The 72089-nt window shown below is 48.0% G+C and overlaps 1 protein-coding gene across 1 annotated transcript; it reads left to right on the top strand.

Annotated features, from left to right (window-relative positions):
• The first annotated feature begins 34054 nt into the window (after window positions 1-34054).
• On the top strand, window positions 34055-34666 carry LOC142784502 (uncharacterized). Its single transcript, XM_075882901.1, has one exon. It carries the CDS (start codon window positions 34055-34057, stop codon window positions 34664-34666), a length of 612 nt encoding a protein of 203 aa, XP_075739016.1.
• Window positions 34667-72089: the final 37423 nt, after the last annotated feature.

Raw genomic sequence — 72089 nt, 5'->3', positions numbered from 1 at the left:
GTATGTGAGAGAATTTACGGTCGATTGGGGTCCCGCTGCTTGGAGTTGGCGCAGCTGGTCCCGCATGACGCTTCTTATGAACTCTGCGAGGGCATGCCTCTCGCTGTCAGCTCTGGTAGAGCATGCAGCGGTGGTGACGTTGTGGCGTTCATACTGAGACGACCGACGCTGGAGATATTTGATTGATCGATCTGTGGGGTTTAACGTCCCAAAACCACCGTATGATTATGAGAGACGCCGTAATAGAGGGCTCCGGAAATTTCGACCACCTGGGGTCCTTAAACGTGCACCCAAATGTGACCAGACGGGCCTACAACTTCTCCGCCTCCATCACAAATGCAGCCGCCACTTTCGGGATTTGATCCCGCGACCTGCGGGTCTGCAGCCGAGTACCTTAGCTTTTAGACCACCATGGCGGGGCCTGATGCTGGTGAGTACTCTCCATTTTAGTTGCCTCATTTATAAACTCAGCCAAAGTCATCGGCGGTAAAAGAGCTGCTCTTTCATTCACGCATTTAATGCCACACGTTCTATTCCTCAGACATTTTAGGGTCGGCATGCTTGTCGACCCTGAAGCAGTCGAAGCATGTCCTCGACAAACATCGAACTCTCTCGTTAGGTTGTTGATTTCAAAACCAGATGACATGCTCCTCTCTCTCCTTCCTTTCGGTGCTGCGGTATGCATCGCAAGACTGTTGGCTGAACTTTTGCCAAGTCGCAAAGAAACCCTCATGATTCTCATACCACGCTTTGGCAGAGTCTTCCAAAGCAAAGTAAGCATTCCGCAGCTTCCGAGCTTCATACCATTCGTTGATACAGGCAACTCGATCGAAGTGGTCAAGCCAATCATCAACATCGTCATAAATGTTTCCATGAAATTAGCGTGGTGTTTGCAGCGCACGAAAAAAAGCGGGATAAAACAACTGGCGTCATTAGTTTGACTCGCCTGCTTGGTAGTCAAGGTTGCGATCTCGTTTTGAGAGAGAGGGTTGTATTTGGGAGATATTCCTCGCAGGCGGCGACTGCTTCTGGCTGTGGGAGCTGTAGCTGTCTCCAAGTAGCTTGGTGTGTCAGCTGCAAATCTGGAGGCGAGACACACTTACCTAGCACCTCCACCGGTGCCACGAGCGAAAGAACAGAGAGAGCCAGGAGTCAACATCCGGTCCGCACCCAGACCAGGAAGTAATGTTCTCTTCTTTCTCCACTTCCAAACGATTTCACGCTACAGTTGATGGCTCATACCCACTTAGCTGTGACAATATGACTGTCGCACAGAGAGGAACTGTCTAATGTATCGAAACGTGTTGTGCCCACTGTTGGTTTGGGAAAGGTGCGTCAGAATGATGTCATGTGTGATGTTGCCGGAACATCCCCTTAAATCGAGGGCGAGAACTGCCTTGTCATTAAGGTAGTATTCAATGCGATTTAGACTTTCGCGGTCTAAACTGAAGCAAGACATCTTGTGCTGACTGGTGCGGGTGGAACCCGAGCATGGTGTCAGCGAATTCGTGTTGTTTCTCTAAAAAATTGGATAGCCGATCTCGCACCACAGACTCCATCAGCTTTTCCGCCCAAGACGTGAGAAAGATGGGGCGAAGGCTATCCGTGTTTATGGTTTGCCAGCTTTTGGATTCTAAGTGACCAGGGCAGTAATTCATTCAATGGGGAGGGGGGTCCCACCAAGCCAGACAGGGTTTATTTACGTGAGGCGTGCGTCATGTTGGGGAAGGTTGGCAAGTAATTTCACTGTTACCTTGTCTCTGACCAGTGCCGTTCCTCGTTTCAGTTTAGTCTGGGCCGCCTTCAGGTCATGGAGCCGGAACGGTTGATCCAGCTTCAGGGTCTTGGAAGCTGCATACGATTACGAATGTTACGTCAGACACAGAGGTATTGATCGCTGAGTTTGCATGCTAATTTTGAAGTGTCGCCATCGAAGACATAGATAGCCTGTTGGACATGATTTTGTGTTTCGGCTCTGGTTTTGTCGGGTGAATCAGGCGCGAAAGAGACGCCGAGTGTTGCAGCTTTTGTCTAGAAGCTGTGTTGCATTGTTCCACCCAATCCGAGTTGGCGAGCTTGGCCGCGTACTCAGCCGCTGGTTGGGTGAGCTCGGCAATGCGACTTTCGAGCTTCCAATTGTGTTTTTGGTGGCGCCATCTGTGGACGAGGCTGTGCCGCGCCTCCCAGAGGTGAAGAGGGTGGCTGTCCCCCCTGGCGTGATAACCTGTTTAGGAATCGGGGCCAGATTGGTGTAGTTTTTCCGGAGCTTTGTCCAGTCGGGTAGGCGGGCTTGGCCATGGGGTCTTGCCAATGGTGTGGTTGCAGGGGTTGTGTTGAGTTTGCAGTAGTCGCTACCGAGGGTTTCCTCGGTGTTGGCGCACTCAGCGTGTCTAATGTTTTTTGATGAAGGTAAGGTGCGGGCACGTGTCCCTAGTCACGAAGTTACCCACTCGCATTGGAAGTGCAGGGTGAGTGTGATGTATCCGTGACGTCACGCCAGCCGAAGCCGCCGTTATCACCACTGCTTCTTCTCCTTCTCTTCCCTGTTACCCCTCTCTCACAACGCGACATTAGCCCGCACTATGGCAATAAACGTTTCTCTTGGCCCAGCCACAGTCCCGGTATGTTCGTTTCAGTGTGAAGAATGAGGCCCAGCGTGGACGCAAGTTTCGGTAGCTTGCGCCTACGCTTCTCATCACGCACGTACCCCCAGAGTTTGCTGCAAGCTATGAAATTGCCCACGATCACAAGGAGATCTCTGCCCAAAGCTTTCAGGGGTGACTTAAGGTAGTTGCCAAAAACATTTTTAAGTTTTAGGAAGCAGTAGACGTTGATTATGTGTAATGGTGCATCTCGTTGTTTAATCGGAAGGAGGGTAACCATCGCATAGGAATATTCAGTAGTAAGTTCCAAATACACTTAGTTGGCTGTAAAATGTTTGTGCACGATTATACAGGAAGAGGGGTCCTGCTGAAATGTGGAATAATTTGGAAGGCTAGGGCTGCTCCCTGGCTCCTGGAGGGCAACGGGAGTGAAGCGAGGTTCGGTAGGAAAAGCCGGAGGTGAGCCCGCTTGGCGTGGGAATGGAATCCTCGGCAGTTCGATTGAGTAACTTCAATACGGATGGCTGAAGTGTAACATGAAATGCGTCTAACTTGAGGGTTGCCCGCCATGATCATTGAAGTCAAAAAGCGGTTGTGGAGACACAGCTGTGGAATCAGCACTCGCGGCAAGGGTGGCCTCCTCAATGCCTTTAAGTGTGCTGCTGTCATCATCATCTACATCATTATTTACGGCGCGACACGAGGTTTTAAGTCAGTGGCCAGACACGTCTTCAATAAGACCGCCGGATCGTCGGACGCTACGCGATGACTGCGCGAAGTGCTGGGCGATGATTTTAGGGATCATTTCGGTCATTAGGGCGATAACAGAGGTCACTGCCGCGTAAATTTGATTTTCCAAGGCACTTGATACGACGGTCGTCCGTATGGGTCTCTTGACAAGCCTCAAGCGCAGCTTTCGTTCTCAGTGCTGCCGACGGGGCCGCGGGCTCACTCTCCATATAGCCTCAGTTGCGGGTGAGGAGAGGTTGGTTAGCTCTTTCGATTTGGATTCTAGGAGCGCTATTTTCAGCAACATCTCAATTTCGCTCTCGAGAGCTTCTATCTTGAGTTGCTCGGCACTGCGTGCCACAGGGGGGGAAGGGGGGGCAGCCTTGCTCGTACCGGTCACCTGCGTTTCGCGTTTTGAAACGTTGGCCCAAGTCCTGGCCTCGCCACGTGTTGATGTCATCGACAGTTTTTCTTTGTCTTCTTGTGGTGGTGGCTGCGTCAGCGGCCCCTTGCTGTCGTTGCCAACAGATGATGCCGGCTTTGCAGCGTTGTCGCGCCGGCTCGGTGCCTCACCGGGGAGGCCAGAATAGCGGCTATCCTTCTTGGCTGCCGATTTCTTTTTCATCCCACCCTTTAGGGCGATCACCTTATCGGCACAAAATTTCACTACACAATCTCACGAGTGTGTTGCATGCTCACCACTCCACACTGAGCACCGCGGAATACACTCGTGAGGGCCCCACACCCCCTCCACATTGTCCGCTGTGTCCTCACGTGTTGGGCTGTGCGTTGCGGCATGCACCCGCTTGATGACCCGCGGAGCCGCACAGGCCGTAGGCTAAAATAGTCCGGTAGTATTTTTGCACCGGAATAAGCATGCTCTCATAATGCACAAAGCGCAATTTCACCTTCCCGGCGAAGGTGACCCGAGCATTGTTAGGGGATCCGAATTTCCTCACCTCAACGATGGTGCCTGCTCTGCATCGCACCTGCTCTCGAAACGATTCACTGTTGTCTGAGTTGCTGACAACGATGACGCCATTGCACACATCGCCGCTGTCTTGCCGGAGGTATCCATGAAGCGGGATCACCCTGCGCTCAGTATTCCCCGAAATTCCCCGAGAAGCCGATCGGCCATTGCTATGTTCGGGGTGTAGATTCACACGATGTGTTCCTTGAGAGAAGGTACAACCGTGATTGAATTTGCCAACTCGAGTCCGAGGTGGGCCGTAAAGGCAGCTCCATACCGGGTCTCCTGAAAGTTTGGTGCAGCGAGACATGTTCGAGTGGCTTGAGCATGACAAAAAAGTCATGTCGACTGAGTTTTGGGAATAGGTGAGGCCTCCAGCTTGTAATATCGTTGCCTTTCGCTTCTGCAGTGCGCGCTACAGAAGAGTGCGTCTTGGCGGCAGGGGACTCTTCACTCGACCGTGGAACTGAACGGACGTGTTTTTCCATTGCTCCTCCCAGTCCTTGGACGCTTTCATGGGTCTTTGTCCATGACGCTCTCGTTGAACAGACCTACATCGGACTTTTTTGTGAGGAATTTTATAGCCAAGACTGTTTGAAGTGTTTCGAAACATGAAAGTGCACTTCTCAACAACTGTCTGGTGACCAAGCCTGGCCAATACTTTGGCGTCTCCGTGACACCGCACCGACGCCGTTGCAACTTACGGCGCTTGGCCGCGTTCGTGCGAACGTCGAGCGCGTTGCAGTGACGTTCGGTGTGTGCATTATCTACACTGCTTAGGCATGGCTTCTCTGGTTTCTACCATCGAATCAACAACAATGGATGCTGCACACTTCAACGAATATCCAGTGAATCTGGATGATTGTTCTTGATTCACTGCTAGCCGCCGACGCAAGTGAAAGACCACAACAAATTCTGCACCAGAGCCCTTGCCTGCCAAAAATCAAGTGACCCCGCGGCCGCCACCCTTACCCGTGATTGACTTCAAGGTGGTCTTCCGACCCCGAGGAGGCCTTTGCCTCAGTGAGTGGGCACATCGCGTGTTGGCATGCGCCATCTGAATAGCTGCTGGGTTGCAAGAAGAAACAGTCAACAAGCTCCTTTTTGGCATTCAAGCGCAACGCAATATGGCCATCACGAGCACACCAGACGATACTATAGCTTCAAAGTTGCAAGCCGTCACGGCACTAAATCTAGAATCGCAGAGATTTGAAATGCAAGCTTATGTAGCCGCTCAAGACAATTCTCGCAAGGGAGTCATCATCGGCCCCGAGAAGAATATAAGAGCAGAGGGAATACATCGCTCACCGAACTCCTCGACAACATCTATGCAACCGACGCCGAAGTCTTTCACTCGAGAATGATGGGATCCACAATTACGGCGTTGATAACTTTTGCGGTCCTTCCAGTTCCACGTTATGTCGACTACTACCGCGCGGAATACTGATGCTACATTCACCAACCTCGCAAACAAGTTTGCACAGTCGGCTTTGCATTTGGACAGCGGGCATACGTATCTCCAACCCCGACAAAGCGCCGAGGCCAAGCTTATGCACTTGAGACACCAGTGCCGGAGCGTAGCTGTGCAACTGAATGCTTCCACTGCAATGGTGACCAGCCAGCTACGCACTCCAAATGTCCTGCGAGGGAACAGAAACTTCCGAACAAGCATCACGTCATGAAAGCAGTGGAGGCGAACGCATTAGCACCACCACCTACATCACCACCCAAGGGACACCCGCCCAGGTCCAGAACAAGGCGCAGCAAGTATAAGAGCAGAGGGAAGTGTCAGGACTGGGCCTTGGAATCCTTAAACAACACGCCAGGAACCGCATCCAAAACCAGCACCACCACTCTCAAACTGATCCCCCAAACGAACAGAGCCGCGAGTTTGGAGAGACCAGAATCGCCACCAGCCAAGAAGCCAGGGCCCGCTGGACAAACGCCACCGGCTAAGGTGAGTTGGGCAGCGGCGCCTCGCAGCCTGAAATCTTCTTTACCTAATTCCTCCCATCCACCCTCATCACACAACCACCACATTGTACCTCGCACATCTAACGCACATAAATGCACTAAGCAAGAGCTGCAAGATTTCCTCACAAAACTAAGAGGCGTGCTTAGGGCTAAAGTAATCAGCATGATCACTCAGACATAAAATGATTTCCGTGCAGAACTTAAGGATATGTTAAAAGCCAATACCCAAGCACTTGTAACAGAGCTAAAGCAGCAAATAGAAAAAAAGCTTCGCGTCATTCAGTACAGGGCCCCCAAACTCATTCCCACTAGCTACAAACCCCAGAAGTCTGACCAAGTGACCCCACCCTTACGTCCGCCCATCGCTCTTAACTCAGGGCACAAACCAAAAATAGCCAGATGGGCTCCCCTAGTCCTGCCTTCACCATGCGGCGGTGAAACTACAGGGGGTTTTGACGAAGGAGGAACTCTCTGCAACAGTACACTGCATTTTTCGTGCACCCTCCGGATATCGTGGCTCTGCAGGAGACGCACTGCACACCTACCCTCTCGCGGGCTTCCGTACCTACAGAGATCAACAAAGACCATCACTTGTTGCTATACTCGTATCCAAACCCTTGATAACTATAGACTGACGTCATCCATTCCACATGTGCTTGTTGAAATTATTCCTCAGAAACGCAGTTAGCAGAGCTGTTTATACTAAACATCTACAGCTCCCATGAATCCAGGATGGACGACTTCGGGTACCTTATAGCAGAAACATGCAAGCTAGGGGAACAAGATGTAGTTGTTGGTGATTTTAACGCCCCACACACGTCATGGGGATACCAATCGGCCACGCGTAAAGGTACCAAGTTAGAACGCCTCATCTGCAATCACAGATTCACACTGCTCACAGATCCACAAGATCCAACCAGAATGGGAACCAGCGCAACCAGAGATACGTGCCCTGACATAATCTTTGTAAGGGGACTATGCAATTATAACTGGTCAAATTTACATGAAACGTTAGGTATTGATCATCGCATCATTTCCACGGTACTACACATCTCCAACCGTCGTGCTCTAGAGCGGAAGGTCCGTCTCACTATGGCCGCGTTCACCCTGAGCATTCCGGCCGCCGAAAGTGCTCTGAATCCGGTTCGGCGGCGGCGAGATCCGCCGAAAGGGCCCTCTCCGCGCCGATCGCTCTCGAACTGATTTTTGCGGCGTCTGCCGCCGAATCGGTCACCGTGGACCAATAGGAGCGCTAGTCAAGGAATTTTGAAAAATGGCGTCCAAGCCCTACTCACTTGTTATGCTGCAGTGCACGTAACTGAATGTTGAAACCAACGGGAGTTTAACCTACTCTGTGCCTACTTCGCCTCCGTATTTCGTGAAGGAGGTGACCGAGCTTGCTGTTGGCGTGACCGAGCTTGTTGCGGTCTTGCAAAGCAAAACGAACCCACCAACGCCACTGGCGTTGGTGGTTTTTCTGCTCTTCGTGCATTATAAAACAGCCACTTGCCAGCAAAGTAAGCAGTACTGTCTTTTCTTGCTTCTTGCGTACGAGAATCGTCGAAGTATACACCACTGGATAGAGTAGTAGCGTTTGCGAGCCGCGACAACAACCGGGTGACAGCGCATCCATCCCGCGTTAGCCCCGTAGTAGATGGCATATTCTGCAGCGCGGGGCGCGTCCAGTGCGAACGACGCTGCGTTTCGGCGGCAGGGGAATTTCGGTCGCTGTAGAAAGCGGATGTTTCAGTGTGAACTAGGCATAATTGGGATACATTTAGAAAACAATGCCTTCAGACTGACAACAATGGAGAAGCTTTAAATGAATGACTACAGTACCTGCTGCAAGCTGACCTTGATAGTGTGACTAAAACGATAAGCACTACAACTGCAGTGTCAGATGTCAACAGGCGCCTTCTACACCTTTGGGCAGCACACTTAAACCTCATAAAACGCTGGCGTAGGCAGAGAAACAATCCAATGCCTAAACTTTGCATTGCTCAACTCTTGTTGCAAGCCGAACGATACGCCACAGAGCTCACGAGGAACATATTGCCACAACTTTTGTAGGTCACTTAATGGAATGCTAAGCACTGCACGCACGTGGGCCACACTAAGAGCCCGTGTTGACCCGAAAAGTAGCAAGTCCTACACGAGCAGTGCCGTCCAAACACTTCTTTACAAGCAGGATGGGGACTACAACAGCATCTTACAGACGCTTCAAGAAAAGTACATCGCTGCACGTCATCCGAAGAAATATAAAAACTACCCATATACAGAGTCAACGCCACTAAGTTCTGATAATACTGTGCACGAAGTTCGACAGACAGACAGACAAAGAACTTTAATGGATCCTGAGAAACGCTGCTCCTTTAGAGCAGCGTCACGGACCGCTCCCACGTAGGAATGGGGAGGCCTAGTCTCACCGCCGCATCGTGGGCTCTCTGGACAGCCCGCAGCCGTGATAGCAACTCTGAACTTCGTAAGGCAGAGTCCCAATCTTCTTCTGTGAGCCGACTTGGGCCCCGTAACGAGAGGCACTGCCCGAGCATATGTGCTAAGTCACTAACCTCACCTCAATCAGGACAGGTACAGTCAGAAGCCTGTGAGGAGACTATTCTGAGAAAAAATAGGCTTGAATAGGACCTGGTCTGGAGCATTCTAAACGTGATGGCCTGAGGTCTAGACAACTGGTTGTGCGGAGGAGGAAATGACCACCTACTCAACTGGCAGTGTTTAGCCACTTCACTAAAAGGAAGTAAAGCGTCACTAAACATCTCACTGCCAGCCTGCTGCCCTACCTCCTCCCCAGCACGGAGGCTTAGTGCGCGCGCCCGGGAGTAAGCAGTGTCATTCAGGTTTACTAGAGAGTCCAGTAGGGATTCGAGATGTGCAGGAAACCAGGTAATTGTATGTGGAGAAAGTGCTCTATTTTTAAGTAGTTTAACTACTTCAGTACAGACGGAACCAGAGGTGAAAACCTTGACCGCTGACCTCGAGTCAGTGAAGATTTGCGATTTAGTGTCATCCAAAAGGGCAAGGGTACAGCCAACTGTTTGGCTCTTAAGGGAGTTGAGTCTCTAACTGACGCAGCATTGATAATAGAACCCATATGATTGATGGAAATAACAGAAAACCTAGCTGAGCAACCGTACTGAGTGGCATCGACAAAACACCCTGAATGAGAATCATTCCTGATGTTCTTCAGAAGTGTGATGGCCCTAGCCCGGCGCCATCCTACGTTGTGCTGACGATGGACGTTTCGCGGAAACAGAGAGACCTGGATGACAGTACGCTGTTCATCCGGTAGTTGAAGATGATGATCCTCTACGAGCGCCGGGCTGAGGCCTAGGACGGACAGAATCTTCCTACCACCTGGCGTAGACGACAGGGGCATTAGCTGTGCAGTCTCTTAGGCTTCCATGATCTCATATAAGGTGTTATGAACTGATAGTTGCATAAGCCGTTTAGTGCTTGTTCGTACGGGGATGTCCAACACCCTCTTTGCACTTTTCTGATTAGAGTTTTGAGCTTCTTTATTTCGAATCCATACCAAGAGTGCATGGCAGCAACGTACGTTATTTGACTCGTGAGGAATGCATAAAATAGCCTCAGTAGATTGCCCTCAGTGAGTCCTCCCCTTCTGTTGGAAACCCTGGTAATCAACCTGATCATGTTCTCAGTCTTGGTTGAAATCTTAGCGATGGTTTGTCCGTTGTACCCGTATAGCGTCCACTCCCGGAATGGGGGCACCCCATTCGATGTCAAGTACATTGTCTACCTCTGATAAAGGCTTCCAGTTTTTTGGCCTGGCTCCTTTTCTATTGGGCTTCTATAAAAGCAGCTCCGACTTACGTGAGGAGCACCTCAGCCTTGTGCCAGCAAGGAAGAGCTCTGTCTGATCGATGGCTTCCTGTAGTGCAGTCTCAACTTCCCCTTCGTTACCTCCGGGACACCAGATGGTAATATCATAAGCGTAAAGCGTATGGCAGATGTCCTTCTGAATATCAAGCGCAACACAGCACCAGGGAAAGACAACATCCAATACTTTCTCATACGAAACCTCAACGACGGTCTAAAATAGCACACACATTTTTACAACACACACTGGAAATCATGAAAGTTACCCCAGGAATGGAGACATGCCACAATAGCACTAACTCTTAACTACGGCAAACCTCTAGTGCAAGGAAACCTGCAAACAATCTCGTTGACGTCTTGCCTCGGTAAATTAATGGAGCACGTCGTCCTTCACAGACTGCAACTATATCTGGAGGCCCAGGGATTTTTACCGAACACACTGCTTGGGTACCGGGCCCATCTTTCTACGCAAAACGTACTTCTGCAACTCAAAAAGGAAGTAATGGAGGCTCAGTTCTACGCAAACTAGAGCTCTGCTTGCCTTGGACATTCGCAGTACGTTTGACAACGTCTCGCTTGACCTAATACTGGAGAATCTCGCTTCGTTACGTTGCGGACGACGAGTTTACGACTATGTGAAATCATTCCTAACAAACGGGATGGCAACCGTAGGATTAGGCTCTCTTCGCAGTGACATCATCATGCTCGTGGTTAAAGGCACGCCACTAGAATCAGTGTTATCCCCGACACTCTTCAACATCGCCGTGGCTAAGCTACCACCTCTACTCGCCCGCATTCTAAGACTTCTACATGCTTTATACGCAGACGACGTCACCTAATGGGTGACCAAATGCTCAGACAGATGAATACAAGATGCCTTCCAAGGAGGAGTAAATACAGTACAAGCATACGCACGAACAGGTGGTCTAACGTGCTCTGCAAATAAGTCAGAACTTCTCATATGCGTCCCCAGCGAAAGCCAGACAACAGCCCGAAAGTCACAGTCACCTTAGAGGACCAAGTAAATTCCTTGCGTACAGAAACTCGGCATCCTTGGCCTTCACATACAAGCTGATCCTGAGGCAACGCACACCATAGAAATATTAAAACATCAAGTTTCTCAAATGACGCGTATGATCCGCCACATGACCAACCGAAGGCATGGACTTCAGGAGCAAGACATTCTGCGTATAGTTAATGCCTGCATAGTAAGTCGCATCACCTACCACGTCCCTTATCAAACCCTAACACTTGCACAAGAGTGAAGACTGGACATTCTCCTCCGTAGAGCCGTAAAGGCGGCGCATGGACTACCTGCGTACGCATCCACCAACCGTCTCCTAGCCATGGGTGTACACAACAACCTGAGGGAACTAACCGAAGCACAACGTAATAGTCAGCTACGAAGACTCCGCAGCACCCAAGTGGGAGAGTGGCTACTCGTCAGGCTAGGGTACCCTCCGAATCGATGTGGATACAGCACACCAGGGAAACAGCTACCCACTGACTTCCGAGCAAGCATTAAAGTCACGCCACTTCCACGTATTATGCACCCTGAGCCTAACGCTCAGTGCCGGCGAGCAAGGGTGAAAAACCTCACGGGCCTCATCAACCAGTCTTGTCCAAACACTCTCTTATACTGTGACGCCGCTAGATAACACTCCCGCCGATTTACAGTTGGAGCAGTAGTGAATGATGATCACGACGTAGGAGCCTAAATCCGCGTACCTACAAAGAACATACTTGAGGGCGAAGAGTGTGCCGTCCCTCTGGCGATTTCCCACGCTGCCATAAGCCTTACTCACACAGATGTTATTTTAATCTTTACAGACTCAATGGATATCTGCTGTGCCTTCACACGGTATTATCTCACAACAAACACACCGAATTTCGAACTCCGCATACCACCCGCAACACAAGTTTCCACTTGTCTGGACCCCTGGGCGCGCCTCTCTCCCCGGTAATGACGGCGCTCATGCAGCTACCCGAGCACTTACTAACCGGGATCCGGAGGAAGAGCTGTCCAACCCAGATGAGGAGGACACAAACACGAAACTTCTAGAATATCGAGACACTCTTGATTTCTATAGACGAGAACGCATTCAGTACCCTCCACCACACAACACGCTCACACGAGAAGATGCAACTGCGGTGCGTCAACTGCAGGCGAATACATTTCCGAACCTCTATTTCCTCCTCATCCTCCATCCCAGTTCTTACTCTGACCAACTCCCTGGTGTGGAGCGATACCGACGCTATTCCACGTAACGCTGGAATATTGGCGTGCGCCTGCCAGGCGCTCTGCCAATTCCTCTCCTATTCCTACCCTACAAGACTGGGAGGCCATGCTGCTTGATGAAAGCCCGAGTGGCCAGCGGGCGCTGGTTCGGCGGACGTGGGACGTAGCAGTGGCTGTTGGAGCTCTTGACTGAGAGCCTCACCCGAAATTTTTCTATGATCGAAATAAAAGTTTTTCTCTCTCTTGCCGGCCAGTGTCTCGGAAGCCGGGATGGCGTAGGATGCCGCTGTCTTTGGTTGAATAGACGCGCGACGCACGACCGCTTTTTTCAGTTACTGGAGCTGAAAACTTGGAACAGCGGAGTTGTCGTCTTGAGAAGGTGGAACTGTAGCCCAGGCCATGCCTTCGGGATCGTAACACCGCAGGTGAGACGTGGTGGCTGCCATGTTGCCTCGGGTAGCTGGTGCGACGACATCGGCGTTCTAGGCCAGCAGGTTCCGGGGTCGCCTTGGTGGCCGGGTGAACTTCGGCCAGAATGACTTGAAAAGTGAGCCCGATGGCTCAAAGTTTATTCCAACTGGGTCAAGATGGCTTGTTGCGTCGATGGACGTCGGGCTTGGCGGAGTGCAGATGTTTGAGTCATGGCTCCAGCCGAAAATCGATGAAGCCGATGCGCCGCACGTCTTCCTTCGTGGCGCGCTCGCAGTGCCTCCGGCAGAGAGCCGAGTGCACGGGATTCCAGCGTGTGCATGGTTCGTTTTTAAATGCGAAGCATTTCTTAGCGAACTTCGGCGACCTTGCGCGTATCTATCTATCCATCTATCTAGCTGCCTATGACTTTTATCTCTCCTGGCCGTTTGGATAATGGTATCAATACCAAACTTGGTATGGCATAACATGACTGTATGTAGAACATATTTAACAAGTCATAACATGAAAATCATGATATGTATGTCATGAATGTCATGGTTTACATTTCATGGCCTTGCAGCTCTTGCGGTGGTTCTTTTACATGGCATGTTGCAAAACTGGTATGATATGACATGATTACACGGCGAACACAAACGACAGACCCTAACATTAAAATCATGACATACGTGTCATGTAACAACAGACTACATGTGACGCTCATGGTTCGCTCACGGCCGTTTCGTTAGCGTCATATATACCAAGTTTGTATTACGGTACGTGAATGGATGATGAAGGTGTGGGACTGGTGCAAACATGATAATCATGAGATGCGTATCATGTGAAAACATGAATAGATGTCACAGTTAAGACGTCAATACATTTCAACGTGATGCGGTGCGCGTGCTCGCCAGCGTTCGGTTCGTCGCGTCACGCCGGCATTGCCACGCTACGCGCAGGTGTTGCCATATACTCGCAGACACGCGCCACACTGCGCTGCTTTGACGCATGCGCGTTACAGCGCGTGCGGCTTCCCTCCTTCACGAAAAGAGGCAGACGCAGTGTTGTATGGGTAACGCAGCGGCGTGATATGCAGCATGTCGCATTTCCCGCCGGTTGCCGTCGGGCCACGCCGGTGGGCGCTAGTGGCGTCGGTCGCGCCTGGGGTTAGACTATTTTGGCCGAGTTTTGCTAACATAGCGTTGCTCTGCTCAGCGTGCGCGCGCATCAGCGTTACGTTGGAGTATATTAAGCCCTTCATGATGCGCTCACAGCCGTTTTGCTAGCTCCCCATATACCATGTTTGGTGTTACGTAACGTCAACGGGTGACGAATGTATATGACTGGTGCAACTATGATAATACTGACAAGCGTGTCACGTAAGAACATGACAACATACTACGCTCATGGCGTGCTCACGGCCACTTTGCTAGCTCCACATATAATAAATTTGGTATCACGTGACGTCTATGTAAACGACATATCCACACAAGATAACTGTGACACCGAAGCCATGTACGGCATAATTTATTTCCACCTCGTAACGTTGTGCTCATTTTAAAGTAACATATCAACCTTTCTCATTCGTGCTCCGCATATCATCGATTTCTACTGTACGTGGGATCTGCCAATTTTTTTGCGCGTGCGAGCAACAATCATCGCCAAAATCTTCTTGCTGCACAGTGGGCAAGCTTTTTTCTGTTGCTATTTTTATTTGGACAGAATTTACGAAAAACTGTTTTAGACTGGTGAATGTTCCTGATGTAGGTCAGTGTATGTAGGTATCATCTCGTCTTTGCCCGTATTGCTTATTTTTCCAAGACGGTACGTTTCTACTCGGTGCTAAATACCTGGTTTTCACAAAGAGAGGAACGTTCTTGCGCTCCTCTCTGTAGACGCGCATAGATGAAAACTGTGCTACTTATCATCGTGGAATCGCATTATCCTTCTATTGTGACAAATCGTTTTAGTATTTGACTGGGAATAAACATTTATGGTGGGACAGCTAAAGCACAGTTACGCTCGAGATAACTGTGTGCCCTGGTCATGTTAATGATGTAAGGTGATTCACAGTGAGAGTGTGTTTGTTGTCATCATCTTTTTTTGTCACCTGTATTTTATCGTGTTCATTTACTTTGCTCTCGACTGCAACCAATTCTAAGGGAAACTCAGTACTCGTCGAGGCACACTTTTAAAAAAAGAAACAAAAATGAAAATTTTCACTGCATTGTAATGCGCAGTGCTTCATACAAGGTGCTGTTCCGCGACAAATGAAACCCGAAAAGCGGCCATCACTCCCAGTGGTTTAGTGCACGCTGTCCCGTAATCGCTGTGGACAAGTGCACATATAAGAGTAGTGCTGCTAAACAAGATGCTGTTTAAAGCGATAATGGGAGAACGCGCAGTAATGATTGATTGATATGTAGAATTCAACGTCCCAAAACCACCATATGATTATGAGAGACGCCGTAGTGGAGGGTTCCGGAAATTTCGACCATCTGGGGTTCTTTAACGTGCACCCAAATCTGACCACATGGGCTTACAACATTTCCGCCTCCGAAGGAAATTCAGCTGCCGCAGCCGGGATTCGAACCTGCGACCTGCGGGTCAGCAGCCGAATACCTTAACCACTAGACCACCACAGTGGGGCAGCGCGCAGTATACCAAGCTAAATTATTGCCGCTGTTCAGTTTTTTTTGACGCGGATATAATACCAAACGCTGAACGCATGTTGCTTTCCTCTTGAACACAAATTTTTTCGATGTTCGTTTTTACATTTCCCAACGAATCCTCTAAACATCGTAGAGCTCACCATGCAGTTTAATCAACGAAAAGTGATCAAAACACGCTTGTAACCAGGCCGTGATCGTCGCAGAACCGGCGACGTTCAATCTAGACGCAAGACGACCGCCTGCACCTTCCTCCCTGTCTCCTGCTTTGGCAGCGGGACAGCAGGTAGCTGTGATTATATCAGCATGTCTGCGAGAGTGCTTGAAACAGCTTTACAGTGAAATGTCGCGCTAGTTCACCGCAGGTAAAGAAAAAAGAACCAATTAATTGAGTGTGAACCGTGAGCGATGAAAGCAACACTCTTTTGCTTCACGGATCGGGGGCTGAATTCACAAAGCTTTCTTTTGGCTACGCATTTTCTTAGCCAAGAGTTCCCTTATCTAGAGGAATCACTATAGCGCGGGTAAGAATTTAACTTATTCAGCACTTAAGATGGCGAGGAGGGCACACGAAAGCTTACAAAACGACAAAGAAAGACAGAAAGAAGTGTGTGCCGCTATTATCAAGGTAGCACGTCTAGCATCGAGAGTATACGATGATTGCCGATGATTTGCTGCATCTAAGTTTCAGTTCCGCGCAAGTGTCTGCTAGAGCGCTTACGGGATGCCGCGTACGCTGTAATAGACGTTTTTTCGTGCTGTGCAAAGCCAAGCACTAGCCTTTTATCAACGGCTGTTGCTAAAAAAGGAATTGCTCGATGGCCTAAAGCCATCGAGCAATCCATGCATTATCTCTCCAAGTACTAGTAAACAACACACCTGGTGCACTACATCGATAAAACCACGCATAAATCGATGCATGCAATGTTCGAAAATGTGCCTCAAATGTCTTCCCTGTTTAACGCGACCAGTTACCTCACATTTTAATGAAGCTGCGCTGCTACTAAACTAATCCGGTGTAATCAAGCATGGTACAGTGGTGAACGTAAGGGTGTTTTGTACCCAGACGTAAAAGATTGCCTTTCTTACAATATTCTTATTACAAAACACAGGAGCGACTTTTGTACCTGCGGAAGAATTGTGCAGAAATAGGGAACAGCAGTAATCAAAGAAATTGTGAGCGGAATTTCGCTCGTTTCATTAAGCGCAGCATTTTAAATAAACGGGAATGGGAGAACGTGCATGCGCTTACGCTTACATATATGTCTACGTAAAACGAGGGACACTCGCCCGGAGGTGTTTCAGTGCGAATGTTTTTCACAAAACACGGTGCTAATATTTCGTCCAGTGTTGTTTGAGTGAGCAAACAAAGCAAGGGACGTGTATACGAGTGTATAAGTCGAGAGATATTATAACACGCGCGAAAACAACAAAGAGAGAGAGAGAGATAGAGACTCTCATTTTGTCTCCGCGAAAGCCTGAAATCGATAGATACTAAAGACAATTGTCCGGCCCAGCAGACATCAGGAAAAGATTCCGCAAAGCAGCATAGGATGCTTGGAGAGCATAAAAAAGTGGAGTGCCCGTTTTATGGGAGCGGCAACCACACAGAAAACGAGATGAAATGTGATTGTCTTTAGATGTGACAATCATTGCTAATTAGGAGAGTTGTGCGTTACGGAGCCAAATCTTCCTTGAATAACTATATTGAAAACAAAGTGAGTATGCATCTAGTTAAAGTGACACTAGAGATAGTGAATTCATAATAGTTGATTAGCGTTGTCACAGGCCGATATATATTTTTATTTTTTTATTTATATTTCGCAAATTATGAGAAGGTAGCGTACGTCAGACCCAGCTAGCCCAGCAACTTGACAGTAATGTACAAGATAAATAGTGCACGGTTATGCAGCCACATGTGTCGGTTTCTATCTTTTAGTAACCTTGGGCGAACGAATTCCAAGTATTTTTCTATTTTTGACCTAGTTTCACCAGGCGTTTTTGCATTTGGCGTCATTCGAAGCATTGACGATATATCAGCAATAGGGTCAAAGCACTGCTGCAGTGGACGAGCGGTTACGGCACTGAGCTCCAATCTAGGAGGTACTGGGTTCGATCCACTGTGTCACAGAGCGCTTTTTAAGACGTTGCGTGGCCTGAGATTATGCGTGGTGGCGGGTACTAATCTTTTTGAGAAGGTGGCTTTCGCGCTTTCTTCGTTCACTCTTCTTTTGACCCAATAGCGCTGTGCCATGGTCCTTCATAAATTACATACTTCAGGGTTCTTAATTTTCTCCTCCATACTCTGTTATCGCAAAAGTACCCAGTGCCTAAATACCAATATCATACTTGGTATATTACTTTTCACGTGTTTGGATATTCGATCAACAATCAGTCGTCAAGGTTTTTTGAAGAAAATCTATATATGCAGCGAGCTAATAGGTTGCGGACAAGTTGACTTCTTTTGTCGGGCACGCTTTCGTGCTAATTTGGTGGGCATCATTACATGCAGCAAGGCCAGAGAGCATGGACAGTTAGAGAAGACACAAACAGAGTCATTAGTTTGTGTCTTCTCTCCCGCTATCTGTCATGGTGCTCGCTTCAGTGTAATGTCGCTGTAAATGGTTAAAATGAACTATAGCAGTCAATCGAGTTCTGCTGAGAGGGTTCTTTATTGTCCAGAACGGAACAGAACAATGACAATTTGATTTGTGTCATAGAGAGCTGCTTTTGGTTACTACAATAAATTTTTAAACTGAAGTTTATTTTTTATTAACAACAGTTCCAGTACAGATGAAAGGAGCATGGACAAAATTCGTGTATTCAGCTTGACTACGTTTGTGACCTTAATAGCATTTGCCAACCGGTATTACAATATTCATAAATATCACACACATATACAACCACGGGTGATGGCTTGTTTATTCCGAATAAATTTGATATGTTGAAATCGCATATTCGACCAACGCAATATGTACAATATATGACATGTAGAGTGGCTATGCTCTAAACTAATCTTCGCTGGTTCATTTCATTTTACCCAATTTCTTGCTCATAACTGTACAATAGGAAATGAAACAACTTCTTCGAATGCACATATTTTGTGTAAAGTTACATTTATAATTATACAGTAAAAACAAATTGAATTGTATATTGGCTCAAAATAGAAAGAACTAGAAACAAATTAAGACAAACCATTACCAAACTTTCTCGACTTTGTTTATTTCACAAATTATACTATTATTTTCCTCAGTTGCATGGTTCTCTCTTGCTTTCTCCCGCCCGGTATTCTCGCCAGCTATTTAATTCCAGAAGCCTTCAATTCAATAAGTTAATTCTTCCTGTCGCCATCGAGGAATGAACTAACTTACCGGAAGCCATCGTCTCAGAGGGTGACTCGTGCGCATTCAAACAACTACTAACAGCTCACTTAAACTTGGAAGCCCATCAAAACTCTACCACTGTCACTGTATTTTGCGCTCTTGTGTGTGTAAAGTTTGTGCGCGCATGTTTTTATACTTGTATAAGTACATTTTCTGTGCGTCTGTTCTGGGATCCTGCAAAAGCATTGCTCGTGTGTTTGTACAAATTCCTATATTTTCTTTGTTTTTGTAATTAGAAAAATGTCCCCCCTCCTTATGTAATGCCCCTAAGGGGCCCTTAAGGGTCAAATAAATGATGATGATGATGATGAAACTTACTTATCAATGATAAACTGATTCTATTTAAAAGATACATGCATACATGCATACATACATACATACATATACATATATACATACATACATGCATACATACATACATACATACATACATATATACATACATACATACGTACACTGAGTTGTACGTATTAAGATGAATGGCTATAAAACAACAATTCTTATGCACTCATTTTGAATATACCGAAAGTAACTTATGAGAGAAATCCACCAGCACTGTTATGTCTGAACTCGGTGTTTCTCGAACCATCTCGAAAAGCTTGATGCATAGTTTCTGCTGCTGCCCAGTGAGAAGCAGTTTTTATAAGAAACACAAGAACAAAGCCCTTCACAATTTCACGCTCAAGAAAAGGGCTGTGTATCAATATTTCTTACTTGTCTGCAATATTACTCTGTTTATTTACATAGCTTGGCTCATTCACAACACACTAACAAAGCATGTTAGAACACTTGGGCTGAAAGTCGGCATAGTGCAAAGAAATTCGAGAAAATACATGAATAATACAATTCTGAGCCACTAAGCTCCTTGGTGCAAACATTGTTTATATTGACAGCTATAGACCCCAGTTTGTTTCCCGAAAACACTCCGCAAAAAGACTTCAAAGTCGGCACGAAAATACAAATCCCATAAAGCTGTCTGTTAGTATGCTTGAAACAAATTCAGTTCACTTGAGGGCAAAGACTGTACACTAATTATGTGAGGTGATGCTCCAGTGCACTGCATGTATGTCTTGCTGCTGGTCTCAACTGCGATGTTGCTCAGCACATATGTGTAAAATCACAAGTAATACTATGCCACTGCAAAGTAGTTATGTGTCGTTTTCATGAAACAGGGACCACAATAAAAGAACGTAAGAAAATTCACCTTCACACAGTTCAAAAAATGTAAACACATTTTTATAGAGTTTTCACAGCTCATCAGAGAATAGTAATAATGGGTATTAAGACATTGTTACTTCCACTAACAAACTATTTTGAGGTGCTCGCTTCAATATTAGAGTATACCAGTATCTTTGTAGGGCTAAATATTTGTACATGCACCTAGAAAAAGATAAGTAAATGCGTGCTGTAGCCACACATAAATTAAAATAAATACTTTTACTTTTTGTCTGAGTAAAGCTGCATAGATGATAAGTGACTTGCATAGTACTCAATTAAATTATGAAGAAACCTATCTTAGCAAAGTATACAATAAAAAGTTAAACTTACACAGTAGAAACAGACAAGTATATTGTTGAAGGACAAACAGGCAGTGGGATAACAATACACAAGCACTAAAATCTACCTATATATATGTACTGAAGTAGTAAGGATTCTTTTCCTTCCAAATAAAATAATCCACATAGATTCATTTCCCGGAACCTATACACACATGGCATCATTGGTGTTATACAAAAGAGCGTGTACTGAACGATTATATTGACTAAGTACAAGATTACCGCATCCATGGCTTTACTTCTTGTACTAGAAAGAATGCAAACACAGTTACCATTGCCAACTATGCGTGCTGTGATTTATGGCAGTTAGATGAAGAGACACGCAGGCACTTTGATTAGCATGCATGTTAAAACCAGCTCAAAATTATTGGCCAACTAACACTACAGCAGCCTTTAAATTAGTGTCATAGTTTGGTATCTCCCATGCAAAATATGAATAATTTGGAATGCAAGTAAAGAAGCTACTGAATAATCCACTGCTAATAAGTTAAACTGAAGCTGCACAGAATGTTACTAAATATACAATTCATACTAATCCTGACATGACAATGTGCTCTTACTGCTGTCGTAAACTTTGAGCAGGATAACAGTGACTGGCAGTCCCTTTCTACTTGTGGGTCTTCTGTGCTCTGTTTTTAATACACTGTACATGACAATGGAGCACGGGATCTCTTGTTTCTGCTGGAACTTAGAAAAATACAGATCATTGTTACAACTATGCTAAATGCAAAAGTGTACTGCTGTAAAATATGTGCTTATATTTACAGATGTCGTATTTTCGGAAGCCAATGACAAGCTTAAACACACACACAAACAGTGAAGAGTGAAAATATGTATTATGATACAAGAGCGAAACTAATCTATATATGAAGGCATGAAACTTCTGCCAGGCATAATAAGCCAATAAAGTTTCTTCTATTTCGACTTTACACTAGGTGCGAGAAGCAGACCATAAATAAGTTCACCAAGTAACAGAAGTTAGACTGTAGTACAACACAACAGCTAATGTTCGTAACTTTAAGGCTGTCTAACATAGCCAGCTCACCATACTGCTTATAGGAGCAAATGGGCAGTCTAGAAGAAGGAAAGCACTTGTGTATTGTGATTGTGCTTGTGGCTGACATTTATTATTGCAAACGATGAAAACCTTTAAAAATGCACTTCATCAGGGGAAATAATCACACGTAACAAACACAACATGCTCCTACAGGTGTCACCAACACTCACCATTATTGTTGATATCAGTGTCTTGCCGGATGGATAACCTGTGTCCTGCACAGAACACTAAAGGAGCGCTCCATGACGGCTTGCATGTGTGATGGCGGCATCGCACTGCTGCTGAAGTAGGCTAGATACAGACAGAGAGATGGGGAGCCATGGCTCTGAAACACACTGAACATCACCTTTAGAGATCAACAATGCATATTTAGGTCAGGTACAATTAGTAGAAAATTATATCACTATGCATTCGTGGTGAACACGTTTGGCTGAAACACAACTTGCCACAGCACTGAGCGAGAAAAAGCTACATCAAGTAAAATATGCAGTGACTGGCCCTTTGTCGTCTGAGGCTTGTTCGATAGGTCGTTATCCTTGCAAAATGTGAACAGCCAGGCGATTTTCACCCACTTCCTATTTCATTCCAGAGCACTTGATCCAGAGAGTGAGTCACAAGCTCAAGAGCTGAATAAGCAATCAAAGTAATTGTGCTCGTTCAAAAGCACGAGCTTTGAAGCCTCAGATAGTGGGAGTTTCACTCATAAGGTGCAGGCTTTCAGCTTTCAACATTCTCAATGATCTTGCTAGTTCTATAAATGTTCAATAAGCATTATGTGTGAGAATAATACAGATATTCACTGCAAGCGACTATGCTTGGGTTTTCAACTTGTGCACAGTAAGTGGTGTTCACTGATTCGTAGGTATTAAAGAAAAACTAACCTTGCAGCTAGCTGTTAAGCAGATTTGTGCCCTCGAAGCTCCAAAGCAGATCGCAGTCCTTCCAGATGAGGCTGCCATGCATGCTTCCACGCCACATCTTGATTCGCTGAATGATAACAGTCCCAGCAGTGACATAGACTTCCACAGTTAGGGAGCACGTGTCCTTCCTATTTTTGTACAGGTGGTACAAGTCATGATGAGGCTTGATATGCCAAGTGTGCAACCGATGCATCGCAGGACCTTAACAAACTGATCTCTGCGATCTGTGAAGAGCCAAAAACGAGATATTTAAAAACATTCATGAAAAGCACTCACTTCTAATACTTATTTGACAAAGCTATCACTTCGTCAAAGTGACCAAATCTGCTATAATCACTTTGAAACAAACTGAAGCCTCATGTAAAATTGACGTACCGCAATATATATGTCCTAGTGAAGTATAGTGTAACCACAGCGGTAATCGCCTATAGAACTAGTTTCTCGAAATAACATAAATTCTTTAAGTGCAATCTGGCTCCTGGCAAATACGTTCACATTAACTTTCCAACTATCAAACGTGGTAAATCGACAAGCCTATCCTGATAATTATACAACCCACAGAACACAAAAAAGCTAAATACTTCTAGTAAATGTTCAAAAAATATTAGTCCAAAAGTATATAAGAACTCTTGTTGAGATGTTATTTAGACCTAAGCAGCTTGAAAACCTCCTGTAGCAGTGCTAAAGCCACGTTATTATACGGCTAGAAAGCTTCTAGCAAGAATTCTAAAAAAAACGTCTTTCTAGATTTTTAAAGAGCCTTTGTAAACGTTTACTATACATATATTATTAAAGCCTCGTATACTTCTTGCCAAAATTCTAAAAAGAATTTTGCTAGATTTTTCAAAACCTTTGCAGACTTTTATTTTTCATGCAAACCAGCTTGTTGAGTGTTTCCCACGGTTGATTTGTTGCATCATGTCAGCGTTTTACAATCGGTGCATTTGGCTGTTCACTGTTGAGTGTGACAACTAGGAACAGCAACATAATTTGACATCAAATTATTGCAGGTACTATTTTAACCGGCAAAAAAGGTGCCATATTTGTTTATAGAAATAATTAGCGACTCTCGTCTGACATTATGATAATCTGTTTTGCTTTGAGGCAAGACGGGCTTTCAAGCGTCAACTCATTATTGTTTCTGGTGTTGCCTGGAATGCATCATACTGCACATCCAAAAGTAAAAGCAACACTTAAACTAATTTTGTTGCATACTTGTAACATTTATTATACATCACAATGACTGCACACTTTGTCCCAAAACTTGCATGCTTTATGGTAACTCTAAATATACAAAGCAATTGACGAGCTGACCAGATACTTGGTCCAGGAACCTGCGCACATACAAAAGGCACAAACCATTCTCTTTGAGCAGACTTGTACCAGCACAATAAAAATGAGCAGGCTTTGCTTAGCAAGCACAATATTGGCCCAGTATAAAAATATATGAAGGTAAAAAATTTGTTAGTGCCAAAAAGCAGCAGTCAAACAAATCATTTTCTCTCACCCAGTGTGCTTAAATTTTGGTATGTTAGGACCATGAGTAGTCGTAATTAATGGGTTTCACCACAAATATGTGAATAGGGTAACAATGAAATTGTGGTTTTGGCAACAGCCCGAATTCTGATTCCATCCCAAAATACTCACAAAAAATACACAGTGATGTAAAAAACGCTACAATATTCCAGAATGCCTTCTGTCAGCCAATATTACCAATGTTAAACAAGGTTAGGTATCACTGTATTATATCACACACAGTTTGGTATCGGGAAATTTAGGTATGACTACGTATGACAGTAGAAAATCACTGGATTGCACTTATGGCCTTCAATTCGAAAGGACAATGAACTAACGTTAGAAAAACATTAAAACAAAATATTCAGTCAATATTACAGTATAAAGAAAACCACTGATCTCCTACAGCCTTTTTGCAATGCAAAAAATTCAATTTTAGGCGACTAACTGCAGATTACACAAAAACTAAACATGACATGAAACCTTGGGAAGCAGCACTGACACATTCAGAGACGTGCTTTGTGCTTGCAATAAAATTCAGCCCTAAGAACAGAAAACTGTCTTTGCAGATAAGTAATGTTATCAGGGGGACACAAAGTAAGACAATAATGCTGTCAGCTGCTCAATGAACTAAGAATACCGAAATTTTGGTACCTAGAATAAGTGGGTATGTTTGCATCGAAATGTTTGTTGCAGTCGTGTTTTTACACTTCCACCTGGAAAAATTATTCAAGCATGGCTATGCTCTGAGATATTCCACTCGGAAGTTTATTGTGCTTTTCATGATTACCATGCAAGGCAGTGAGGGTCAGCAAAACATTATTACCTGTTGAGACGAGCAGTCAGTGCTTGCTATCACCAGCCGGTAGTAAAAAGGTAACCATTATAATGCTTGTCTATTGCTTCTACCCATGGTCAGATTGTGTACGGCACCTCAGAGAGAAGTAACTGTGTGCTAGTGCTCCCTGTCCTGCAGGAATAATGATGCAAGCCATAACTAAACTTTCCAGCGAGACATCAGGGCACAGGCATGCGAGAATGTTTTGGACCTACGTAGAAGTGTGACTGGCTCAAACATTTAGTACATACATGGCCGCCTGCTGCAGTCACTAATAGGTTCAGTATTGAATTTTATTGAAGGGCACGTCTTCCAGTGATATTATTGTCGCACATTGTGTTCCCCTGAACAATTAGCTATCTGCAAAGTTGGCTTTTAAACAAACAACTTACATCAATGACTTTTTAGAAGAAAAGCAAGAGGCTTTTATTGAGCATCCTGAACATGCGAGCTACTTGAATACAACCACCAGGTGGCTCAGTGAAGTTCCTTTTCATAGGAAACAGAAGCCATGCGCAGTTGCTATACATTCAGTAGCCAACTTTTTCACGAGCCACCATTGATGACAGGCTTGTCCCGAATTCTTTCACACTCGGTTTGTGCGAGCTGCATGCATAAGCTCCGATGGAAACACCGAAAAAATAATTTAGTGCCATGTGTCTCTTAGCAAAACTGAATTTGTCAGTCTATTTAAAACGATTTGGAACAATGTGTCTTAAAACAAACAGGATGAACACAAACGAGAGCTGTTACAAGCAAAACGTTTGTCACACAGGTCCCATTAATTAGGGAGGCGATCGCCGGTCTAATTCCAAGGCCGAAGTATCAGCCCCCCGAACCGCACCACGAAAGCGTGGACAATTTAGAAGTGGTCCTTTTTGGCGTGACAGCGGACGCCGGCTGTGGCCCAAAGAACAAGTCAGAGCCGAGAGTTGATAAACAAACAAAATTATATTCTCACTAATGGCAGATTGGAAACAATACACAAGTATGCACACTCCACAATAGTTGAGTACAATATGTCACCAATAAAACAACGTACTACACAGTACAATCAGCCTCACTCGAAACAACGGACACAGACAACAATACGCACTACAATGCAGTCGCATGCATTGAACAACCGAGACACTTAATGACTAAAGAGATAGAAAACCTATTCAGTCCAAAGTTCTTGGAACAAAAGTCTGGATGATACTCTTCCGAGAATCACTCACTCTAAGTCCAGCGTTGTTGTCGTTCCGCTGCCCCCCCGAAGTTTCTCTTCCAGGAAACCTCTGTCGTTCCGCTGCCTCGAAGTATCTCTTCCAGGAAACCTCGCCGAAGTTTCTCTTCCAGGAAACCTCGCGTCTTCACTTGGCCCCCGAAGTTTCTCTTCCAGGAAACCTTGCGTCTTCAATTGGCCACTTTCCAAGCTTCAAACTTCTTCGCCAGAAACACGTCGGCTTCACACACGAAGCTGTTGCCACGCGTCTTCGATCGATAGCGGTAAACACACACTCTTGCCTATAGCTCGAGTCGTCACCCCTCAGGTGGAAATCATCTTCTTCTCCTGCTTTGTCTCTACGGACAAAACCTTCGCCGACTACACGGCGGAATCCCTATGGGCTCAGGCGCTAACTTCCGTCTTCTCCTGATCTCTCGTCTCGGCTGCTCGATTAAATACCTTCCGCGCGAGATTCCAGAAAGTTCTCAGCATTTCGTCGGCGCGATGTGCAGCGAAGGCTGGGGGAAAGGTCAAGACGATACAAGGGCCGTCCGCGACGGATGACTCAACCCGGCATCACCACGCCTCTTTCCATCGAGAAATTTCGAGTGCTTGCTCGGCCGCCGATGTGGGGTGAGGAGGTTCGTCGGTGAAGCCACGCTTCCGAGAGGAGAGGCGCGCACCCGGGGAGTCGTTGGATGTTTGTTTTCTTTTTTTATGGTTGACCTCGCGGCGTCACTCTGGCACTTCGTCGCGAGAATTTGGCGGCGCGCCCTTTTTGAGCGCTCGTTTTGTGACACTGCCCCCCACTTTAAGAATATTATCTCATAATATTCGAAACCACACAAACGAGCACGAACAGTTACCACACACTTAAAGACTGTAACATAGTTCGTTGCTCATGGCACGTCACATTCACAGTAGATCACTCAATACAATTGTACATTACAACTCAATCTCACAACACATGAAATATAACCACAGGTGCATGAGTACAACACTCCATCACATATTCCAGACAATACAAATGTACAGAGTTCTCTCATTACAACAATTACTATACTCACATCATTACTATACATCACATCACCGTAACAAACATTTTGACTCACTCGACATACAGTTGTGGAACAGAAAAACACTCAGATTAACTTAACATATAGCACTGTCAAACACATTCCAAATCGACTTCGACACCTATTCGGTGCATTTCGAGCGGCGCATGCACCCTTTTTTGCGGTGCTCTCTCGATCTCTTCTTATTATTTTTGCTCGTTTTGTTCCGGCGAGCCCCTCCCAACGACGGTATCTGAGGCGGCGTCTCAGCCATCGTTGTCACTTCCGACACTGCTAGCGGGTCATGACGCTCAACCGATCCTGTTCGGTTATTCACCCGCTTGTTAATGTCACGACATTGGGCCTGGCCGGCCGACTCCGTCACCTTTACATTGTCGGTCGGTTGAGGTCGAGCCGACGTAAGTACAGCTGCCCAGCACGTGAACTCATTCAACACGATGCTGTTCTCATTCACTGTCTCTTGCGCCCAGGCTTCACCTTGGGCTCGAGTGAAATCCTTCACGGGATTTTTCTCCGCTGCAACTCGCGGTCCCTGTGTCGGCGGGGGCTCCATCTTCGGGTCTTCCCCCAAACATTCTGGATCATTCGGCCCTCGCGCCCCGTCGATGTTTCCGATGACGAGGTCGTACAGGGGGGTCGTCATGCATAGAGCCGTAACCTTCCCACTGAAGTACGGGGTTTCAACCTCAATCTCTGCTTCGGGAAGCATCCGAACTGTACGGTCAATTAGGCAAACCGGTTTCGTTCTGCCTGTCAACTCACTTTCCCGTACCAAATTTTTCCGTACGATAACCGTGGAGCTACCTGTGTCTCTTAACACCGTAATCTTCTTGCCCGCAACTTTTCCAGTCAGCGTTGGCATTCCCTTCGTAACACCGGTTTGCTGCTTTCTCATTACAGCACCCACAATATGGATTTTCTCCCCATTTTTCAACTCTACAAATCCGTCGGTGACGGCATTATTATCGGATTTCGGTGCCACTTGCACACAGGATACCTGGTGAGTTTGACTCGCTCCGTTTCGACATGCGTCTGCTTTGTGCCCAGTCTGACCACATTTGAAACATTTTGCAACCGTGGGGCTTGTGAAGTTATTTCGACAGTTGCTCGTGCGATGACCCACTCGGTTACACAGAAAACATCGCAGAACACTTTCCGGTGCACGCTTCTTTTGTTTGGGTGCCAAATTTTTCGAATCTTCCGGAGACTCCTTCTTGACTTGCGCCAAATTAGTGCCACGTTGCGCTTCCAAGAATTGATCCGCTGATTCAAGCATGTCTTCAAGTGACTTAGCTCTCCTCTCTTTCAAGTACAGCGACAGGCTTGGGTGGCAACTAGTAAGAAATTGTTCTCTAATTAGGAGTTCTCTAAGTTCATCGTACTCCTCCGCTGTCCCTGAAAGTTCAATCCATCTATCGAAATAATGGCAAAGTCGGGCGGCACACTGCGTAGCCGTCTCACCATCAGCTGGCCTTCCTGTCCGAAATCTGTCCCGGAATCCTACCACAGTAAATCTAAATCGCTTCAGCTAAGCAGCTTTCACCTTTGAATAGTTGGCTGCATCGGTCGGCGTCAGCCTGCCGTACACACTGAGCGCTTCACCACTCAAGCAAGTACTCAAAGCAGTTGTCAATTGATGTTCCGGCCAATTCTGGCTCCTCGCAATCGTCTCAAGTCGGTGAAGGTACGCGTCAAGGTCGTCCTTACTTTCATCAAACGCTACGAGCAGCTTGCTTGGGTTCAAGCGGAAGCCGTGATCTTCCCGTTCGCTGCTTTCAACTCTAGCTCGGACGGGAGTTTCAGTTCGCTCTTGCAAACAAAGCCGCTCGAGTTCCAATTCGTGCTGCCGCTGCCGTTCCCTTTCAGCCATCTCCACTTCTCTTTCTTCTTTTGCTCTCTCAGCTGCCAACCTCTCTTTCTCCAACTCAGCTGCTTTTTCTTCCTTGGCTCTCTCTATTTCTTCTTTTTCCTTCTGGGTGACCCACTTCCGTAGTTCGGCGCCAGAAAGACCCATCTTCTCACCAAGAGCGACTAACTTTTCGAGATCCATGTGTCTCGCAAATGAAACCTTGCCGCGTGCAAAAAATATCTGCCTAACTCAGTATATCGGAACACTCTCCTGCACTCGTTAACGAGAACACTGAGCAACACACAAAATTGTTCAGATAGCACTATCAACAACTCGAGGCTCTTTCTCACTACTTTGGACACACTGTGCACCAAAAGGTCCTCGTCGCGGACGCCAGAATAATTGTCACAGGTCCCGTTAATTTGGGAGGCGATTGCCGGGCTAATTCCAAGGGCCGAAGTATCAGCCCCCCGAACCGCACCACGAAAGCGTGGACAATTTAGAAGTGGTCCTTTTTGGCGCGCCAGCGGACGCCAGCTGTGGCCCAAAGAACAAGTCAGAGCCGAGAGTTGATAAACAAACAAAATTATATTCTCACTAATGGCAGATCGAAAACAATACACAAGTATGCACGCTCCACAATAGTTGAGTACAATATGTCACCAATCAAACAACGTACTACACAGTACAATCAGCCTCACTCGAAACAACGGACACAGACAACAATACGCACTACAATGCAGTCGCATGCATTGAACAACCAAGACACTTAAAGACTAAAGAAATAGGAAACCTATTCAGTTCAAAGTTCTTGGAACAAAAGTTCCGAGAATCACTCACTTCAAGTCCAGCGTTGTTGTCGTTCCGCTGCCCCCCCGAAGTTTCTCTTCCAGGAAACCTCTGTCGTTCCGCTGCCTCGAAGTATCTCTTCCAGGAAACCTCGCCGAAATTTCTCTTCCAGGAAACCTCGCGTCTTCACTTGGCCCCCGAAGTTTCTCTTCCAGGAAACCTCGCGTCTTCAATTGGCCGCTCTCCAAGCTTCAAACTTCTTCGCCGGAAACACGTCGGCTTCACACACGCAGCTGTTGCCAGGCGTCTTCGCTCGATTGCGGTAAACACAAACTGTTGCCTGTAGCTCGAGTCGTCACCCCTCAGATGGAAATCATCTTCTTCTCCTGCTTTGTCTCTACACACAAAACCTTCGCCGACTACACGCGGAATCCCTACGTTTCTGGCGCTAACTTCCATCTTCTCCTGATCTCTCGTCTCGGCGGCTCGATTAAATACCTTCCGTGCCCCGCCGCGGTGGTCTAGTGGCTATGGTGCTCGGCTGCTGACCCGCAGAGCGCGGGTTCGAATCCCGGCTGCGGTGGCTGCATTTCCGATGGAGGCGGAAATGTTGTAGGCCCGTGTGCTCAGATTTGGGTGCACGTTAAAGAACCCCAGGTGGTCTAAATTTCCGGAACCCTCCACTACGGCGTCTCTCATAATCATATAATGGTTTTGGGACGTTAAACCCCACGTATCAATCAATACCTTCCGTGCGAGATTCCAGAAAGTTCTCGTCATTTCGTCGGCGCGATGCGAAGCGAAGGGTGGGGGTAAGGTCGAGACGATACGAGGGCCGTCCGCGACAGATGACTCAACCCGGCATCACCACGCCTCTTTCCATCGAGAAATTTCGAGTGCTTGCTCGGCCGCCGATGTGGGGTGAGGAGGTTCGTCGGCGAAGCCACGCTTCCGAGAGGAGAGGCGCGCGCCCGGAAAGTCGTTGGATGTTTGTTTTCTTTTTTTATGGTTGACCTCGCGGCGTCACTCTGGCGCTTCGCTGCGAGAATTTGGCGGCGCGCCCTTTTTGAGCACTCGTTTTGTGACAACGTTCTTGGTGCTCTTGGCGAATACAGTTGCAACCTTATGAAAAAAAATGAAATTTCCACATTGCAGATGTGTGAAAAACAAGCTTGAATTGCGCTCGTGAATTATGCATTGACAGCAAATCTATTTATACAAGAACACATACATGATGGTATGCCCTTTGATCAAGTATCTGTGGTGAAACGCTTCTGCGCCGCTTCTGCGCCTGCGCGTCGCGGCAATGCCTCCAAACACGGGCACCGGCGATAAGAACACGCTCGCCTAAAATAAGCAAGAAAACTGTGTGTGTGCCCCGATTTAGGGGCAGTTGTAGTAGAACCTTCAGTGCGGAAACATTAAAGATATGTTATCCAACATCTGGTGACCAGGAAAACGAACGTACCGCACCGCCATGGTCAGCGAGGAAACCCTTGCTGCCCTTCAACAAGTACATTTGCAAACAACTGCAGGCCCTGCAGCAAGTGATCCATAACCAAGAGCAGCAGCTCCGGGAACAGCAGCAGCGCAATGAAAATGAAGTTCCCGTCCAACGACCGTGTGCCGCGCCACTTGGGCTACGCCCCCAAAACTTCGCTCCAGCGGTCCCTGCCATCATGGGCGCCCCCATTGCTGCGGCCGCTACCGACACGAACGTCTGTCGCGTCGCCGTCAAACTTTCCCCGTTTTGGGTGGAGGCGCCTGACGTGTGGTTCGCTTAATTCGAGGCGCAGATTTCCACGGCACGCATCACCCAGGATCGGACGCGCTTTGACCACGTCGTCGCCCATCTAGACTCTCGCTATGCGGCTGACCCGCAAGTCGCGGGATCAAATCCCGGCTGTGGCGGCTGCATTTCCGATGGAGGCGGAAATGTTGTAGGCCCGTGTACTCAGATTTGGGTGCACGTTAAAGAACCCCAGGTGATCAAAATTTCCGGAGCCCTCCACTACGGCGTCTTTAATAATCAAATGTTGGTTTTTGGACGTTAAACCCCAGAAATCAAATCAAATCAACTCTGGCCATGCGGCTGAGGTTCGCGATATACTTGCAAATCCACCGGCTGATGATTGTTACTTACACCTGAAGAAGGAACTGACCCACCGGCTTTCACCTTCACAAGACGAGAAGGTGCGTAACCTACTCCAGCATGAAGAATTCGGTGACCGCAAGCCATCGCAGCTCCTGCGTTACATGCGTGACCTCTCGGGCAGCATCGCGGTCGACGACTCCCTCCTTCTTATCATCTTCCTTCGGCGTCTACCCTCATATGCGCAGGCCATCCTCCAGGTGCCGCTGAATCTGCCGCTGAACCAGCTCTCTCACATCGCTGATCGAGTCGTCGAGATTCCGTTGTCAGCAACGCATCTCACCGTAAACGCCGCGACAGTCCAGCAGTGAGCTCGCGCGCCGTGTCGACGAAATCACCCGTCAGCTGGACTCAATTCAAAGGCACATGGATCAAATCCCGAGGCTGCGTCCACAAAAACGCTCCAAAAGCCAAGACAGCAATGCCGTTTCATCGCACGGAAATGATAACGGCCCCTGCTACTACCATCGCCGCCTCGGGGACAAAGCCTGGAATTGTCAACCACCTTGCGCAGCTGGACGTCAGGGAAACTTCAAAGGCAGCCCGTAGAGGCGGCCGCGAGCTGCCAACTTAGAGGTCGTCGCATAATTGTCACTGACTAAGTCACAAAGCGGCGGTTCCTTGTCGACTGTGGCTCCGACATCTGTTGCTTTCCCCGAACCTTCCTGCGTGACAAGCGTCCTTGCACGTCCTTTGAGCTCAGCGTGGCGAACCATTCGACCATCAAGACTTACGGCTTGCTCCGCCTTAACATCAACTTCAAAAATCTGTGTAGAGATTTTCCATGGATTTTGTCAACGCAAACGTCGCAGAGCCGATCATCGGGTCTGACTTCTTGGCGCACTACAATCTTCTCCCCGACTGCCGATATGACCGAGTTATCGACCCTACAACAGACCTCTCCACACCAGGCCAACGTGTCACCACCCAACAGCCTAACGTCCAGAAACTCACCATTGGAAACCAGTCACCATAGCATATCATCCTCGCAGAATTTACCGACCTGACTCGACCTAGCGGGCGTCCGCGAGAGGGGCGCCACTCAACCGTGCACTACATTCGTACTATTTCTGGCCCCCCGGTCTCATGCCGGGCCCGTCGGCTAGCCTAGGACCGCCTACAAATCGCACAGGCCGAATTCGAAGCCATGCTCCGCGAAGGTACTGCCCGCCTCGCGTAGGGACCTTACGCTTCACCGCTTCATCTGGTACCAAAGAAGACCAATGGCTGGCGCCCCTGCGGAGATTATCGCACCCTCAACGCCCGCACCGTCCCCGACAGGTACTCCATCCGTCATATGCAGGACTTTGCTCACCGCTTAGACGGAAGCACTATCTTCTCAGTGGTGGACTTCGTAAAGGACTACATACAAATTCTTGTAAACACGGATGACGTCCTAAAGACCGCAATTATCACGCCTTTCGGCCTATTCGAATTCCCTTTCATGAGTTTTCGTATGCGCAACGTGGGGCAAACCTTTTAACGTTTCATCGACGACGTCGTCCGCGGCCTGGACTTCTGTTTCGTCTACCTAGACGACATCTTGATCTTTTCCCGCAACGAAACGGTACATCGTCAACACCTTCGTCAACTCTTCCAGCGTCTCGACGAACACGGCTTAATCATAAACGTTCAGAAGAGCACGCTTCGTGCCCCGTCATCACGTTTCTTGGCCACGAAATCTCTTCAAAAGAAACTAGACCCTTGCCTGACTGCATCCTGGCTCTTCAAAATTACGCGCTGCCTGCCACAGCGAAAGAACTCCGTCATTTCCTGGGCATGTTAAATTTTTACAGGCGCTTCGTGCCTGAAAGGGCCACATATCAGGCCCCTCTCCATGATGCGTTGGCCCGCCAACGCGACAACCATCGTGTCACTTGGACACCAGCTTTAACGCAAGCGTTCGAAGATTGCAAAACTGCCCTCTGCAACGCTACGCCAAGCCAGAGGCGCCCCTGGGTCTTTTCACAGATGCTTCTTGCACCGCCGTGGGCTTTTCCCTTTAACTGCAAAACGTTACCTTCCCTGAATCAACGGATGCTCTCTACTGTGACATATTAACAGGACGAGTGAGACCATACGTCTCTTCTTTGCATCGTCAAAGCCTCTTCAACCAGTTACACAACCTCAGTCATCCGGGCATCCGAGCTTGCACACGCCTCCTGACTGACCGGTACGCGTGGCCCTCAATGCATTCAATGCCAGCGCGCCAAAATCACCCGGCACATAACGTCGCCACTCGGAGAATTCCCCCTATCGATGGAAAGGTTCCAACACGTCCACATCGACATCATTGGCCCCCTCCCACCAGCCGGCCCTTACCGCTATTGCCTCACCGCCATCGATCGTTACTCTCATTGGCCCGAGGTGTGGCTGCTTGAAAGGATCACCGCAGAAGACGTCGCATCAGCCTTCATCTCCGGCTGGGTTTCAAGCTTCGGCACTCCTCGTCGAGTCACAACCAATCAAGGAAGGCAATTCGAATCTCAACTCTTCAGGCTTCTCGGGCTCTCCACCGGGTACGAGCGTTCACGGACAACTAGCTACCACCCTTGCGCCAACGGGATGATTGAACAGTTTCACCAGCAGTTCAAGGCAGCCATCATGTGCCACCCTCACTCAACCTGGCTCGAAGCTCTCCCCGCCGTCGTTCTTGGTTTGTGCGCAACTTTCAAGCCAGACATTCAAGCCATGCCCGCGGAATTCGTTTACGGGGAGCTGCTTCGCCTACCTGGAGAACTCTTCTCCGCTCCGACCTCTGATGTAAGCAGCTCGGACCCTGCAGACTTCGTCACTCAACTCCGTCGCACGATGGGCGCTGTGCCCCTCACCAGCGGCTTGCCACACCAAGCCGACCCCGTTCATGTTTAAGGACCTGGCAACATGCTCGCATGCCTTTCTCCGCGACGACACCGCATGCGCATCTTTCCAGCCGCCTTACTCCAGACCTTACAAAGTCATCTGTCGTGACGACAAAACATTCACCCTGAAAATCAGTGGAAAGAATGTACGAGTTTCTATCGACCGCCTAAAGCTATCATACATCCTTTCCTAGAAGCCTACCAACTCCCGCACGCCTCCCGTAATTCGCCATCATAAGCCCGCAACGCCTAGGCTCGCACCCTACACCACCCGCCTTGGACGCCCGGTGCGGGTGCCCAAACCTCTTCAACCCTGACGGCTCCTATCTGCGTGGGGTGGTGGTGTGGCGAAACGCTTCTGCACCGCTTCTAAGCCTGCGCGTCGCAGCAATGCCTCCAAACACGGGCGCTGATGATAAGAACACTCTCGCCTGAAAGAAGCAAGAAAACTGTGTTTGCCCCGATTGAGGGGTATTTGTGGTAGAACCTTCAGTGCGGAAACATTAAAGTTATGTTATCCCACTTATCCACTGCAGGTAGCTTATAATATTGAGTATGCATTTGATTTCAAATACAAATATTGTAGTTTTTTTCAGGCTGCTCACACTGGGCGATTTTACCTATAATGTCAGAAATTGGTGTAACTAAATTACTATTGTGTACTGCCAAATTATGATCTCCAGTTTCAATGATTCTGGTTGGCTAAAAAGGCAGTACTCCTCACTGAAGCATCACAAGCTGTCTAATAAAAAAATGGGGAAATACTAAGACGTACGAGGCACCCCCCTTGAACCACACACAATTAAAATAAAGCATGCAGGCTTCTGTAACAATCTCTGGGAACCAGAATCTTGGAAGCTATTGACCTCAATTTAGCAATAAGATTTCATGAAACAGATTTCTGAATTTGTATGTTTCCTTCAGTGTCAATAGCTTGAAAACTTGTAGTCTATACTTATTACTCTGAAATAAATACGGAGTCCAATTTTACATTTACGAGCAATACGTGCATGACTTATGCGTGCTTACCATGATTTATAACATTGCGAGTTTTGAGTGCTAAATAAATTATTCATTCTGCATATACCGCACATTCCGTCAACATCTGTAGCGCATGCTTAGAGAATTTACTTCCCCAATGTACTGCTACGCTTGTCGCTAATCAGAAAATTTCATTGTAGGTGGTGCTCTAAACTATTCCTAATGTTCGTACACGCAAAAGTGTTTAGCAAAGTTTCAACACCAAGGTTAGGCCAGATGCACAAAATATTTAATAAACCAAAACAAACTCTAAGCATAGTGAAAACAAGCAGAGTAAAATTGATGGTGCTAGTACGCATGAACTAATGACTGAAATAGTGCTCGCACAGTAAGGTACAGCAATTTTGCCCCATTTAGCTATGAATTATTTTTTCTAAAATACAGTTCAGGGTACACGAATGGCTTAAAATGCACGGATCAGGCCGCATGAGGCAATCTATGTTGCTGGTGTATACCACAAGTTCGATTTTTACTAAATGACTTGCACGAACACCTAAGCATGATTGCAACCTTTGCGAGCCATACCTCAGACGATGCAACAGGCTGCACGTGAACACGCTTCAACTCGAGTATCAGGGTAGTTTACAAAGACGCGTGCCGGCGCGGATGCACACACCGGCATACATTCAGCCACTCGCAAGGAATAAACTTATCTGATAGTAGTCATAACGTATAACAATATTATAGCTGTTGAACTTTGCCTTTACACTACTTAAATACTATAAAAAAACTGGGTCCCCACGTAAAGAAAAGCTCACTTATCGTGCACATGGTAGGAAAAACGTGGTGAATGCAGTGATAACAAAGCGCCGACTGCAGCACTGTGGTACATACCTGGCGAGTGCTCCACGATACGAAGCCATTCGTCTTCGCTTGAGCATAGTGCATCTTCGTAATCAGCAGCATTAGCACAACACAAAAACACGAACACAAACCGCGAGCACACTTTTAAAACACGAGAGAAATCGAGTCAAATTCCCTCCTTCGAAAGGCGACTGAGCGGCGGGTAAACACGTCCCGACAAGTAAAATTGTTTTAGTCACGCAGGTGCACACCACATTTCCGCATCTTAATTTCCTAATGCTGACTACAGAGCTTAGTTATTACATATAACTAAGGTAAAATATGCTAAATATATACTACATAAATATTTAATCCGAAAATTATTTTGATCAAAAAAAAGAAAGAAACGTAGAAAACACTCGACATATATGCAGGGTGTTTGCTTGATCAAGACTCGATTGTCCATGCAATATATCGCATGGACAATCGAGTCTTGATCAAAAAAATTGCACAAGTTCTAGAAAACAACTTTTAGTAAACGTTTTAAAAAAGACTTCTTGTAAAGAGCGTTTTCTCAACGTCTTCCAAAAAAATTTATTTGAAAAACGTTCATTGAACGTCAAATATTATACCTAGCGTCCGCATACCTTTCTAGTCATTTCGAGAAGTTTATACGACGTTTCGTGTTTCTTGAGAAGAGCTCACTTATATCAAATCCCAAAAAAACTTCTGAAGTGTTGGCCCGCGTCTACATAATATATGTATGTATACAACAGTAGAAGTAAATTTTTCATGCTTGAACTCAACATAGGGAAATATTACATCTGAAGGGCTTAAAAACTTGCACATGTTATAGTACTGCGTGAACAGCAACAAATTTAGTTCTGCAAGGTCAACTCACCGATGGCAGCATTTAGTAGCCGTCAGTGTCATGAAGAACCAAGTGTGCTCTAGGGCCAACAGGCAAAGGACATTTGCAGACTTGAAGCTGCCGATGAAAGCAATGAAGGGCTGGCCAGGCGTGCCCGTTCATTGATATAGTGTGAGAACTGGCCATGACCGGCTGTTGTCAAGGTTCTAGTGCCGTAGAAAACGATGTCCAGACGAACTCGGAAACTTGTAGTTTGCCGGTACTGGCCTACAACTTCATACCGAGCAAGGCACTGGTGAAATCTGTGCTCTTTCTAGGTGCCGGAGGAAAGCTTGACGTTCACGGGCTCTCGCTGCCACATAAAACTCTCAAGTTCTTACCGAAGCATAGTCTAGGCGTGCTGGCAATGTAACATGATTCACAACAAAATGTAGCATCTAACAACTTCGGTTCTTCAAATCACAGTGGTAGGACTATGGTGATCACAAAAAAAGTGACGAGTTAACAAACAAAAGCGCCAAGCTCTACCACCGCAACTTTGCAGGGCAAAACAGTTATCAACGCTGTCTTGAAATTTTTCGTCACATGAGCACAGCTTCTTCACAAGTCATGGAAACGTTAACACAGCACCACTGTTCACAACGAACATTGTTTCACTCCCGAACACTAGATTGCTCAAAAGAAAATGGAAGCGTACGGGCTAACAAGTGGTGAAGCAAGAACTGAACACAACGCGTAGTTCATACGTTTCCGTACGTACTTGGGGTCACTTAAGTAACGTGCCAAAACGCTGCCAATCCGAAATATCGCACAGCACCCAACTGAGAGACTGGAAAGTCAAGCGAAAGAACTGTTACCGGCCCCCAAACACACATTGCAGGCTTCTCGAGTGCTATAGTGTCCGTCGATACACCGGCGCCGACCCCCGCTTGATAAACACACTGACCCACAGGCTTCTCTGCGCTTCACCGTACACCACTGCACTGCCGCAGCTTTCCACACTGCTAACATGTACCGAAAGAGCTGCCGTAATCACAACGCATCTGGTCGAACGCTGAAGTAACTCACGCGAGAAGCGTTCGCTAAAATTCGCACTGACCAATATGCTGTTTACGATGCCATGTTGTTTTCGCAACTTCGCAACACGTAAAAGAGCTCTTAGAAAGTACTTGCGCATTTTTCACTTCGTGACGAAATTTGCTCTAATGTGCGAGGGGGGTGATATGACGAACACGACAGGCGTGCCAGATGACAGAAGTGTTTTGGAAACGTCACGGAGGGAGCTGATGTTGAGGGTATTGCTTCACAACCAATCACAAGCTGTGCCTGTCGGCCAAGCCGTCGTCTGCTCGCGTTTATCGTCGGTTTCGATCAGAGCATGCGACGGGGGATTTGTTTTCGCAGCGCAATTATTCCCAGGTCAAGTGGTCGCTGTGTCGCACAAAATACATGTCAGTGGCTCGCTCTACGTTTAAATGATGTTACTGCGCCTTGTTAAACGGCTGCTAATTGTTGCAGGGGCAGATTTAGCCAAGGTTTGCTCCAGAATCGGGAAGGTATGCATATTTTCGGTGTCGTTTAAAGTTACTAGGGTCATTTTATCCCGACTGCTTGCCATAATATCACGGTCTATATCAGTTTCTGAACAGTGAAGGTGAAAATGCGTGATTAGTTTGTAGTTCCATTTGTAATCACGCGCACCTATAATACGCTTCTGTTCACAAAGTACGCGCCGTCCCACATCCTCCCAAAGTGTATCGACAGCTGTATTTCAAAGATCGCACCCATTGGACAGTTAGAGCCAATCGATGTGCACTAGAGCACAAGCTTTATGAACCACTCAACAGAAAGTTGCTCTCTTTTTTATTTCCAATAGCGTGCTAAGAATGTGCTCCCATTAACCTCTTTGGTGGTAATTTCCATCAATGAGGTGAGGATCTGAAGTCGTACTTTTATTTAGATGAGATGGGGCGTAACACAACATAACAAATAGGGTTGATCCTATGCCGTGCCACGTTCTAATGCACTGACCATTCACGTAGCACATTGGTTTTCATCCAACCACAAATCTTTACATGCATAATTTTATGCCATCGACGGCCAATAGGATTCTTCAATTACTGCGACTTCAAACTTATTGCTCGACGGTGGTTTTCAATACCACCCACTGTGTACAAGGGAAACACCACACGAAACTTAAAGCGCCGAAAGAAATAACGCATTTGCAGTCATCAGGCAGCCTTTCATGAGTGTGAATCGACTCAAAACCAGCCAGGGCACCCAAGTATACCGCCGCAGCGGCAGGTTCTAAGCAGCCACATTGTTCCTAAAAGTGGTCCAGACCACTATTAGGATATTTTCTTAGCCACGCTGTTTTTACGCAAAATTTTGCTTCGTGAATCCACTTACGAGAACTTTTCGGTGACGTAAGCATATATAGCAACTGCATCACCATCGCTGACATGTTCCCGGGCAGTCACAGCACGCTTTATTGCAGCGGCCGATATGACAACGATGGCGTCTTACGACGTTTTCTTTTCATTTCGAGAATCAACTTACACAACAAACTTACTGTTGCGCAAAAATGTTTTCGTAAGCGAGTTTTGTGAATCCGGCCCCAAGTTGTGTTTCCCTCGCCAGTGCCTCCCCCTACTATACAGCCCGCAATCCTCGAAGCACAGTAAGTTTCCAGCACACGTGGATCTCAGCAGAGGCCTCGCAATTATAAGTGCTCTAGTATGGGCAGCTCGAATCTACAGAAAAACAAAGCTCATTTGAAAATATATAGGCCCCAACATTCACTTTGCTTTTCGTACGCCTTTGCCCAACATATCTAAATGGGCTCGAGCTTATATGAAAGAACAAAAATGTTTTTTTTTTCACGCTACATGCAAGCTACGCCAACAGCATGGCAGCCTTTTCTATACCCTGTGGGAGCGTCGCGGTGCGCAGCAAAGAGCGGGCCACGCCCACCTCTGGAAACGTTTTCTCCGTGCGATTGGCACGGCTGGAGAGAAACACGCCATGCACCTGAAGTTTGGGAGGCCATGGTTCTTCCCGACCAATTCAGTGCATTGGATTCTAGAGCCACTACGGGGGACACGAGCGCCATCTGGCAGTTATATTGTTCAACAAAAGGACCGCTTAGTACATGGCCTCCGTAAGCAAGCACGCGGTATTCGCATGCCATCTCAGAGGCCATAATTTGTAGTCTTTGAAGCCTTCTGTAGGAGCAGCCTAATATCGCCTCAGCTAAAACCCCTAGAGGGCCTCGAGGACCTCGCCACCATTCAGAATGCGGTCCTCCATTGAAAGGGTCGACGCCGCCTCGCCTCGCACGTCCGCCAAGTTTTGGCCCAAGTCGCGCTTGTTTAAACGTATAAGCAATGCCTGCCGCTTTGTCACCCGTCTGATTAACCAAAAGTGCCACCAGATGACTCTATGCTGCGTGGAACACAGTGTACGAACAATTCTTGAAACGGATGAAAGGTGTTGTCTTTCTTAAATGAGTCCCAAAAAATCTTTTATTGAGAGTGAGAACAAAGAGAGACATGTAGCAGTGGACGGATGCTTCTCCTTAATGCAGTTAAAACCATGGCTGTTCGGTTTGTCTGCTTCAATTTTACCAGATATTTCATTGATTTAAAAGCAAAAAAAAGCTCGTTGGGAACTTCTAAACAAGCGAATGAAATATAGGAGCTTGAAACTTTTCCACAACGCAACAAGTCTGGACCCCTCACGATACTTTTGCAAACCAGACCACGTTTCAGAGGGACTAGATTATGCCAATAGGATAAGGGGAATAAGCTGCCACGCTGACGCACATAAATGTCATCTTTTCACTGGACAATAGCGTGGTATAATAGGTTGCTTTCTGAAGTAGCAGAGGTTCCTTCACATGAAGTATTTTCGAGATTACTTCAGGGTCTAGAATAGTGTACTCGTGAGGATGCGCAAGGACAAATCGGTACTGTGAAGCTGCTTTGTATTCTGTACTCCCATGTGCCGCGGAGACGCTAGAGGGCGCCGATTCATGCGGTCGTCTAAACATCAGCTCCTGCTTATTAACCCTTTTTTCTGTGAATGTTAGCTATGTGTATGATGCCTTTTGCTCCAGTCGACACCTGAAGTCTTGAGGACCACGTGGAAACAATTTTGTCACGGTGGTTGGATCTTTTACCGAGTTTTGAAGGACTTTGTTGCTCAACCACACCGTGGGTTGCTAGGCCTAAGGTTAGGCTTAGCTCAGCCTAACGCTAGGCTTAGCGTCTTTGAGCTATCAAGATGGCTATGCAAGTCACTGTGCAAGGGGAGGACATTTCTCCCGAAGAATTCCAGTGTTCTGGATGGACAACGGCGCTTTCTAAGCGTAAGTCAACTAAAGCACCCATGGCGGGCGATGAAGTTCAAGGCCCACCACACGGCAAGAATGCTGGCACCCAATCTCCCGCCAACGTGAAGAAACGCCTCGCTAACGCGTCAAGGCTGCCTCATCTACCAAGGGAGCATTTTCGAATCATTGTTAGGCCTCGGGGAGGCCTGAACAATAAGAATACCAGTAACGTCCGGATTTCTCAAGCCCTCGCGACAGCGGCGCGTCTCTCCGCTGCGGATATTAGAGAAGACATCATTTGTTCTTACGCTATGCAGAACATTGCTGTGATTAGTACGCCATCGCAAGCCAACTCCAAGGCCTATGCTAGTCTAGAGGCCATCACCGTTAATAACACAAGATACGAGGTTAGCTGTTACATTGCTGCGCCCGACAACACATGCAAGGGCATCATCAAAAACATCGATATGGAAATTGACGACGAAGAGCTCAGAAGACTTCTTATTCAACCGAGGAATCCCACTGTTCTGGAAGTGCGGCGAATCAAGAACTCTACCACAGTCGTTATCCTCTTCGAAGGACTTCGAGTCGCAAATTACGTCGTATTGCCACAGAGATTGCTCCTACTAATTATTTTACAAAGAGGACCAACGGGACGCTATGTGAGCATCTACAGTGCCTCGCAACCAACGAGACGGTATGTGAGCGTCTACAGTGCCTCGCAACCAACTAGACGCTATGTGGGTGTCTAGTGTGCCTCGCGCCTGCTCACGCATCTTGGGCAGAGCAGCGCATGCCTCTGGTGTACGAGCACAAGCCGGGAAGACTGACGGAGTAGTTGTTCAGAAAGGGACACGTAGGCGGAACACTTTTAGCAGACTCTTCTTTGTGACATAGCTACTTTTCTTGGCACAAGTTCGCCCTCAATAAATCATTGTGTGTGTTCCCCCTCTTGTATTACGTGACAATATTTATTTATTTAAATACCCTAAAGGCCCAATTGGGCATTACATAGGGGGGGGGGGATTTAAGTGAATACATACATTTCAAGCAGCATGAACGGAAAACAGAATCCCAAAAAGTAACAATAAAAAGGAAACAGCGAGTACATCGAATCACAGCATCAAGTCAAGTACGTTCACCAACATTAATCGAGTACATATTCATTAGTACAATAATAATGAAAACACTTAAGAAAATTACATCGAAGAACACTGAATAAGTATCGGGAGCAAAAACAGCAGACGAAACGAGGGCAATCAGACACAGGTCAGCCATGTTTTTCACTATGCAAATAGCCCTGAAGCATGGAGTTAAATATGGAAGGATCTGTTATTTCGGCGATGTTAGGTGGAAGAGAATTCCACTCGGTTATGCATAATGATAATGGCGAATTTTGAAACTTCTTGGTCCTAGCAAAAATGGGGGCCACCTTGTGCGCATGATCAAGGCGGGATGAAGTATGAGGGGCTGGAAACATATGAGACTGGGCGAAGGATGAGTTGCTGTGATAAAGTGAGTGAAAGAACGATAGTCCAATAAGTCGCCTGCGCATGGCAAGTGTGGTAAGGCCAAGGTCCGATTTTAGTAAAAAAACACTTATGTAACGCGAGTAGGATGATGAGAAGAACCGAGCAGCTTTATTCTGTACCATTTCGAGCACGTTAGTAAGACCGATTTGGTGAGGATGCCATATGATTGAAGCGTATTCTAGGGATGGCCGAATCAATGAATTGAAAGCGCGCAGTCTTGTGTCCTTATTAGTGAAATGCAAGCGACGTTTAAAGAGGCCGAGTTTCTTGAGAGCCTTATTAGTAGTATACTCTATGTGAGCAGTCCAGCTTAGATCTGAAGTGAGTATTACGCCCAGATACTTGAATGACGTGACTTTTTTTATTATCGAATCGTTTATTTTACAAGAGCTATAGCATGCAAAAGTGACATTAGTAAACATTGAGTTCTTGGTTTTTTCGACATTAATTTCCATTTGCCATTTGCTGCACCATTCCCCTAACCTGGTAAGATCCTGTTGTAGTTCTGCAACGTCATCTGTGCAAGTTAATTTCCTATAAACAACGCGATCGTCCGCGAAAAGACGAATTGATGAACTTATGTTAGATGCAATGTCATTAATGTATACTAAAAAGAGAAGAGGACCCAGCACACTGCCTTGTGGCACACCAGATGTTACTCGGGTAGGATGAGATATGTAGTTGTTAAGTTTAACTGACTGAGACCTGTTGTTTAGAAATTCTTGTATCCATGCAGTCGTTTTCTGGTCGAGGCTGAGGTGATGTATTTTTAACATTAGCCGGTTATGGGGACCAGCATAGTCAAGTGCACCCTCTACCGGCGGCAGACGGGTATCTGCTATACCTGTGGTAGACTCGGCCACAGAGCCGACGTGTGCCCCACTCCAAGAAATGTTATCTGTCGAGGTTGCGGAATGACCTCTCCTGGCGACCACCACGTTTGCTCACCGAAGTGCGCCTTCTGTGGAGGGCCTCATTCAACGGCCGACAGAACCAGTAAACAAAGATTCGAGATTTCCACATCGTCAGACAGCACAGAAGAGAGACGCGACTTTGACAAGAACTTCACACCGATACGTCACCTGTCCGAATCAGCCAACAAGTCCAGGTCCCAGTCAGGAGCTCGAGGGGGCGCTCCCGATACAGAAGCGGTCCGCGATCCACAAGCCGTTCCCAGTCCCGGAGCTGTTCCTGATCACGTGGCCCGGCCGTCAGCATTCAGGTGCCTGCTGCCACAGCGACCGAGTGGGCCGAGTGCGTCAAAGGATCCCAGAAACAGGTAACGGGGGCATACTGCCAGAGCAGAACAATGAGAATTATTCAGCTGGAAAGGGAGAACGCTGCCCTCAAGGAGGCGATCACGCAATTTTGAGACGAGATAGCTGCACTTAAGAATGCTAACAACGCTAAGAGTGAGGCTCCACAACCTCCTCAGGTCACTAGACTTGAAACGCCTATTTAAACGCCTATGGAAACGCCCGTGGAAATACCTATAGAAATGGCCATGGAAACGCCCATAGAAAAACCCGCGGAGACGCCCGTCGAAACACGCATGAAAGTGCAGTGTACTGTCCGTCCAGCCAAAAAGAGAGCTTACACGAGGCCCGCTTTTGATGAGGAACTGCATAGTTTTAAAACAGAGATCAGAGACATGTTTAGGTCGCTTAGCCAAACAGTCGCATTGGTTCATGTTAAGGTCGATACCTTGGCGGACAAGTTCAACGCACTCGATGCCAAGGTCAATACGTTGGACGCTAACTTCTGTGCGTTGGACGCTAAAGTCAACGTGCTCGGACGCAGGCACATATCTCTCGAGCCTAACCATGGCGCGTCCACCTAAAGAGTTCAGGATTCGGCTGTGGAACTGCGGGGGGTTTACCCGCAAAAAGGCACTTCTTCAGCAGTTCATTCGTTCTCACTCTGAAAAGCCGCACGTCCTTTTGCTTCTAGAGACGCTTTTGGATTCTGTCATTCTGCCGCGTTACACAACTCACGCTCTTTATGGAGCCGGACGAAGGGGCATTTGCACGCTCGTATCTGAGGGATACACCTATATCTTGCATGATCTTTCTATGAACAGTAGTAAAGTGGAACACTCGATCATTGGTCGAAATAAATCCGGGGGGTCATTTAAAGAGTAGCGTTTTCATTCTGCATATTTATAGTTCACCAAATGACTCGAAACAAAGGTTCGCGGCGCTCTTGAGTAGGGCTGCCGCCAGGGCCGGTATCTCCCCGCTTGTGATGGCGGGTGATTTCAACGCTCTTCATCCGGGTTGGGGTTATCTGCGGTCATCCCGTAAAGGCGAGAATTTGTGGCAAGCAGCGGCGAACTTGAACCTCACCCTGGCCATGGACCCAGCACTTACAACTAGGATGGGTACCTCCTGCACGAGGGACACGACGCTGGATGTTACCTTTGTTAAAAATGTTGATTCTGCTACTTGGCACAACTTGAACGCGGATCTGGGTAGTGACCACATTGTCTTAGCTACCTATATCAGTGTAAAGGGCAAACCCGTAAGAGAGTTTCGTTTCACAGATAGGGATTACTTCCGGCTTATTAGAAAAGAACGCGCGCAAGCTGAAGACTGAATCCCAGCCTGGATCAATGAGTCAAAGAGCTCAAGGGAGACGTTGGTGAGATGACAAAAAAGATACACACAGATTTGAAAACGGATAGAATGGACAGCCGCCTTGCGCACCTCCTAGAGGCCGAGAAAGTGTTACTGAATAGCTGGAAGGGGCAGACACTCAATCGTCAGCTCCGCAAGAAAATTGCAGAACTTGACCGAACCATCAAGGACCACTGCCAAAACCTCTCTAGGCAGCAGTGGGATGAGGTGTGCAAGTCGGTTGATGGCCAAATGAAAATAGGAGAGAGATGGAATTTGCTTAAGCACCTTTGCACGAGTCGAATTCCAAGCGTAATCAAAGGCAAGCCATTGCTAAACTGATACAAGCCGCAACCTTGTTTGATTCTGAAGACGCTATACTGGATGGTTTGGCTCACAGATATTTACCCATAGGCTCCTCGAGCTGTTCAGACTATCAGTCTTACACTGGACCCCCGTGCAATGAGCTCGGAGAGCCTTTTACCACCAGCGACCTTTGGAAGTTCTTCAAAACTTTAATGGACAATCAGCTCCGGGGCCGGATAGCATCTAGAACAAGGCCCTCAGGAACCTGAAAGACGAATCCATCAATTTCCTTACCGATGAAATCAATCGCATATGGAGAGAAGGTTCTGTCGCAGACTCTTGAAAAAAAGCATCGGTTGTCTTCATTTCCAAGCCGGGGCGACCTCCAGGTTTAGGCAATATAAGGCTCATATCGCTAACGTCTTGTGTCGGCAAGGTGGCGGAGCACGTCATTTACAACCGTGTTTCTAAGTACATCGAGAATAAAGGTCTTTTTCCTTACAACGTGGTTGGGTTTCGTCCGTCCTTGTGCGCACAGGACACAATGAAGCTGCTCAAACATCAAATCATAGACGTGAACACAAGGGGCGTAAGAGGCATCCTGGGTCTTGATTGGAAAAAGCGCTTGACAACATCTCTCACGCGCACATCTTAAACTCCATTTCACACCTTGGACTAGGCGAAGCCTTCCACAGATACGTCAGCTCCTTTCTCAAATCTAGGAAGGCCACGCTCAATATCGGAGACCCAAGTCCTCTCCCTTAGCACTGGGCCCTAAAGGCACGCCGGAAGGAGCTGTGATATTTCCGCTTCGTTTTAACATCCCTATATGCAAGTTGTCTACACTGCTATCTAACGTAAAGGGCATCAACCATACGCTTTACGCTGGTGATAATATCATCTGGTGTCCCGGAGATAGCAAAGGGGAAGTCGAGACTGCACTCTAGGAAGCCATCAATCAGACAGAGCTCTTCCTCTGCGCCGCTTACTTGCGCTGCCATTGCCTCTCGCCCCCCCTCAACAGCCTTCATCCTATGACTGTCCTAAGATGCCAACACCACCTCACCACTGACCATAAATTCTGCAGTGCCGCTTGACTTCGCAGGGCCTTCGCCCTCGTTATTCCGCCGCCCAGACGTGTGGCGAACGCCGGACAACAGGCCCATCTGCTTCACCTGTGGTGTCGCTTGCCACGTCGCTCCCCACTGCCGCCACAACCTACCATCCTTCTCAACGCGATCACCATGCCAATACCTCGTCGCTAAGAACACCACCACTTCGCATCTCGGATAACCGCCCCTTCTACTCCTGTGCCCGATCGCCATCTTCTCGACGATACTTTCTGTGCTTCATGCATTGCCGCTCCACTACGGTGGAGGGATATGGATTGCTTCAGCTCCAGAGGCAAGAGTTGCAGGCAAGTCGAACTGCGCAAGGGCTCCATGTGTGTCGCCGCGAAATTTTATTGACGTCGATGTCGAAGGAACCGCCACAAAGGCACTTGTTGACACAGTAGCCGCTGTTACCGTCGTCTCTGAGACACTGTGCCGCAAGCTAAAGAAGCTGACGACGTCGCTGTCATATGTACTCCAGGGAGGAAATAGAACGTATGTTTCCGCAGCTTCTTCGCTTCCATAACTCCGCCTGTTAAGTTGAGGTTTGGCTTAGCAGAACGCACAGATCCTAATAACCACTTGGAAGACCGAGGTGCTGCCTCAGAACACTCCACGAAGGACCGAGGTTCTGCCCCAGAACACTCCCTGAAGGACGAGCCCGTTTAGAACAAACATTCATTTAAGTCACACGAGAGTACGTAATCCAATGAAACGAAATATTAAAATAACAACGACCAATACTACCCTTAGATAAAACAAACTATGAGATGCAGTTGTTATAGTTGAGTTCCTAATCGTTTGAGTACAATACACAGTTCCTACGGCAAGGTAAGTCACGGAGAGTAGAGAAGTAGCGGGGTCTCACCAACGTCGGTGACTGGACGCCTGGGCGCGACACACGGATGTTGATGCAGCCGTCGTAGTGCAGCTACATGACCCGCTCCATCAGCAGCCTTCCTATGCGGCCGGTAGACGTTGGACCAGTTGATGCCGCATTTGAAGTGTGGCTTCTGAAGTAGAGCCCCTGCCACGCAGCCTTGTGTTACCTCGAGCCCGAAGCCCGATGGCTCAGACCTGTCCACGAGCACGGGAACGTCAGTGCAGCCGCAGCGCACGAGTGACGCGCGGCCAGAAGCAGCCGTTATCGCTGAAAATAGAGGCCGCCGATAGAAAGCAGCGATGTCTTCGCTCGGATCCGAAACCCAACAGCACTCACACATGGTCCTACTTCTTTTGCTGCCAACGCTGCGACTACGTCTTTTTCTTCTGTCTTCGCGCGCATCGAAGCATCACTGCTTCCTATTGGCACTTTGGCTGTTTATTGTTGGTTATCTCTTGCCCGTGCCAACTTTTCTTCATTGTTTTCTAACTTGTTTCACGGCACGCACTTTCAAATGCGTGCACTCTATCATATCTCCGCACAACGTGGGCATTTTCCTGTGCAGGCAGGATTTTAGTGCTGCCGAGCACAGCAGCATATTGTTGTAAAGGCCAAGGCGTGCACGCTTCTCGGCCTTTCTAAGGCTCTTACAGGACTTAGTGTAAATTGCATAGCCTGATTGGTAGAATTGAATAATCTCTCGAAGAGTGAAGGCCGGATATAATTTTGGATTAACTTCGGAATGGTCGAAAGGCGTTTTCTGGAGAGTGAGCGCGCGGGCAGTGGCGTGAGCCATTTTGTTGCCTTTGCGGTCCATGTGATCTGAAACCCATATGACCCTACGAGACGCGAGGGTGCCGACTTAACGGCTACATTGAAAAATGTGATAGGCGGGTTGAGGAACGTGCCCCTGTTCAATGTTTCTGCAGGCCCCTCTCGAGTCTGTGATGTCGCATGAGGTGCGGTCTGCGGCAGAACGACAGCGACTTGTTTCTTTTGTGTTGTTTTGAGCTGTGAAAGTTCAGCCATTCACCGCGATGCTTAGGTGACGTGTACTGTTGCCGTGTACCATCCCCATAGCGAGTACCGGAGGCATCGACGTAATAAATTCTGTGTTCCCATAATGGCGGGACACTGCCTCCGCCTGAGCAAGTTATCTACCGCTGCGGTCGTCACGTGTCATGCTGGTGGGAACAAGGCGCACGTGTAGGGCATATCTCCTGACTTCGGGGATGCGTATGCACTCGTCCCAACGATATTGAGTGGCCGATGCGTATTTGATATTTGGGGTTTAACGTCCCAAAACCACTATATGATTATGAGAGACGCCGTAGTGGAGGGCTCCGGAAATTTAGACCACCTGGGGTTCTTTAACGTGCACCCTAATCTGAGCACACGGGCCTACAACATTTCCGCCTCCATCGGAAATGCAGCCGCCGCAGCTGGGATTCGAACCCGCGCCCTGCGGGTCAGCAGCCGAGTACCTCAGCCACTAGACCACCGCGGCGGGGCACGATGCGTATTTGGGCCGTGGTGTAAGATACAAACATTTCAGGTGGAGACACTTGCGAGACGCGATCGACCACATAAAATAACAGCACGCGCGTCCATCGGAGCAGTGTCGGCAGCGTGCCTATCGGCGAGTAGACGAAACTTGAAGACAGAAAGAGACGTTGCTATAACAACTGGTTCCTCGCGGGAAATGTGCATTAAAAATCACAGGAGTGTTATTCGTGCTAGAGAGTGAAAACTTATTACTGTTGTCTGCAAGCATGGCGGGAGTTTCCGTCACCTGGAGAGCTTGATTTAAATGCCTCTCTATAGAACGCCTGCTGACATTTGAAGTGGTTCTCGCACGTCTTGTGAACAGAATATTGCTTGGCGCGTAACAGATATGCACATAACTGACATGCTTGCCAAAATTTTATATCAAGCGGTTTTTATTTAAAATGCGCTAGTTCGTATCGGCAAGCTGAATCTGCGTAGCGTGCGAACGCGTGTGGGGATGCATATGTTTTTGATGATGACCAAAGCGAATAAGACCACGTGACTGCTCGTAGAAAGAGAAGCAACCACTTAGATACCTTGACAAATTTTCTAGCGTGCAATAAATACATAGATACCGTACGGTGCTGCGCCAAATTATATGTTCGTGGTTTTAATGATAAATATATGACAGATTGTTCACGACCGTGTGAATACCTGCTAGGAGACAAGTTTGCGGGGGACCCTGCACACACCTTCTCGCTTATTTCACCATCCCTTCTTACCATGCTCGGAAAAAGGATTACAGTAGTTCTTTTTTCACATTGAACAATCAGCGGACCTTTCCGGAATGCCACTCGAAAATTGCTCACAAAAGCAGTGAATGCAAAATATAATACAGTAAGAAAAAGCTCAGTACGCCTGTAACAAAAATACACTATTTATTGCACGTACCACTGTGTTCCTTAAATATCAAACAACTGTTCGCTCAGCGAAAACTATTCATTCACATTCAAGACAAATCATCTTATCAGTTGAGTGTTTGCCGCCGACTGCATCCTTTGTGCTGAGCGGATGTTCCTTCCTGGAAAAGTGTTAGAGTGCATGCTGTTAAGAGTTCTGGATCAGAAAAAAACATTAGATAATGTTAGATTCTTTGCACGTAGGTTAACCTGACCGGGAACCACTAACGAAGCACTTTCTTTTCATATTCACTCACTGTGTCGACGCCTTCTTTCTGCAGATTTCATTCGTGGCTGCTCACCACATCACAACTTCATTTCGAAATAAGGGTTGTTATTCTGAACACTGTCTGATTCCACCATATTGTCAAACTTTGTAATGGCGGCATTTTAGGCCAATCAGAGAGGTCGTAGCAGCTCACTTGGCTAATTAGCATTGATAAATGGCAGAATCTGACAACATGGCGGTATTCGACAATGTTCAGAATAGCACCCCGGGACTGATGAAACGCGCCGAAGGCACACTAGCAAATGAAGTGGCCGAATGACTTGTTTTTTGCGAGTGGGAAATGCAACGCTTTCGAAACGCCGGCATTGCCACCAGCCTCGCTGGTTGCAAGTTCCGTAGATTGTCACGCCACCCCACGGTTGCCCACGTAATTTTTTCAAAGAGTATCGGAGTAGCAGTGCGGCAGCGGCTCTCATGGTATGTGCATGTACGTCTTGTCTGGCGTCGCGCTTTCGCTAGAACGTTTCTGTTGTAGTTATCAGGCCCACAAAGGGCACTGAAGTCGTTGGACACTCTCCATTTGCTAAGACGGAGCGCTTTTCAGACATATCAAAGTAAAAACTGAGACGCTTATTCGCGTTAATCTGTAGTGAGTATGTTTCGTGCGTCATTTGTGGGTGAGAAACGCGAGGCACGTTTTGTCTGCTTGCCATTCGGCACGTGACCTTCTGATTTGTTGCTACCGCGTTCATTGCTTCGCCTCTGCGGCAAAGCTGTGACTTCCTGAAAAATTGCGTCAAAAATATCAGCATTGTGGTAACGTCAGTGCACGAAAGGCACATTTTTGCGAACCGACACGACTAGCATGAAGGCGGAGAGCAAGCTACAATTCCTATAGAGAACCTTCTGAGTCAGATATTTCCACTTCGTGTGGATTCTGGCGGACATGAGACGTCTGCAGGCAGAGTCCTTGCCCAACGACAGATGCACTACAGGCCTCCATGCCACAACAAGTGATGTGTTTGGCATTCAGGTCCTCTTCGCAATCAACAAGGCATCGTAAACGAGTTTCTGAAGCGTCTAGAAAGTGCATAATATTAAACTGCAGAATGAGTAGAGCCATAGCGAAGCAAAAAAGAAAAAAAAGGAAAATTCCATAAATAGTGGAAATCGATGATAGGCGAAGCACGAATGAGAAAGGTTGATATGTCACTTTAAAATCAGCACAATGCTACGAGGTGGAAGTAAATGATGCTGTACATGACTTCCGTGTCATTATTATTGTGTGTGGATGTGTCGTTTACCTTCGTCACCTATTCACGTCACGTGATACCAAATTTATTACACGTGGAGCTAGTAAAACGCCCACAAGCACGCTATGAGCATGATATATTGCCATGTTCTTACATGACACGCGTGTCAAGATTTTCATGTTTGCACCAGTCATATATCTTGCCATTTATTTACGTCACGTGACGCCAATTTTCGCGCCGTTTGCCGTCGGCGCTGCCCGACGGCAACTGGTGCTAAATGTGACATGCTGCATTTCGTGCCGATGGGTTACCCAGACAACACTGCGTCTCCCTCTTTTCGTGACAGTGGGATGCGGAACACGCTAAAACGCGCATGCGTGAAAGCAACGCAGTGTGGCGTGCGCCTGCGAGTATATGGCAGGACCGGCGCCTGGCGTGGCAACGCCGGCGCGCCGCAAAGAAATGAACGCCGGCGAGCACGCGTACCGCGTCATGGTGAAATGTATTGGCGCCTTAACTGTGGTATCTAGTCATGTTCTCACAAGACACGCATCTCATGATTATCATGTTTGCACCAGCCACATACCTCGTCATACATTGACGTCACGTAATACCTCACTTGGCATATGTGAACCTAGTGAAACGGCCGCGAGCGCATCATGAGTGCTGCATGTAGTCATGTTGTTACATGACACACATTTGCTGATTATCATACTTGGATGTGTCATTTACCGATGTTGTGCGTTCGTGTTGCGTAATACCGAGTTTCGTACATGTGAAGCTAGTGAAACGACTGCGAGCGCATCATTAGCGTAGCATGTAGTCATGTTGTTACATAACACGCATCTCATGTTTATCATGTTTGCGCCAGTGTCATACCTTCTTCATTGATTCACGTCCCACAATATCAAATTTGGTATAATGGAAGCTAGCAGCACAGCCGCCTGCGCATCATAAGCATGGCATGTAGCCTTGTTGTTACATGACACCCATCTCATGATTATCTTGTTTGCACCAGTGACATACCTTCAGCATCCATTCAGGTACCGCAATACCAAATTTGTTATGTGTGACACTAGCGAAGCGGCTGCTAGCGCATCATGAGCGTCGCATGTAGTCATGTTGTTATATGACACGCATGTCATGATTTTCACATTAGGGTCTGTCGCTTGTGTTCGCCATGTAATCATGTCATACCATACCAGTTTTGCAACATGCCATGTAAACGAAACCACCGCGAGAGCTGTAAGACTATAAAATGTAAATCATGACATTCGTGACACACATATCCTAATTTTTATGTTATGACTAGTCAAATATGTTCCATACAGTAATGTTATGCCATACCTAGTTTGGTATCGATACCATTATCGAAACGGCCAGGCGAGTTAAAAGCAGCAGGCGGCTAGATAGATAGATAGATAGATAGATAGATACGCTCAAGGTCACCGATGTTCGCTAATAAATGCTTCGATTTAAAAAAAAACACTGCAGTGGAGGCCGCACATGTGTTCAGCGACTCCGATACTCTCCGTGGGCGCCATATTGAACCACCATGTGTGCCCCCTAAAGGCGATAAAACTTGCGAGTAGCAATCATGCCGGATCTTTTTTTCTATTTTCAACACACGCGTCTTTTCGCGCGAGCTCTCGACTTCAAAAAGACCAAAGGGTGGCGATTCCACCGGACCGAAAGTTGTGTCATCAAAGCCAGAAAGACTGAAACTAGTCGCACATATCGCATCTCCAACGTGAACAATCTGGCAATATTTGCATAATCAGTCCATCTGCTCAACCTTCATTTGAAATCCGATCATGAACAGAGGCATGATCTCGTGTGATGAAACGAAAGCATTGCTGCGTAATAAACACCCCAAATTTTCATTCGTTCACTTTAATATTCAGAGTCTTTGAAATCATCGCGATGATGTGCTAAAGTTTCTTTCTATACTTGATCACAACTTTTCTCTAATATGTTTCTCTGAAACATGAATAACACAAGCAGATGGCAATCTTTTTGAAATTCCACGGTATACTAGTGAGCATAGCTACCAGGGAATCCAAAGGGGTGGATCTACCAATTTTGTGAGCTCGTCAGTTCCGTGCACTCATCGTCATAATATTTTATTCCATTACTTATTGTGCGAGTCTGTTTGGTTAGAGTTCAACAGAAACACCTTGCCGCTCAACAACAGGCACACACTCCTGGCATGCTTTGTTTGTTTGTTTGTTTTCCTGTGATTATGGCTCATACCCACTCGGGGGGATTTGCCAAGAAAGTGTAGTGCAGCTTTCCGTGATAACTTTAAATATGTGTAATGAATTTGTATTATAATATGACTAATGTATGGAAAGCCACATAAAAAAAGAGCAAACGAGAAAAAATAGAAAAGTCAAGTTGAGCAATTTTGAAATTTTTGGTGTTGTGATTACCACTCAGCTGCGTTTACTTCACTTTGCCCTGGGGAGTAATAAATAATAATTTTTTGATTGAAGATCACAAAGGTATACGCTTGGTTGCCTGAATATAATCGCGAACGGCATTGAAAACATCCCTGTGGCCATATCCCAAAGCTGAGGCACCAAAAGTTAGCGCATTTTGCGCCGTCAATCTAAGGCCTATTTTCAGAAATAGAATAACTTTTTTGGAAGTATAGTGCCACGTTCCATTTCCCAAGTTTTTGTTATCGTCCCAAAACACCACACGATTCTCAGCGCAAACCGCGTCTGCAGTTTTCGAGAAGGTTCCGGACTGTAGTAGATCATTTCGATAAGATCACGCCCACTGTGCGAACGGTACAGATTGTTCTGGAACCTACGCCACCGCCAGCGATAACGCTAGAACATTCGATGGCAAGAGTATAAATGCCGACGCGCTTCGCCGCTTGTCAGTTGTTGATCGAAGGCCGACGCACCGTTCGCCGCTATCAGTCCGAGACTGCTATCTGTGCGAGACTGCTGCTGTAATTGGACTTTCTGTTTACCGGACACAGGTTCGCCCAAATAAACAGTTAAATCCCAACACGAAGTTTCCTGTCTTCGGCCACGTCACGACCCCGTGACATCTGGTGGAGGTGCTGCTTCGTTCATGTACCGGACGCCCCCGTCAAGCCGTGAACCCAGCCCACGTCGCGGAGAAGACACCGACGCCAACCAGGAGCAGCGAAAGAGCCGCCGACAGCAAGGGCTACTACCGGAGTACGGGCTTCAACAAGACAAGGCGCGGAAGACCAAGGCCATGACCGCGACTGCAGCGACAAAGACAACCGTAGCGTCCCAGCCCACGATGGTCATGCATCAACCCAGGGAACCACCAATTTTCCTTGGGTCATCGTTCGAAGACCCGGAGTCCTGGCTAGAAACATACGACCGTGTGGCCGCCCTCAATCACTGGGACCATGACGAAAAGCTGCGTCGTGGTTCTTCTATTTGGAAGACACCGCAAGCCTCGCTCGAAAATCGGGAGTTCACGCTCCGAACGTGGGATATTTTCTGCGGCACATTCCTGCAAAAGTTCGTGAGCGTCGCTTGCAAAGAGAGGGCTGCTGCTTTATTAGAGACCCGGGTTCAGCTACCAAATGAAAATGTCGCCATTTTCACAGAAGAAATGACCCGATTATTCTGTCACGCTGACCCAGACATGCCAGAGGAGAAAAAAGTTCGTTTTCTCATGCGAGAGGTCAAACAGGAGCTCTTCTAGGGACTGATGAGAAACCCACCGAAAACCATCCAAGAATTTGTAGCCGAAGTGACCACTATCGAAAAGACCCTGGACATGCGCACCAGACAGCATAATCGTCGCCTGACCGCAGACTGCGCTGCTGCTCAAGAAAGTAACTCCGGAGACCTGCGTGAAACGATCCGAGCAATCGTGTGGGAAGAGCTGCGCAAGCTGTTGCCTTCGGCGCAGCCTCAAGTGGATTGAATCGCCGACATTGTGCGAGAAGAAGTTCGGCGATCGCTTCAAATTCCCCACGCACCGCTGCCCGAGCCAGAAGCTATGACCTACGCCGCTGTACTGCGCCACAACACTCCTCCCCGTCCACGCCAAAACGCCGCCCCATCGCACTTCCGTCGACAGACGCCACCGCCGCCACCACCCCCACCGACGTCATACCGTTCTCCAGCGACCCAGTGCAGTGCACCGAGGAAGACTGACGTCTGGCGTACCCCTGACCATCGCCCGCTCTGCTACCAGTGCGGTGAGGCCGGACACACATACCGCCGTTGCCAGTACCGACAGATGGGACTGCGTGGCTTCGCCGTCAATGCACCGCGTCCACAGCCAGGAGAACGACCATGTGACATCGCCGACTACCTGACAGGAGCTCGGTGGACACCACGAAGCCCTTCGCGTTCGCCGTCGCCCAGCCGCCGCACGTCACCGCACCACCGGCAGTACTCTGGCCCAACGCGGGGCCGGTCTCCTAGCCCGTATCCGGGAAACTAAGGGCAGCAACCGGTGGAGGTGCGGTTGCTGTGCGACGAACTACCGAAGATCCTCCGACGACGACGACGCCGCGACGGAGCTTTCCGAACACAACGCCAACCAGGCAAAGCCCTGACGGCGAAAGCTCACCTACCGAAGGTGGCCTGACGACGCAACATGGAAGCAGCGGAACAAGCCGACGCAGCCGTGACCCGACGCCACGCCCTAACTGTAATGCAAGACGGCGAACAAGTGACCTCGACGTTCTTATCGACGGCCACAGTGTGACCGCTCTCGTCGATACTGGAGCCGACGACTCTGTCATCAGTGGGTCGTTCGCCGCGAAGTTAAAGAAAGTTAGGACAGCTTGGAAAGGCCCTGAAATCCGCACAGCTGGAGGTCATCTCGTAACGCCTGCAGGAACCTGCACAGCGAGAGTCACCATTAACGGCCGTATTTATCCTACAGACTTCGTAGTCCTACAGCGTTGCTCGAGAGATGTCATCCTTGGCATGGACTTCTTATGCCTCCATGGTGCTGTCATCAACCTAAAAACAAAGTCGATAACGTTATCCACAGAAGAAGCACTACCACCGCGCACGCTGTAAGGACACCATGCCTTGAATGCGCTGGACGAACAAGTCACCATTCCGCCTCGCTCAAGTGTCATTATTTCAGTCGGCGCTCTTAAATCACCTGACTTGGAAGGCGTCGTTGAATGCACTCAGCATCTGTTGGTCACCCGAAATATTTGCGTCGCAAGAGGAATTGCAGAGCTGCGGGGAGGCAAAGAAACGGTTATGCTCACGAATTTCAGCAAAGAGTACAAACATGTGAACAAAGGAACAACGGTCGCATACATCGAAGAAATGGTCGAAGCTACCAGTGCTTTCGCCCTCACCGATTCTGCGGAACCTGCTCAGAGGCACCAAGCCCCTCCCATAGCTTTCGACGTCAATCCCAGACTTCCGAACGATAAGCAAGAACAGCTCAAGGCCCTGCTCCTGCAATACGAAGAATGCTTTTCGTCGTCATCAAAAATTCGGCAGACCCCAATCACGAAACATCGCATCATAACCGAAGAAAATGCCAGACCACTCCGTCAGAGTCCGTACAGGGTTTCGACGCAAGAACGTGAGGCCATGAAAGAGACAAGTTGACGAAATGCTGCGGGCTGACATTATCCAGCCGTCCAAGAGTCCATGGGCATCCCCCGTGGTGTTAGTGAAGAAAAAGAATGGGACCCTACGTTTCTGCGTCGATTATCGCCGCCTGAACAAAATCACAAGAAAGGACGTGTATCCTCTCCCACGAATAGATGACGCACTTGATCGGCTCCATAACGCCAAGTACTTTTCGTCAATGGACCTCAAAACTGGCTATTGACAAATCGAAGTAGACGAAAGAGACCGAGAGAAGACGGCGTTTATAACACCGGACGGCCTCTTCGAGTTTAAGCTGATGCCCTTCGGCCTTTGCTCAGCGCCTGCAACTTTTCAACGTGTTATGGATACAGTACTGGCAGGATTGAAGTGGCAGACTTGCCTTGTGTACTTGGACGACGTCATCGTGTTTTCCTCGAGTTTCGACGAGCACCTTCGGTGCCTTGAAGCTGAACTTCAAGCCATCAAGACTTCCGGACTCACACTGAAGCCATAAAAGTGAAGATTTGCGTATGAGGAGCTCTTGTTTCTGGCGCACGTTATCAGCAAGTCTGGAGTTCGTCCCGATCCACGGAAAACAGCCGCCATCGCCGACTTCCCACCGCCCACTGACAAGAAAGCCGTGCGCCGATTTCCGGGCCTGTGCGCCTATTAGAGGCGGTTCGTGAAAAACTTCGCCCGAATCGCCGATCCTCTCACTAACCTTACCAAGGCTGACGTGGAGTTCAAGTGGGAAACACCCCAGGAACACGTTTTCCAGGAGCTTAAACATCGCCTCCAGACGCCTCCGTTACTTGCCCATTTCGACGAATTCGCCGAGACAGAAATACATACTGACGCAAGCAGCGTAGGTCTTGGCGCCGTTCTTGTGCAGAGGGCTGACGGACTTGAAAGGGTTATTAGTTAGCCCAGCCGATCGCTATCCAAAGCAGAAGCAAATTATTCCACAACAGAAAAGGAGTGCCTCGCCATCATCTGGGCTACGTCGAAATTTCGCCCCTACCTCTACGGCAGGCCCTTCAAAGTTGTGAGCGACCACCACGCCTTGTGTTGGCTAGCCACCTTGAAGGACCCTTCAGGTCGCCTCGCACGATGGAGCCTGAGGCTTCAAGAATATGACATTACTGTCATTTACAAGTCCGGCAAAAAACCCTCCGACGCCGACTGTCTCTCTCGTGCGCCTGTCGACCAACCGCTACCCGACGACCCGGATGACGACTACATCTTGGGAACGATAACTACCGACGACTTCGCTGAACGACAGCGGGCCGACCCGGAACTTAAGGCCCTAATAGAATACCTCGAAGGCAGGACCGCCGAAGTCCCGAAGGTATTCAAGCGCGCACTTGCGTCGTTCTTTCTACGAAACGGTCTTCTACAAAAGAAAAAATTTTCACTGCTTCGAGCTAAGTACCTCCTTGTCGTGCCTTCAGCTCTGCGACCAGAACTCCTGCAGGCCCTTCACGACGATCCGACGGCAGGGCACTTCGGTGTTTCTCGCACGCTCGCGAGGATACAAGAAAGGTACTACTGGCCACGTCTTACCACCGACGTCACTCGTTATGTGCGGACATGCCGGGACTGTCAGCGACGCAAGACACCGCCGACAAGGCCAGCGGGACTTCTGCAGCCAATTGATCCACCTTGCCGGCCTTTGCAGCAGATTGGTATGGACCTACTGGGGCCGTTCCCGACGTCGGCTTTCGGAAACAAGTGGATCGTGGTAGCTACCGACTACCTCACCGGCTACGCCGAGACAAAAGCCCTGCCAAAAGGCAGTGCATCCGAAGTAGCTAAGTCCTTCGTCGAAAATATCCTCCTATGTCACGGCGCCCCGGAGGTCCTTATCACCGACAGAGGAACGGCATTCACTGCTGACTTAACTCAAGCGATCTTGGCATAGAGCCAAACAAACCACCGCCGGACGACAGCGTACCACCCACAGACCAACGGCCTCACCGAGCGGCTTAACAAGACGATCGCCGACATGCTGCCAATGTACGTCGATGTCGAACACGAGAAGTGGGACGCCCTTCTTCCGTATGTGACCTTCGCATACAACACGGCGGTGCAGGAGACGACGCAGATATCTCCATACAAATTGGTCTACGGAAGGAGCCCGCAAACGACGCTCGATGTCATGTTACCCAACGTCACCGACGAAGAAAACCTCGATGTGAGCGAGTACTTTCAACGCGCCGAAGAAGCCGGCCAACTTGCGCGTCTCCGTATCAAGAATCAACAGACGACCGACAGCCACCGTTACAACCTTCGACGACGCTTCGTGGAATACCAGCCCGGTGAATGTGTTTGGGTGTAGACGCCGATACGCCGACGTGGACTAAGCGAAAAGCTTCTGCGACGGTACTTCGGACCATACAGGGTGGTTCGACGTCTCGGCCCACTTGATTACGAGGTTGTCCCCGACGGCATCACGAACTCTCAACGATGCTGATCGCGACCTGAAGTCGTCCATGTCGCGCGCCTCAAGCCGTTTCATGCGCGTTAACAAACTGAAACAGTGTTTTTTTGTATTAATAATGTATCGTAATTTATTCATTATACTTTCTTGCATTATTATTGTACCTTCATCTTTAGTTAAAGCATCGGGACGATGCCTTTTTTCAGAGGGAGGCAATGCCACGTTCCATTTCCCAAGTTTTTGTTATCGTCCCAAAACACCACACGATTCTCAGCGCAAACCGCGCCTGCAGTTTTTGAGAAGTTTCCGGACTGTAGTAGATCATTTTGATAAAATCACGCCCACTGTGCGAACGGTACAGATTGTTCTGGAACCTACGCCACCACCAGCGATAACGCTAGAACATTCGATGGCAAGAGTATAAATGCCGACGCGCTTCGCCGCTTGTCAGTGTTTGATCGAAGGCCGACGCTCTGTTCGCCGCTATCAGTCCGAGACTGCTATCTGTGCGAGACTGCTGCTGTAATTGCACTTTCCGTTTACCGGGCACAGGTTCGCCCAAATAAACAGTTAAATCCCAACACGAAGTCTCCTGTATTCGGCCACGTCACGACCCCGTGACAATAGCGTAGCGGCGACAATGCAAAAAATAATGTTCTAGTGATTCCATTTCTCCGCAGAATGCGCAGAGTGGTGATGTGGTGGTGATGCGCAGAGTGGTGTGAGCTCTGTGTAAATACAGGTTTAGGGGGTGGGGGACACGACATCAAAATTTAGTAATTGAAACTTCGAGCTTTCTGGGCTGGCTCCAGTGGGGTCGCCATGGAACCTTAGGTGGTTATATTCCAATCATGTAGTTACTTTTTCTATCGTATCAGTGGAGATTGCTGAATTTTGATAACTTATTTCCGTAATATTGTGAGGAACCGGTTTATTCGGCCAGGCTCGAGCTCAATCACGCTGGTGATGATATTCTTAGATGAAGAAGATGTACAGGTGATGATGATTACAAAGAGAAAAAAGAGTCATTCGCTTGTCGCGCTCACACTAATTCCCCCGCGCGGTGAAAGCGGCCACCTGGTCGCTTGACAGTATTATGAAATGCGTCGCGCATAAGGCTTTAAACGAGATACGTGCACTATCTCTGTTCCTCGGCAACGATGATCAGGACTAGCGCTAAGAGGAGAAACGCGGTAATTGACAGGAGATGTCTGTTCGACCACCGTGTATGGCCCAATGAAGCGACTGATGAATTTGTCGCATAGGCCGGGGACGCGTAGTGGAGTCCATAGAAGAACTTCGTCACCAGGGGAAAAACTCACAACACGGCGAGACGAGTCGTGGCGAGATTTTCGAGTGTCTTGAGAGAGGCCGGGGTTAACACGGGCCTGGTGACGGCAGTGTGCGAGACGAGATAGGAATTCTTCAGAGAAAGGAGCCGTCGAGGGTGCAGGGGCCGAAACGAAAGATACATCCAGAGCGAAACTCAGTGAGCGACCATGGACGAGAAAAAATGGAGAAAACCCGGTAGTGCGTTGAGCAGCCGTATTATAGGCGATTGTCACGAAGGGTAGAATTGCATCCCAGTTCATGTGGTTGGGGTGAATGTACATGGCGATCATGTCCGATAGGGTCCGATGAAACCGTTCAGTCAATCCGTTGGTCTGAGGGTGGTAGCTAGAAGTGGTCTTGTGAACAGTGTTCGAGGCACGCAAAACTTGCTCGACAATGGAAGATACGAAGACTTTGCCACGATCACTGAGGAGAATGCGTGGAGCTCCATGACGCAAAAAGATGTGGCGAAGAAAGAAATCGGCGATCTCAGTGGCAGTCCCAGATGGTATAGAAGCTGTTTCTGCGTAGCGGGTAAGGTGGTCGACTGCCGTGACAATCCAGCGATTCCCATTGGATGATATAGGGAGAGGGCCATACAAGTCAATTCCAACGACTTCAAAAGGCGAGGCGGGACAAGGAAGAGGTTGCATTAAGCCAGCCGGAGCAGTTGTCGGTCGTTTTCGCCGTTGGCAATGGACACAGGAGGCGACGTACTTAGCGACGGCTGAAGAGAGGGCAGGCCAAAAACAACGACTTCGTATTTTGTCGTAAGTCTTGTGGTAGCCTAGATGAGCAGCGGTTGGATCATCATGAAAGGCTTCCAGAACTTCACGTTGCAGAGAACGTGGGATGACGGGTACCCACTTGTTGCCATCGATGTGGTAAATGTAGCGACATAAAGCATCACCGACAAGCTTAAATTGTTTAAGTTGTCGACGGAGTCTGGCGTTTGGAGGAGTAGTAGAGCCGGTCAAGCGGCCAACAATGGTGCGGCAGTATGGGTCGACACGTTGTTGTGAAACAAGGACGGATAGGGTGGCAGGTGATAAACTTAGCGCTGCGATTGGAGAGGTGCTGTTGTTTTGGAGTATCGATGGTGAATTGCTTCCGCTGGGCAAAGGACAGCACGATAGAGCATCAGCCTCTTGATGCTTCTTCCCAGATCTGTAGGCGACATCGAAATCATACTCCTGTAAGCGAAGCGCCCAGCGACCAAGGCGACTCGATAAGTTTTTCAGCGATGAAATCCAGCATAGGGCGTTATGGTCGATCACGACGGTAAAATGACGGCCGTGAAGATATGGTCGGAATCTTTGCACTGCCCAAACAAGCGCAAGGCACTCCTGCTCGTTGATAGTGTAGTTCTTTTTTGGAGCGGTAAGAGCACGACTTGCGTAAGCAACGACGCGTTCGCGTGAGTTTTTGTCACGCTGCAAGAGTACCGCACCGAGACCATGACTACTTGCGTCGGTGTGAAGGATGGTGGGTGCGGTGGAATCGAAGTGGCACAGTACTGGATCCGACGTGAGGGCTTGCTTCAATGCCGTGAAAGCGCTTTCGCAGTCTTCGGACCAAATGAAGGGGACGTTCTTTGCGAGGAGTTGATGGAGCGGAGACGCAAGTTCCGCGAAACCACGTATGAAGCGCCGGAAGTAAGAAGATAACCCAAGAAAGCTGCGCAGGTCCTTCTGACGTAGTGGACGAGGGAAATCGAGGACAGCGGCAAGCTTCTCGGGGTCGGGCCGAATTCCTTCTTTGCTGACAAGGTGGCCGAGAACCTTGATTGTCTTGCTAGCAAAGGTACATTTCTTGGTGTTAACTTGTAGACCGGCTTTTGCAAGGCATGTAAGGACTTCGTCAAGACGTTGTAGATGCTGCGAGAACGTGGATGAAAACACTACTATGTCATCGAGATAGCACAGACATGTTTTCCATTTCAAACCACGCAATACGCCGTCTATCATGCGTTCGAAGGTGGCGGGCGCATTACAGAGTCCAAAAGGCATCACATTGAACTCGTACAACCCATCTGGTGTTGAAAAGGTGGTCTTCTCTTTATCAGACTCCGACATTGGTATCTGCCAGTAGCCTGACCTAAGGTCGAGGCTGGAAAAATACTCTGCGCCCTGTAATGAATCCAGTGCATCGTCGATCCGAGGGAGGGGATAAACATCCTTGCGCGTTATTTTGTTTAGCGCACGGTAATCGACGCAGAAACGCACTGTCCCATCTTTCTTTTGAACGAGAACAACTGGGGATGACCAGGGACTCAAGGAAGGACGTATGATGTTGCGTCGTAGCATGTCTGAGACGTTTTCCTCGATGATCTTGCGTTCTGCCTGAGACACGCGATATGGACGCCGATGTACAATACGAGAGCCGTCAGTCTGGATGCTGTGAGTAGCGGTGGTAGTCATGCTTAGGGCGGACGAGTTAACGTCAAATAGAGAACGGTGTCTATTTAACAGGGCGAGCAAATCTTCAGTTTGATCAGGTGTTAAGTCATTGATTATTGTCGCCGACACAGGTGTGGCAGAGGCATTGAATGGCAATGATTGTGACTTCGGAACATCGTTGTGGTTGTTGTTCGGAAGAGTAACAATCGCAACAGGCTCACTGTCGACCGCGCAAGATACTGTTGAGCCACAGGGGAGCAGTACACACTCGGGCGTTTGATTTATGGCGGTTAGGTACGTACACCCATCGAAGAAGCGAATAAGCCCCGGTGTGATCACAATGCCCCTACGTAGGGTATGACCGTAAGGGAGAATTAGTACGTCGCCATCCACAATGTCGGTGCAATTAACACTTATAATTTCTTCGATGTATGGCCGAAGTACATAATCTGACTTGGTGACAAGGCGGATGCGTCCATCTTGTTCAAGCGGAGAAGAGTCAGTGGCGTTTAGATGCAGGAGGCGCTGATCACATGATATGAAAGCGGACGCAGAAGACAAGAAATCCCACCCAAGAATGAGAGCGTGGGTGCACTCACGAAATACCGCGAAAACAATGTGATGACGAATGCCTTCTATGCAGACACGAACGGTACACTGTGCAAGTGGACGAATGAGAGCGTTGGTCGCCGCACGTAGAGGCGGGCCGCCATAAGGTGTGGTGACTTTTCGAAGGCGGGAACAAAAATCAGCACGAATAATCGAAACGGCAGCGCCAGTGTCTACAAGAGCCCCAACACGTACACCTTCTACAAACACTACTAACAAATTCGATGGCCGCTCTGGAGGAATTGTTAGCTGTCCAAGGGATGCAGTTTCCCCTCCTAAAACTGCATCGGGGAGTTTTCCGCGTGGGCGTTCGTAGAATGGGAGGCGGGCCGTAGAGGCGACACTGAACAGCGACCTGGCGAAGGCGACCTGCGGCGAGACGTACGGGAATTCCCAGGCACGTCCGTGTGGTAAGTGGGGGACGGTGAACGGTAATAGGACGATCGGGAGGGTGGCCGTAAGTAGTTCATGGTCGGACGGAAGCTTCGATGTTCTTCGGGAGCGTAGCCACGTTGCTCGTCTTGTTGGCGCCTTCGACAAAACCGAGCGATATGTCCTCAATAGCCGCAGTAGTAACAGATTGGTCGAGGTGGGCGCTGAGGTGCGTAGTAAGGTGGTGCACGCACTGGCGGTAATAACGAAGCCACAGGCGTATGGTCTGCTGTTGTAGGCACAGAAACGGTGGGTGCGGCAGAAAGTGCGGCAACTTCGGCGTACGTGCGCGTCTGGCGCACGCAGGGACTGTTGGAACACGTCGCACGCGATGTGGAGGCGATCTCTTGTTTAATCAGGTCTCGCAAGCTTTCTTTTTCAGGAGGTAAAGTAACTACTGCAGCACAGGAAGAGCAGCGGCCGTTGAGCTCTTCACGAACGATGTCGCGAATAAGCGCACGCAAGTCGAGGGGTGCAGGCAAACGAACGTCGGTGGCATCGTAGCAAAGGCGAAGAGACTGAAGCTCGTCAAGTCGCTGACAGATGCTTATCACGTCCTGGGTGGTGGCAGGATTTTGCGTGGCGAGGGCGTTAAAGGTGACGGTGTTAATGCCTTTAATAATGTGGCGTATTTGGTCGTTTTGAGACATGCCGGTGTTAACGCGCTTGCACAGTGCAAGGACATCCTCAATATAAGAGGTGTAAGATTCACCCGGCAGCTGCGTGCGTTGAGCGAGTTTCTTCTTTGCTGCCTCAGTGCGAACTGCAGGGGCACCAAATACCTGACGAATTTGCTGCTCGAAAGTGTCCCAGTCGGGAAGATCCGGGTGGTGGTTCCAGAACCAAGTTTTCGCAACATCGGACAAGTAAAATGGGACGCTGCGCAACTTGTGTGGATTGTCCCACCTGTTCAAATCGCTGACGAGGTCGTAGTTCTTGATCCAGTCTTCTACATCATCGCCTCGGAGACCGGAAAACACAGGTGGATCACGCAGGCGAGTGTTGTTGGGCGGAGCGGGTGGCGGTGGCTGCAGTAAGACGGCGACGTTGGATGGCCCAGGGTTTTCTTGGGCCGCCATGGCAGGGGGTTGTATGCGACGACCCGAGCGGAGATCCAGCGAAAACGGGCGAGAGGACTTGAGGGAACGAAAAGCACAGTCCACCACTTGTGAGGAACCGGTTTATTCGGCCAGGCTCGAGCTCAATCACGCTGGTGATGATATTCTTAGATGAAGAAGATGTACAGGTGATGATGATTACAAAGAGAATAAAGAGTCATTCGCTTGTCGCGCTCACAATATATTCAAAATCCGGCAGTATGGTTAAAACTGGCCCATCAAGTGCGCCTTGTGCTAAAGAATCGGCCAATTCATTTAGTCCTAATCCACAGTGTCCCGGAACCCATAGTAACCTCAGAAGTCTCAATGAAAGGGGTACTAATGTTTTGATTGTGCTTAGAATTTGAGAGTTCTCAGAAGCTGTCAGAGCTGCACAAACTGAAAGAGAATCCGTCATTATGACTGCGTTGTTTTGATTTGACGGAAGTTTTCGAAGAGCTAAAATAATTGTCACGAGCACCGCTTCAAAAACTGGAGTAAAATCAGGCAGTCTCACTGAAAAGGACTATTGAAGCGGATCAGACGTAATGCCTACACCTGCCTTTTGATTATTTGCTGAAGCATCTGTGGCTATTATATTTTTAGTTACTGCATGTTCCAAGTAATCTAATAATATGTTATTTAAATGTTTGAGAGATTGTAACTTGGCGTATTGGAGGAATATAACATCATACTCAATTATAACATGACAATTCGAGTCATTAGTCTCGATTACATTTCTAATGTTCACATTTAATTTTTGTAGATCCTTCTGTACAAACATTATCTGAGGTGAGCGAAACCGTGGCCAATGAGCGAGAAAGAAGGCGTCTGGATTTGCGATAAAAGCATAATGAGATCTTCTTGCCGGTAAGCTATAAAATTTTAAAAATGCTTGTATGGTGAAAATTCGAAATCGACAAAGTAGTGTAGGCAGGCGCGCTTCCTGGTACAGTACGTTGATAGCCACAAACCTAGGGAGTCCCAGACACATTCGCAGTGCTTCTCGCTCCAAGACAACTAGAGGTTTCGTTTTATAAGCAGGGCCACCCGAGAATAGTATGCATCCGAATTCCATGATGAGGCGCATATACATCTTGTACAGTGTTATCAAGGTGTGCCTCCGTAACCCGTATTTCCGGTTACGTAGCTTGTGCAGTAAGCCTGAAGCCCGCTGTGCTTTGGTAGTTATATACTCTATGTGTGGACTCCAGTGAAGTTTGTCATTATAAATAATTCCCAAATATTTTATAGAGTCTACTTGCTTGATAGGTTCCTGTTTATACCGGGTGTTCAAAATTAAGCTTTATGATTTTTTTAAAATTAGGCGCTCGAAGGCACGTGAGAACCACTTGTGCAAATAAGTTAAGCGGCCAGGGGGACAGAAAGTTAGATGATAATTATCGCTGTCAGCAGCCCAATTAACTAAAATTTAATAATTAACTTTTTACTGGCTGCGGTAAGTTGGCATGTTTATATTGAAAAAATGTAGGCAGTGGTGTTTGTACACAGTTTCAGTTGGAAGATTTTTTCTAGCACGCCTGTGTTCCGAGATATCCGGCTCCAAAGTTTAATTGTCTTTCGCACGATTACGCATGCAAGAGGGTGAGGGTCCGCGCAAAGCTCCTCCCTAAAGTGACGCATCTGTTGCGTGTGGTGTTTAGTGTGTGAAGAGGGTGGAAGCGTAGGCATAGGTGATAGCAATTACCCTTGCCCTCTTCGGCCGGCGAAATCAAAATGTGACAGCGCGGTGCGCCATGAGCCTTACGCATGATCCTGATGAACGCGATAACAGGAGACCATTTTTCGCGACGTTTTTTCGTGACTTTAGATCACACTGAGACATCTTCTTGTGAACGCGTTAGCAGGACCGTCCTGCACTAGGGTGCCTCCGGTTAGAGCACAGCGTCTCTGCATTGAAGGTCTACCAAGGAAATCCACGTGGAGTCCTTTCGAGCTAATATGGCTGCTTCTGGCGTGAGGTATTCTACCAAAGTAAAAGTAGACGTGGTGCTTGCAATGGCTGAAATGAATGGCAACGCTTCGTTAGCAATGGAGCTTTACGCGTCTCGCCACCCACACCGTCCCCTTCCAACAAGGCCCACTTTCACAAACCTGTTTCGACGCTTCTGCACAACAGGCTCTGTCCACCTTCCGAGACGGACCAGGAAGGCAATCGTCGATGAAGACTTTGAAATCGACGTTGTCGCGTGCGTAACCTCGATGCCAGAGCTCAGCATCCGACAGATTGCCGATCAGTGCGGTCGCAGCATCGGAACAGTCACAAATGTTTTAAGAAAGCACAAGTTCCATCCATATCACGTTTACCTTCATCAGGACCTAAATGAGGCGGACTTTGAAAGGCGAGTTGACTTCTGCAATTGGGGCCTCATCAAAACTGATCAAGAAAATGACTTTTTGCACAGAATAATTTGGACTGATGAAGCTCGGTTTTGCCGAAATGGAAGTGTTAATCTTCACAACGCCCATTATTGGGCACAAGAAAACCCACACTGGCTGAGGCAGCACAAGCATCAAGTTCGCTGGAGTGTGAATGTGTGGTGCGGCATACTCGGGGACAGGATCATCGGACCTCACTTTTTTGAGGACAACTTGAACGGAAAGATGTACACAGAAGAAATATTAGGTGTTGTCATTGATGATCTTGTCTGCAGTCTTTCCCTGAATGACCTGCGCCAAGTATGGTTTCAGCACGATGGAGCACCACCACATTTTTCTACCAGGGCGAAGAACTGGTTGGACAGACGTTTTCCACAACAGTGGATTGGGCGCGCAGGAGCGATGTTTTGGCCACCAAGATCACCTGACCTTTCTCCGCTCGACTTTTTCCTTTGGGGCTACGTTAAAGATCGAGTTTACGTAACAGAGCCCAGCGATGTTAATGACATGAAGGACAGGATAACATCTGCCTGTGCGAGTATTCCTGCAGAAGTACTGCGCCGAGTCATCGAGTCGACGCGACAGCGGTTCATGCTTTGCGTTGCTGCCGAAGGCAGGCATTTTGAACACTTTTTGGGGCATTGACGTCTTGAGAGGTGAAGAGTTTCGATGAGATTTGTGCATGACCGAAATATGCTTATGTAGCAGCAGGAAATATGCGTTAGCAAGGATAAAACTGTTTCAGTTATTATTGGTGGAGTTGTTGCTCTTGTTTCAATAAAAGTTACAGTACTCGGACATCAGCAGTCACGCTATTCGCGTAGCCCAGGCAACGACCACGCATGCTTCTCTAGTGATTATTACGCACGCGCACTGGCATCCAGATTCTCCGCTCGCACCATTATCTCGGCATGGTATCTGCCACTATCGTTAGAGGCTCTGCAGTTGCGTGTTACGACACTGGTTGCAAGCGTTCTTCGATTTTTGATTTCGACGGCCGAAGAGGGCAAGGGTAATTGCTATCACCTATGCCTACGCTTCCACCCTCTTCACACACTAAACACCACACGCAACAGATGCGTCACTTTAGGGAGGAGCTTTGCGCGGACCCTCACCCTCTTGCATGCGTAATCGTGCGAAAGACAATTAAACTTTGGAGCCGGATATCTCGGAACACAGGCGTGCTAGAAAAAATCTTCCAACTGAAACTGTGTACAAACACCACTGCCTACATTTTTTCAATATAAACATGCCAACTTACCGCAGCCAGTAAAAAGTTAATTATTAAATTTTAGTTAATTGGGCTGCTGACAGCGATAATTATCATCTAACTTTCTGTCCCCCTGGCCGCTTAACTTATTTGCACAAGTGGTTCTCACGTGCCTTCGAGCGCCTAATTTTAAAAAAATCATAAAGCTTAATTTTGAACACCCGGTATAGAATTGAAATTGAAATTGGTTCTGCAAGCGGAACCACCAAGAGCGCACTTTTGTTGACATTTAACGATAAAGAAATTGACTGCAACCAAATTTCTAACAAGTTAATATATCTTTGTAATTTAAGTTGTAGTGAGTAAATATCAAAGTCAGCAGCAAAGAATGCGATCGGGCACATTTCTCACCATTGCATTAGTCGCTGGGGTCCTCCTGCACAACCATCCTCTCGTCCCTTCTATGCACGTCCTTTCTATCGCCATGAGACCAGCCGCAACCACTTTGCCCAGGAACCTGCTTATGAACACCACTACTCCCACTCTCTAACCCCCCAACGTCGCCGGTCCCGTTCTCGACAGCCCCGTCGTCGGTCTTCAACCGCCATCCCACGAGGTTCCCCGACGGAAAATTATGTGTTGCAGCCCCTGGAGTGGCGCTGCATCGCTCAGACTGACCGAAAATCCTCTTTTGACGATACCGACAAAACGAAAACTCATAAACGTACAAGTAGACGGCGTACATGTCACTGCTCTTGTCGACACCGGCGCTCAACTTTCTATGATGACGAGTGATTTTCGCCGCAAGCTCAAGAAGGTTCTCACACCTGCGACCACTCAGTTTGTCCGTGTTGCGGATGGTGGATTAGCATCTATCGTTGGAATGTGCTCCACTCGGGTGAGTATTGCGGATCGACACACAGTTGTTCTCTTCACCTTCCTTGATAAATGCCCCACGACGTAATCTTAGGGCTCGACTTCTTGTCCGCGCATTCTGCCCTCATAGACTCTTCGACCAGTACGCTCCGTCTACACTTGCCCGCAACAGAACATCTTGCACAATGGCCAAGTCGCCTCTGCACAACGGGACACGCGCGCCTCCCTCCACAGACACTGACCTATACAGAGCTCGTCTCAATACCACCAGTTCCCGGCGTTCTATGTGCTGACCCCTATCACCGATGTCCTCATAGACCGCGGCATTACATTACCGCACATCATTCTGTCCGTCGCAGGAAATTCTACGTGCCTCCCAGTCGTCAACGTTACCTTGACACCTCAAGTTCTACCACAAGGCATCTCTTTGGCGTTGCTCTGCACCTTAGGAGACAATGCGGTAGATGTTTTTGTGATGGCCGCTCCTTCTGACCCCCACGCTCAACATCAATCTGCCACTTGCTCCGACAGTGCTATTACGTCGATGATCGCTTCCAGCTTAACGCCTCAGCAGACTGATGAGCTCCACCGGGTTCAGCTGTCCTACATCGACGTTTTTGACCTCAGCGACCGTTCGTTGGGGGAAGCTACCGGTATGACCACCGCATAAACAGTGGTAATGACGTCCATATCGGGTGTTGGCGGCCGAGCGTCACATTATCCAAAGTGAGGTCGACAAAATGTTCGCCAAGGGCATCATTGAGCCACTCTGCAGTCCTTGGGCTTCTCCTGTAGTGCTAGTCCGCAAAAAAACGGTGCATGGCGTTTCTGCGTTGATCATCGACACCTCAACGAAATTACCAAATAAGACGTCTACCCTCTGCCACGAATAAATGATGCACTTGATTGCCTCTATGGGTCCCACTATTTTTCCTCCATAGACCTTTGTTCCGTCTACTGGCAGATAGAGGTAGATGAAATGAACCGCGAAAAAATGGAATTCATCACCCCCGATGGCCTATATCAGTTCTAGGTCAGGCCTGTCGGATTTTGTAACGCTCCAGCCACCTTCGAACGAATGATAGACTCCCTGCTCAGAGGATTCAAATGGTCCACCTGTTTGTGCTACTTGGATGACGTCATCGTCTTTTCACCAACATTTGAAACTCACATAGAGCGCCTCTCAGCCATCCTGGGAATCTTTCGTCACGCTGGCTTGCAGCTCAGCTCGTCCAAATGCCACTTTCGACGCCATCAAATCACAGTACTTGGCCGTTTACTAGAAGCCAACGGTGTACAACTAGACCTGGCAAAAATCAGCGCCGTCAAAAACTTTCCTGTACCACAATCTGTGAAGGACGTACGCAGCTTTATTGGACTATGCTCCTACTTTCGACGCTTCATGAAAAATTTTGCGCACATAGCGAGGTTGCTTACGCAGCTCCTCAAGAAAGAAGTCCCGTTTTCATGGGGCTCCGAAGAGGCCTCTGCGATCTCGACTCTCATCGCTCTTCTCACTACTCCCCCGATTCGGCACATTCAACCCTGCTGCCCCTACGGAAATCCGTACAGATGCAAGTGGACATGGCATGGGTGCAGTGCTGGCTCAGAAACAACATGACCATGATTGCGTTATTGCATATGCCAGCCGCCTCCTATC

This window comes from Rhipicephalus microplus, unplaced genomic scaffold (assembly GCF_043290135.1).
Source record: "Rhipicephalus microplus isolate Deutch F79 unplaced genomic scaffold, USDA_Rmic scaffold_14, whole genome shotgun sequence".
Taxonomy (NCBI): domain Eukaryota; kingdom Metazoa; phylum Arthropoda; class Arachnida; order Ixodida; family Ixodidae; genus Rhipicephalus; species Rhipicephalus microplus.
This window is presented reverse-complemented; position numbering and strand designations above follow the sequence as displayed.

Coding starts and splice junctions, on each gene's coding strand:
- LOC142784502 (XM_075882901.1), top strand. CDS start 34,055: ATGGAAAGGTTCCAACACGTCCACATCGACATCATTGGCCCCCTCCCA.